This window comes from Macrotis lagotis, chromosome 1 (genome assembly GCF_037893015.1).
Source record: "Macrotis lagotis isolate mMagLag1 chromosome 1, bilby.v1.9.chrom.fasta, whole genome shotgun sequence".
Taxonomy (NCBI): Eukaryota; Metazoa; Chordata; class Mammalia; order Peramelemorphia; family Peramelidae; genus Macrotis; species Macrotis lagotis.
Genome location: NC_133658.1, coordinates 931,836,605 through 931,908,693, shown reverse-complemented (window position 1 = coordinate 931,908,693; position 72,089 = coordinate 931,836,605). Strand labels below are relative to the sequence as shown.

The 72,089-nt window shown below is 41.3% G+C and overlaps 2 protein-coding genes and 1 pseudogene across 2 annotated transcripts in view; all 3 read left to right on the top strand.

Moving 5' to 3' along the window:
* Window positions 1-467, top strand: part of LOC141510138 (uncharacterized) — a 3,623-nt gene extending 3,156 nt beyond the window's left edge. Inside the window, exon 1 of the mRNA XM_074220148.1 lies at window positions 1-467. This exon is cut by the window's left edge and continues 3,156 nt beyond it. The gene's annotated coding sequence lies outside the window, so the exon portion shown is untranslated.
* A 32,284-nt stretch (window positions 468-32,751) lies between these two features.
* Window positions 32,752-60,284, top strand: LOC141510137 (uncharacterized). Its single transcript, XM_074220147.1, has 6 exons — window positions 32,752-32,977; window positions 33,981-34,090; window positions 36,244-36,333; window positions 49,470-49,596; window positions 50,508-50,576; window positions 53,224-60,284. The coding sequence occupies exons 3-6, from the start codon at window positions 36,283-36,285 to the stop codon at window positions 54,108-54,110; spliced, it is 1,134 nt and encodes a 377-aa protein (XP_074076248.1). The 5' UTR covers window positions 32,752-32,977; window positions 33,981-34,090; window positions 36,244-36,282; the 3' UTR covers window positions 54,111-60,284.
* Window positions 60,285-60,953: 669 nt separating this feature from the next.
* LOC141510136 (V-type proton ATPase subunit C 1 pseudogene) lies at window positions 60,954-62,348 on the top strand (annotated as a pseudogene).
* The last annotated feature ends 9,741 nt before the right edge of the window (window positions 62,349-72,089 follow it).

Below are 72,089 nucleotides of genomic sequence, written 5' to 3'. Positions count from 1 at the left end.
ACACCTGTGGTCCCCTTGGCATCAGTGGGTAGAAGACAGACTTGTTATTGTGTTATATTGTTATTGTGTTGTAATGGAACACACCTTGACTGTGCATTGGAAAATCTTGCTGGAGTTAAAACTTACGGATAACATTCTCAAAGTTAGTCCTCTTGCTCTATTACAGATCTCATTCAATTTTCCGTTTTAAAAGAACTCAATAATCATGCCAAATTTCACACTGTGAATAAACCCCTAAAATGTCAGGGTTTTCCCCCTGGAAATTCTGATGTTTCCCATTACTCTTCAGTAATAATCCTTTGAATTCACATATTGTCATTTCTTCAGCTGTTCACCAATTGGTGAGTACTCAACTTTGTTTCTTTGGTGACAGAAAAAGTTCTAGTATCAGTATTTGTAACTGACTGCAATTAGTCTAAAGATTTAAATCCCAGATGTATAAAATAATTTTCTATGTAAAATTGTTGGGCAAATATTCAGTTGAACTGATGTCATTTGATTGGCAGCAAGGTTTTCTTTCAAATCTGTTTTGTCAAAACAATAAAGCTGTAATACTGCTTTTATGTGTCAGGCTTATCTTTGTGATTTTGGGAGTTATTTATAGGAACTGTTGTTAATTTTCAAAATGATAACTTAGAGGATGATGTAATTGTATTCTTCAGAAATCAATTCCTCCTTTTTTAAAAAATTAATTGTTATTTTCTCCAGTTACATGCAAAGATAATTTTCAGTATTCATCCTTTTGTAAGCCTTTGAGTTCCACATTTGTCTATCACCCTCCCTTCCCCATGGCACTGAGCAGTCTGATAGACCTTGTATCTGTACAATCATGTTTAAAACATTTCCTCATTGATGATTTTATTTGTCCTTCTTTCTTGAAGAAGACCATGACATTGGGTAGGTGATAACATGACAATGAATTGGATTTTGGGGGGGCGGGGCTGTGCTAAATCACCAACCTCACTTTCTTCTCCAGAGCCCTTTGAGTCTAGTGGCTAGACATGGATGAGGGTGACTAGAGATGGCCTTGGATGTGAGCCAATCAGGATTAAGTTATTTGTCCAGGATCATAAAGCTAAGTAAGTGTCAAATGTCTTGAGGTCAGATTTGAACCTCCCATTCTCCTTGTGTTCCTGCCCATTCTCCTTGTTGTGTTCCTGCTGGCTAGCTTATCCTTTATTCAGAGGAAGGTTGAAGAGGCTGGAGACAAAGATGGACATTTCTCCTTTTATTCAACCCCAAGCAACCCTTTTTCACTCCCCATCCATGAGGCATTCTCTAATTATAAAACAAAGAATGCTCTGGTGCTTCAGGCAACAGGTGTTAAAAGTTTACAACCCTCAACAGTGTCTTACAAATCCCTGCTTTTTCTTTTTGAGGTGAATTTCCTGTAAACCATCTGCAAGATGTCAGATTATTCAAAATGTCAGATTATTGCCCGACACAGCATGATTGGGAGGGAGACCTTGTATTGAAGCATTATCAATTTTACCTGGTATTTTCCCCAAAATCAATTAAATTTAAAACTGAAACCAAAAGGACTAATATTTAACATAAGTAAATGTTTCACAATTATATTATCTCTTTACCAAAAGAAATGAGTAAATCATGTGTCAATATAACCAAATTCATAGAAATACAATTTATCCCAATACAGTTTCCTACTGAATTACACACACACACACACACACACACACACACACAAAGACATAGGCACAAACAAGAGAAACAACTCTCTTCAAACACATTTACCAAGCTGAGATTGATACCCTGGCCAGTACCAGGCTAGTGTAAATGTCCTATTAATGATTAAATGCACATATACACACCTAATGCACCAATTAAGACCAGTAAATACAAATAACTTGGAATCAATCAGTTTCTTGAGGAACCTGATATATATTCATGAAATACTTGAAATAGCCAAAGAAATTGAAAGCATTTTCAAGCAACTTCATAAAACTCAAAGTTAGATATTCTGTTACAGAAATATTAGCCACTGTCACAGACTTCATTCAAAAGATAAAATCTAAATTTCTCAGTCCCAGAAAAATGTCTTCTCCCCCCCTTCTTTGCTCAAAGAACACAGCACATTTTTTGATGAAGATATATCATACTGTGTGGTTCTGGGTCAATGTCTACAGTGTCTCACAATTTATTCCAGTTGACCATGAGTGGGATAAAGTTTGAGATTTCTTCAGTAAAATACTATAGATTGAATTGGGTTAGCTCTGTGCCCCTCCTCCCTTGACAAAGCAAACTTCTGGGATATTGTTGAAGAGTCAACTGATCTCACCTTATCTGTTGATGTCCAGAAAATCATTCAATTCCTAGGGCTAAAGAGATAATCGGTTTGAATTTTTACTCTTTTCTGTAGATTAGCTTGATTGTAAAACCACATTCCTCATTAACAAGGGTGGGTCAGTAGGGGACTGGAATCCAGTTAGGATAAATATGTTTCTAGGGCCTTTTGCTTTTGCCTCAAGTCTCTATTGTGGCCCATTTCTGGAGAAAGGTATAAAGCCTTTTCATACCTTGAGAGATCTCCAAAATTTTTTTAAGTGGCATTTGTCCCACACAGTTTGGGGGCTTGTCACCAGGATAGCATGCCCATCAAGGTGCTCGGCTCCTCAGGACTTGGCAAAACAGCGCTGCTGCCACAAATTCTGGCAGTTTCTCATTTTCTGAGAAGCCTTGGTTTCCCCTTTGTGCAAATGACACAAAGCAGAGAGACTCGGTAGGAAGAGAACAGCAAATCTGCAGCAAGAACCTGACGTCAGTGAGTATAAAGAACAGTCATTCAAACTTCTGTGCAGGGAGACCCAAAAGACTAGACCTTGGAATCTGAGGGCACTAGATTCCTGGAGGGTCCATTTGGGTGACTGAGGGTTGGGGGTGACCCCTTCCGGTTTGGGCATAAGAGGCTTGGATCTAAGGGTGCTTGATCCTGAGAGGTCTTTGTCAGTATTTAAAATGGGAATGACCCTGTCCTAAGCCTTCCCTGTGGTAAATCAGGTAAATAAGACTAAAATATAAAGGAAAAGTAAGTATTGTTGTCTTGTCTGAGAAAATAAAGAGATAGGAGAGGGAATGAATTTGGTCTGTCTTTGGGAGGGAGAGCCCTCTCTGCATTCCTGAGATGTCAGGAATTTGCCATTGGCCTGTGTTTTGAATCTGTCAGTTTGGAAAAAATTCTGTTGCGTTTTGTGTGATTTGTGTTTGTGCCTTGTCTACCTTTATGTGTTTAGAATGTCTATTTACTTTTGTGATTTGTTAAATAGGGAAAGGAGGAGTTTGCAAGTTCCCCTAAAGAGTTCCTTGGGTAGGCTCATTTTGTTTTGGATTTTTAGGCAGTATTTATCTAACTCTCTCTGGCTCTTCCCTTGAGCCTGCTTTCTGCCTGTGTTACAATAGATAATGTGATCCCTCCCTCCTCACTCCTAGGTTGTTTCTTGAGCACTTAAAAAAGGGATTTTTATTTTGATTAAAACGGAATGGATTATCGAGGCCAAACAACTCACCCTATTATTCTACCATTATGAGAAGGGCCCCCCCTTCCCTGTTTATGTTCCCTTCTATTCCCAGTTCTCCATGATTCTGTGGTGCTAGAATATTCCCCCCCCCACTCTTTTAGAAAAAAAGGCTGAGAGAGAGAGAGAGCTGCTCCAAGAAGAATTATTAAAATAAATGTTCAAAGGGACTTTATTTTGAAATAAAAAGAAACAGGAAAGATAGTGAATATTATCATAGAAAGAAATGCTATTTTAATTTTTTAAAAAAAAAGAGGTTATTAGAAAATAAATTTCAGAAAGACTAGAGAGTCAGGTTAATCCTAAAGTATATAATGTGGTTACCAAGATATGCCTATGTAGGGGAAACTAAATAGTTAATCTTTTCCCAAAATGATATGGTAACAAAGCTTCAGGAGTTATATATATGTACATCAGTTTAGCTTCTGGTAATGTTGGTCTATTACAGAAAATTATGGGACATATAAGGATTTAAGAATAGAAATCAACTGCTCCCCTCCAAAAAAGGATTATACCTCTATAAAAGTTATTCAGCTTTACTCTATTTCAAGAAAGGGGGGAACAGGGAATATTCTGATTAGGCTAAGGGATTTGGGGGTGACGGTTTGCCTTTTCCAGGGTTTTAGCAGTTATAATCAAGAAATGCTAACTATTAAAAGCTGGGGATGGAATCCTATCTGCGGTTTCTATAGCTGGATAAGCTATGTGATTCTAGTTCAGAATAGTATGAATTAAAGTCGAGAGGAGCTAATGAAAAGGAATGAAGTATGGAAATGGGTTGAAGCATGTAGACAGAAGATTTGAGCAGGTTTGACTTCATATAACAAACATGGATTTTGGGAACTTTGTAGAGTGGCTTACAAATCATTGTAAGAGGAGAAGAAAGTGGTTATGCAGTGGGCCCCCCACGTGGAAATCAGCCCCTTCCTCACTGAGGCGGTGGTTGCTGTGCAGAGTTAAGGGAAGGGTGGGGGTTTCTTAAAGAGAAAAGCTGTGGTTTGGGGAGAGTTTAGAAGAGTTTAAGAGAAGAAAGAACCTTTAAGGGGAACACTGAGAAGTTTTAGGAGGAAAGGTTTTTTTTTTTTATCTTTACCAGTGTCTGGGAAAGAGTCCATGCTTTCTCCCTGAGTTGGGGGAAGGGGTTGTGAGTTGGACACGTGCTGGTCTCAATCCCATCCACCATCTTGTTAAGACTTGAACCCTAGACCAAGTCCACCTGAGAGCCTACCCACCTGTGGAGGGGGGAGGGGATGGACAGGAGAAAAACCTTAAAAGGGAAAGAGATCCCTCCACAGGTGGGATATGTGATTGGGAAAATAATATCTAAGATCCAGGAGTTAGGAGACTCCTTTATTGAAGGGAAACCATGTTTAATGAATATCTGCTGGCTATGTGACCTGAGTGATGATTCTCATTTGTTTCTAAAGTTTCTGAACTAACGTTTTGGAAAGTATGCTGAGAGTTTTAAAAGAGGGATACTAGTGTTGTAACATTCTTTTTTTAAAATTTATTTTTATTAAAGATATGATTTGAGTTTTAAAATTTTCCCCCCAATCTTGCTTCCCTCCCCCCACCCCACCCCCACAGAAAGCACTCTGTCAGTCTTTACTTTGTTTCCATGTTGTACCTTGATCTAAATTGGGTGTGATGAGAGAGAAATCATATCCTTAAAGAAGAGAAGTATAAGAGGTAACAAGATCAGACAATAAGATATCTGTTTTTTTCCTAAATTAAAGGGAATAGTCCTTGCACTTTGTTCATACTCCACAGCTCCTTATCTGGATACAGATGGCACTCTCCTTTGCAGACAGCTCAAAATTGTTTCCAATTGTTGCACTGATGGAATGAGCAAGTCCTTCAAGCTTGAACATCACTCCCATGTTGCTGTTAGGATGTACAGTGTTTTTCTGGTTCTGCTCCTCTCACTCAGCATCATTTCAATCAAATCCCTCCAGGCTTCCCTGAATTCTCAGCCCTCCTGGTTTCTAATAGAACAATAATATTCCATGACATACATACAACACAGTTTGTTAAGCCATTCCCCAGTTGAAGGACATTTACTTTATTTCCAATTATTTGCCACCACAAACAGGGCTGCTATAAATATTTTTGTACAAGTGATGTTTTTGCCCTTTTTCATCATCTCTTCAGGGTATAGACCCAGTAGTGGTATTGCTGGGTCAAAGGGTATGCACATTTTTGTTGCCCTTTGCACATAGTTCCAAATAGCTCTCCAGAAGGGTTGGATGAGTTCACAGCTCCACCAACAGTGTAATAGTGTCCCAGATTTCCCACATCCCTTCCAACAATGATCATTACCCTTCCTGGTCATACTGGCCAATCTGAGAGGTGTGAGGTGGTACCTCAGAGAAGCTTTAATTTGCATTTCTCTAATAATGATTTAGAGCATTTTTTCATATGGCTATGGATTGCTTTGATCTCCTCATCTGTAAATTGCCTTTGCATATCCTTTGACCATTTGTCAATTGGGGAATGGCTTTTTGTTTTAAAAATATGACTCAGTTCTCTGTATATTTTAGAAATGAGTCCTTTGTCAGAATCATTAGTTGTAAAGACTTTCCCAATTTACTGCATTTCTTTTGATCTTGGTTACATTGGTTTTATCTGTGCAAAAGCTTTTTAATTTAACATAATCGAAATCATCTAATTGGTTTTTGGTGATATTCTCTAACTCTTCCTTAGTCATAAACTGTTCCCCTTTCCATAGATCTGACAGGTAGACTAGTCCTTGATCTTCTAATTTTCTTATAGTATTGTTTTTTATGTCTATGTCCTGTAACCATTTGGATCTGATCTTGGTAAAGGGTGTGAGGTGTTGGTCTAATCTAAGTTTCTTCCATACTAACTTCCAATTTTCCCAGCAATTTTTATCAAAGAGGGAGTTTTTATCCCAATGGCCAGAGTCTTTGGGTTTATCAAACAGCAGATTACTATAAGCATCTCCTACTTTTCCACCTAGTCTATTCCACTGGTCCACCACTCTATTTCTTAGCCAATACCAAACAGTTTTGATGACTGATGCTTTATAATATAATTTTAGATCAGGTAGGGTTAAGCCACCTTCTTTTGCACATTTTTTTAATTAAGCTCCTGGCAATTCTTGAATTTTATTTCTCCATGTGAATTTACTTACAATTTTTTCTAACTCAAAGTAATTTTTTGGAATTTTGATTGGTAGGGCACTAAACAGATAGTTTAGTTTTGGTAGAATTGTCATTTTTATTATATTAGCTCTACCTATCCATGAGCAGTTGCAATTCGCCCAATTATTTAAATCTGATTTGATTTGTGTGAGCAGTGTTTTATAATTGTTTTCAAAAATATTCTGAGTCTGTCTTGGCAAATAGACTCCCAAATATTTTATATTGTCTGAGGTTACTTTGAATGGGATTTCTCTTGCTAGCTCTTCCTGCTGTTTCTTGCTAGACATATATAGAAAAGTTGAGGAGTTATGAGGGTTTATTTTATAACCTGCAATTTTGCTAAAATTGCCAATTGTTTCCAGTAGTTTTTTGGATGATTTCTTGGGATTCTCTAGGTAGACCATCATGTCATCTGCAAAGGGTGAGAGTTTTGTCTCTTCCTTCCCAATTCTAATTCCTTCAATTTCTTTTTCTTCACTAATTGCTGATGCAAACATTTCTAATACAATATTGAAGAGTAGTGGTGATGATGGGCACCCTTGTTTCACCCCGATCTTATTGGGAATGCCTCTAGCCTCTCCCCATTGAATATAATGCTTGTTGATGGCTTCAAATAGATACTGCTAATTGTTCTAAGGAACAGTCCATTTATTCCTACACTCTCTAGTGTTTTTAATAGGAATGGATGCTGTATTTTGTCAAAAGCTTTTTCAGCATCTATTGATATGATCATATGATTTCTGATAGGTTTGCTGTTGATATAATTCAGTATACTAACAGTTTTCCTAATATTGAACCAACTCTGCATTCCTGGGATAAATCCTACTTGATCATAATATATTATCCTAGTGATGACTTGTTGTAATCGTTGTGCTAAGATTTTATTTAGGATTTTTGCATCTATATTCATCAGGGAAATAGGTCTATAATTTTCTTTCTCTGTTTTAACTCTTCCTGATTTAGGTAACAGTACCATATTCGTTTCATAGAAAGAGTTAGGCAGAGTTCCATCTTTCCCTATTTTTCCAAAGAGTTTATATAGGATTGGGACCAATTGTTCCTTAAATGTTTGGTAGAATTCACTTGTGAATCCATCAGGCCCTGGAGATTTTTTTAGGGAGTTCAATAATGGCTTGTTGAATTTCTTTTTTCTGAGATAGGGTTGTTTAGGTATTTAATCGCTTCTTCATTTAACCTGGGCAACTTATATTTTTGTAAATATTCATCCATTTCACTTAGATTATCAGATTTATTGGCATAAAGTTGGGCAAAATAATTTCCAATTATTATTTTAATTTCCTCCTCATTGGTGGTGAGTTCACTTTTTTCATTTATGATACTAGCAATTTGGTTTTCTTCTTTCTTTTTTTTAATCAAATTGACCAGAGGTTTATCAATTTTATTGGTTTCATAATACCAACTTTTGGTTTTATTTATTAATTCAATAGTTTTTTGCTTTCAATTTTATTAATTTCTCCTTCAATTTTTAGAATTTCTAATTTGGTATTTAATTGAGGATGTTTGATTTGTTCTTTCTCTAATTTTTTTTGTTGCATGTTTAGTTCATTGATTTACTTTTTCTCCAATTTATTCATATAAGCATTTAGAACTATAATATATCCCCTGAGAGTCACTTTGAATGAATCCCATAGGTTTTGGTATGTTATTTCATTATTATTATTATCTAGGATAAAATGGTTAATTCTTTCTGTAATTTGTTTTTTGGTCTCTCATTTTTTAAAATGAGGTTATTCAGTTTCCAATTGGTTCTGGGTCTATATCTCCTTGGCCCAGTATTGCATATGACTTTTATTGCATTGTGATCTGAGAAAGATGTATTCACTATTTCTGCCTTTCTGCAGTTGATCATTAGGTTTTTATGTCCTAGTACATGGTCAATTTTTGTATAAGTTCCATGTACTTCAGGAAAAAAAGGTATATTCCTTTCTATCCCTGTTCAGTTTCATCCATAAGTCTACTATATCTAATTTTTCTAACAATCTATTTACCTCCTTAACTTCTTTCTTGTTTATTTTATGATTCAATTCACCTAGATCTGATAGCAGGAGGTTGAGGTCTCCCACCAGTAGAGTTTTGCTGTCTATGTCTTCCTGTAGTTCTTTCAGCTTCTCCTCTAAGAATTTGGGTGCTGTCCCACTGGGTGCATATATATTCAATATTGAAATGACTTTATTGTCTATGGTACCTTTTAGCAGGATAAAGTTTCCTTCCTTATCTCTTTTAATGCTATCTATTTTTGCTGCTGCTTTGTCTTAGATAAGGATTGCTACCCCTGCTTTTTTTACTTCAGCTGAAGCAAAATATATTTTGCTCCAACATTTTACCTTTACTCTATATGTATCTCTCTGCTTCAAATGAGTTTCTTGTAAGCAGCATATTGTAGGATTCTGGTTTTTAATCCACTCTGCTATTTGCTTGTGTTTTAAGGGAGAGTTCATCCCATTCACATTCAAGGTTATGATTACTAATTCTTTATTGCCCTCTGTGCTATCTTCCCTCCGTTTGTATTTTTCCCCTTTCCCCCCTTGTCCATATGCCCTAGTATTTTGTTTTTGAATACGCCCCCTTCAGTGTATTTTCCCTCCTGTATCACACCCTCCCCTTTCTTTCCCCGTTCCCTTTTCCCTTCCCTTCCTTTTCTTATTTCCCCCTTTTTCCCCCACTCCCCTTTCCTTTCTCCCTCTCCCCCTCCCCTTTTGTATGTGTAGGTTGACTTTAAGCCAAGCCTGATGAGAAGAAGATTCAGGTGTTTCTCCTCTGCTCCCTTCTTCCCCTCTCTTACCGTAGGTTTTTTTGTACCTCTTAGTGTAATTAGATTTACCCCATTCACTCCCCTCCCTCCTCCCATCTCTTTCCTGTCCCCCTTTTTAAGGAGGTAGTGTTTTTTTTAGATCATTCTATCTAAGGCATAGGAAATTCTGAGTGTCTGTCCCTTCTAGTTCAGTATATTCTATTGAATAGAGTCAAAATTCCTGAGGGTTATTAGAGTCTTTCTCCCAAGTGGGGTTAAAGCCAGTTACATCCCATTAGATGGCAGTCTCATGGATAGGTCATGAATGTCCATCATTTCTGGCTAGGTGTATTCTCTCTGTTAGAGTTACAATTCTCAAGATTTATGAGAATCTTTTCCCCCTATGCTGTGATATAGCCAGTTTCAACTTACTGGATTGCATTTTTTTCCCTTTTACCACCACCCCCCTTTTTTTACCTTTTCATGTGTCTCTTGAACCTCCTGTTTGATGTCCAAGTTTTCTGTTTAGCTCTGGTCTTTTCATCAGAAATTTTTGGAATTCTTCCATTTTGTTAAATGTCCATCTTTGTCCCTGGAAGAGAAGGCTCAGCTTTGCAGGAAAATAGATTCTTGGCTGCATTCCAAGCTCCCTTGCTCTTCAAAATATCTCGTTCCAGGCCCTTCAATCCCTTAATGTTGATGCAGCCAGATCCTGCATGGTCCTTACTGTGGCTCCTTGATATTTAAATTGTTTCTTTCTGGCTGCTTGCAGGATTTTCTCTTTTATCTGATAGTTCTGGAGTTTGGCCACAACATTCCTTGGTGTTTTCATTTTAGGATCTTTTTCTGGTGAGGATCGATGTATTCTTTCAATAACGACTTTGCCCTCTGATTCCATGATATCGGGGCAGTTTTCCATCACTAGATCCTGTAATATTAAGTCCAGGCTTTTTTTCTCTTCAATATTTTCAGGAAGTCCTATAATTTTCAGGTTGCCTCTCCTCGATCTATTCTCCAGGTCAGTGGTTTTGTTGATGAGGTATTTTACATTTGCTTATATTTTTTCTATTTTTTGATTTTGTTTAACTGACTCTTGCTTTCTCATGCAGTCATTAATTTCTGTAGACTCCATTCTTTTTTGGGGGAAGGAGTTTTCTTCATTAACCTTTTGCAACTCCTTTTCCAATTGGTCATTTCTACTTTTGACAGAGCTTTCCATTTGACCAATTGAGGTTTTGGGAGAATTAATTTCTTTTTGCATTTACTCACTTGAGTATCTGAGAGAATTATTCTCATTTTGTATTGTCCAATTGATGATCTGAGAGATTTATTCTCCTTTTTTATTTGTCCAATTGTACTTTCTACGGTTTTGTTTTCTTGTTGCAAGGTATTAATTTTCTCTCCCAAATTTTTAAACTCCTTCCTTATTTCTTCAAGGAAGTCTTTCTGTGCTGGAGACCAGATTGTAATCTCCTCAGAGGTTCCAGGTCTCTCTGAGTTAGGGTCTTTCCCTTCCAGGAATTTTTCTATGGATCCACCTTTCCTCTGACCCTTCTTCATTTTGCTAAGACCTTGAGTTGGGGGGGGGGGGGTTGGGTCACTGGGGCTTGGGATCGCTAAAGGCTTTACTCCCTGAGTGCAGTTTCTCTGGCTGGCCAGGAGGTGCTGATTGCTTTCTCTGGAGTGTCTATGACCTTGGTTGAGGTCTTCTCTCTTTGCTTGAAGTGAGGGGTTGGAGCTATTGAATTCCTTTACCTTCAATCAATGGTGGGCTTTACCTTGGCCTAAGGTCATTCCTCAGCTGGGCTGGTTCTTCTTCTCACACACCTGGGCCTGAGGCAGAAATAGTTTGCATTTGTTTGTTTGGGAAGAGGCCTCAGCAGCAATGGAGGCATGGACTCAGAGTTCCTCAGACCCGAGGAGCCCAGGGATGGTGTCCGCAGCTCTCCTGCACCAGAACTCTCCCCACTGCTGATCCAGCAGGTCCGGCTTGGGCCCTTAGACTTCCAGTTCCAATTCATCTGTTAATCTGGCTGATCTGGGGCTGATCCTCCCTCTGAGCCCAGACTCACCCGCCCAAATTCGGCCAAAGCTGCTGCCAGAGACAAATCCTGAGTGAGATGTTCTTTCTCCTGGCTTTTCTTTCTGGGTTTTGTGGGTCAGAATTCTTTTAAGAGGTTTGTTTCATGTGATAGATGGGGAAGAGATCAGGAGACTTTAGAACTGTACCTGTCTTCTCTCCGCCATCTTGGCTGGAATCCCCATTTTGTAACATTCTGATAAAATTTGTACAGAATGGGAAGAATTAAATAACCCAGATTGTTAAATTAGTTTGGGATTAAACTATTTTAACACTATTGTAACTTTTTCAAGGAGTTTGGGATTTTAAAACTCTATTGTAACACCTTTGGGTTAAGGAAAAGTGGTACTGGGTTAACTAAGAAGAGTAATACCTAGGTTATCAGGGATGTTTACTGATTTCTTCTGGGGAAAAAACTCTAATTGGTTTTAATGTTGAATAATGCTAACAATTGTATTTTTATTTTGGATAGAACTTTTGGAATGTGAGTGCTGGATTCTCTGTATAAGGTACTCTAAAGTTTTTATCAAATTAAACTGTGGTATGTTAGTTGAGTTGTAATTTCATTGGGTTTTTAAATGTGTCATATGTATGAGATTGGATTCTGAGAATTTGGGTAAAGAGACAAAAGTGTAAAGAAATGGGATATTCATTTTGCTCTTGTTCTAAAGAAAATGAGATGTTTGAATAAGAATCTTATGATTAATGTATATTAACAATGTATGTTTAATTTTAAAGAAGTCAAGAATGTGGACTTCTCTTTTATTGCAGACTGCTGATGGGGGCTCTGAACAAATTGCAATGGTGGGCCTTATGGTAAGTTAACTTAGTGATGAATAAAATGTTTTTATCAGTTAGGTGATTCTTTTGTAACTGCAAGGAGATTATATTTGCAATATTTAGCTATCTATTATGAATATGTTATTTAAATACTATATTGTTAAAGCCTGGGATTAATATGATTGCTTTGAAGGGCAATAAGGAAAACATGAAAAATATGACCCTTTCTGGGATAGATCTGTTGGTTCATGAATAATATAATAATGGAAGGATTGCTTTAAAAAATCTAGTAATTTGTGTGTTACTCTGTTACACTTATTGCTGTTCTGTTATAATGAAATTAATAATGCATGTTGGAAATTTAGGGCTACCTAAGATGTTTTAATGGTCTTAAAGAATTCTGAAAAGTAATTTGTATTGTAAGGGGAAGCTAGGTGGCGCAATAGATAGAGTACTGGCCCTGGAGTCAGGAGACCTGGGTTCAGGTTAGCCCTCAGATACTTTGTGATTGTCTAGCTATGTGACCTTGGGTAAGTCACTTAAACCCAATTGCCTTGCCAAAACAAAAATAACCATTTGTATGCTAAAGATGACTAGTAGGTGAACAAGTTTATGTATAGAAGTTTGAAAATACTTTGTATCTATATATATGTACATTCCAAAGCAGCGATTGTTTGCTTTGAAGCAAAAGTACAATAAAATACAGGAAAGATAAACACAAGATAATTTGATATTTCTCTATGCAATCTCCTGGACAAAGGAGGCATTTATTTGTTGTAAGATACAATAAACTAGAGGGAGGTTTCCCTAGCCAAAGGGAATCTGATATACCATCTTTATATACAGATAGAGTAGATATGATTTCAGACAAAGGGATATCTCTAGTAAGAGGTAGAAGACAGGCCTGCAGGGCCATTCATAGTTAGAATACCTGGTTTTAGGCAAAGACCCAGGAAAGATACTCAGAGCTTTAGGTAGGGGTTTCATTAATTGGGACTCCATTAAGATTATAATTGGAATTTAGTGAATTGTATTCTCTGCAAGTTCTAACTAGGTAAAATGACCATTTTAGATCACAGGACTTTTAATTGATTTTCTCTTATGTCAGATACCAGAATAGTCAACAAAAAGAAATGCTACTGGGTAAATGTTATGTTCTTGGAGCCAAGGAAACCAATGAGCCAAGGATGTCAGGTGACAGGGACGGGCAGCCAAAGGGGCGGCTTCTCAGTATGGCTGAGGTTGGACCCTTTGACTTGATTTCCCCAAAATGACATTTGGATAATATCTCACCTGGAAGAATAAATCTGGCCTAAGACATTTGACTTAATGTGACCTGCCTGGACACTGACATTCAATACTTATATCTGTAAAGGAATTTTCTTTTAATGTCCTGGATCTTTATAGTTAGTTACTAAGCAAACTAAAAAAAAGTTTTAGGTGAATTGGATCTAATAGCCAGAGGCAGGTTAGGTGTCTGGCTCTGACACCTGCTATCAGCTACATGCTAAGATAGGAATTAAGTTTCCTTAGTTTTTGTGGTAGAGGGGATATTTAGGTAAGGAGAAGAATGGGAAATTCTTAGGATAATTACAGTTTCAAATTCTAGTTTAAGGAAAGGAATGTGAGTTAGATAAGTATACCAGAAAAAGGAAAATGTGGGAATATTTAGGGAAAAAAATCATTTTGGTTAAGGATGTTTGAGTCATTGTAATGAAAACAAAGGTTAAAACTGTTTTCTTTTAAACTAGATGTTGGGTACTATTAGAAGAAAAATGATTGAATGTATATCTTACAACCTTGAGTCAATGTGATCATTCTCATTGGGAGTTTGCTCATGTAGTAAAACATTAATGAAAGTTTGTGTTAAAAGTGAAGCATGTGTGTCAATATGGCAGTAAGGCAAAATGTAAATTGTAATAAGCTCCAGAATCTCATTGTCTTGTAATGGAAGACATGTGTTTTGAACTGAATTAAGATGTTAATCAGTTTCTTTACCAGAAGACAAGTAGTCACCAGAGCTGGAGAGGACTTTTTGGAACAGATTCAGAGGATGCTGAAGGATATTAGATGCCCCCAAGGGAGAAGAGAAGAGAAGAGAAGAGAAGAGAAGAGAAGAGAAGAGAAGAGAAGAGAAGAGAAGAGAAGAGAAGAGAAGAGAAGAGAAGAGAAGAGAAGAGAAGAGAAGAGAAGAGAAGAGAAGAGAAGAGAAGAGAAGAGAGACACTGAACCAGTTCCATCTCCACCATCTCTCACCTATGTGTACATTGTTTATCTGTAACTTCCCCTTGACTCTGTAAGGGTGACACTCCTACTTATGCCCCTCTCCTTATGGAAAGGAAGAGGGGGAGGCAGGGTGAAAATGTTCTCCACTGAGAGAGAAATAGAGATTAGTGGGTGGCAGTACCCCTGGGTTGTCCGGGGTCTTCTTCCCCGGACTCCCGAGTGAGCTCCTCAGTGGGCACTGCTTCAGGCGTCCCTGGTGTTTTCCCTCCCCCGGGGATCAGCGAGGAGGGACTCAGGCAGACACTTCTTCAGGAGGCATATGTTTTATTAGGTGCAGAGGGATCCCCTGAATAGCTCAGGGTGATGGCTAATATAGGGAGTTCGTTCTGGGCTGCCACCCCGATCCGCCCCGAGGGCAGAACCTACCACCCGATTGGAGCAATGGACACAGGCCAACCAGGTGAAGCCACTGCTCCCCTTAAGGAACCGTGTCTTCTTTAGATTGGCCTGACCTCACTCTCGGGGAGGTCCTATCCACTCAGGCGGTCAGGGCCGACCCCCGACACTGGGTCTGACCTAGATTCTCAGTCCCTGATCAGAGGGGCACTGTGGCACAGGATTCTGATCCAGAGGAGAGAAACACCAGTGGCATATAACTGAGTGACTTCAGGGTGACTATTGTTTATAACTGACTGGCCAGGATATTTACCTGGGGAGTAAGATATGTCTGAATATGTCCAGAAGCAGAGTGCATATATTCTGGATTGTACAACTTAGAGATAGGTGGCCTCAGACTCATGTGAGATTAATGATGATACCTGGATCCTTTATAAAGATGCACAAACTGGGGCATTTATTAAGGGAAACTGATTATGAGTTAGTGTGGACTTGCAAAGAAAGTGCAGATATGGCCATCTGCAAGAAAAAAAATTTAAGGAACATCACTGGGTATATTAGCTATTCTTGGGGTTGATCCAATGGCACAAAATCAGGAATTTAGTTTGATCCATTTTGGAGCCAGGAAGGCCTTTATAAGGACTTTAGTATTAAAAACTTGCAGTGGAAGGAGGTACAGCAACTTTGGAAATGTACCTGTTATCATGGTGATTATAGGGCTTTTCTAAAAGGGTCCCTGGGAAGTAAGGAGGTGATCAAGGAGTTGTTATTTAGACTTAAGGGCCAACTCAGAAATTTGAAGAAATCTCATCAAAATAAAAGAGAACGGATTGAGTGGGATAAAGTTTGAGATTTCTTCAGTAAAATAATATGGATTGAATTTGGTTAGCTATGTGCCCCTCCTCCCTTGACAAAGCAAACTTCTGGGATATTGTTGAAGAGTCAACTGACCTCAGCTTATCTGTTGATGTCTGGAGAATCATTCAATTCCTGGTTTGACTTTTTGCTCTTTTCCCTAGATTAGCTTGCCAGTCTATATTGTAAGACCACATTCCTCATTAATGAGGGTGGGTCAGTGGGGGTGATGTGATTCTTGGGCCTTTTGCTTTTGAATCAATCTCTCTAATTGATTGTGGCCACTTTCTTAAGAAACAAATAAAGCATTCTCTTCATACCTTGAGAGATCTCCGAAATTTATTTAAGTTTCTTTTGTCCCACACAACTAGAATGAGGGCCTAGACATTGTATTTAAAGAGATTTAAATAAAAAAAACCTAACTCCTTACCATGTGAGGTCATATTGGAAATAGAAAAAAACATCCCTGGATAATCTCCAGAAATAATTATCATAATGAAAATCCTATCCAAATTCTTCATACATTTGAAAAATGATTCAGACACTGAAGGAGCTTAACTCAGGATAACACAGGATTTAACAGCCAACACCACAAAGGAACAGAAAATAGAAGAATGTTCTAGAAGACCAAAGATAGCGACTTACAACAAACAATAAACTTCTGACAAAAATAAGTATGATCCACAAAGGGGAAAAGTGCTTCTAATGAACTAGAGGGCTTCCAACCATTGCTAATGAAAAGTCCCCGACAGTAGAGAAACTTTCAAGTTCAAACACTGGTGTCAAGAGAAAGATTAAAAAAATAGGAAATTTAAAATCATCAAAAAGTAAATAAGGATAAACTGCCTATATCACATGTGAAGATGATACAGGTGTTCCCTCTTAAACCTATCATCATCAGGGCTGATGAGAAAGTAGAGTCTAAGGTTTGCTCTATTAGATGGGTTCATTATGTTTTGAAGATCTGAAAACAACAGAAAGGGTAAGGGGATACAGTAGAAACCATTGAGATGCAGTGCTTGTTTGTACTTATTATTGGTTTTTGTAAGGCACCCCACTAGGGTAAGTGATTTGCCCAAGGAAGATGAAACACAACTTTTAAGCTTCAGGTGTCTCAGTGGGAACCTCTATTCTACCAAGGGCCATTTGGAAACCTCTAACATCATCCTCAGACCATAAAAAAATTATCAACTTAAGAACTGACCTACTCTCTTTGTTCAAACATTTAACTAATTCACTTCCCTGAAGCCCCTAGATTCACTGAACTTTGTGTCCTGCCAGAGGCCACCTTGACAATGCCAGACCTAGAGATTTCCCAAGCCTTATATGACCAGAGGACTGGACATTCCCTAGACCAGGATTAAGGAATGAAGTGCTTATTGTCATCTGGAAATTATCATGATGGAGATCCCAAGTAAAAATAACAATGACAAGGATTTCACGAGGTGAAAACTACATAGTGACTTAATGACAAATATTTTCTCATTTGATACTCTCATGGACCCTGGCAGAAATGGGGCATATCCTGACTAGTATAGAATAAGTATAAGGAGCTCTGAAGAATGGTTGGTATATTTAAAATTATGTAAGCCCTATATAGGAAACTTATTAATGACTAATATGTTGAAAAGCTTTTATTAGTAATGAGATCTACTTTTGTAACATAAGCTGTTTGGGCTTACTCTATTGATGTTGAAGCCTGAAAGAAATAAATGTTTTGTAGGTATAATAAGGGAAAATATCAAAAGTCATGATCCACTTGGATCCCTGAATTTGTTTTATTTTTTTGTTTTTCAAGGCAATAGGGTTGAGTGACTTGCCCAAGGTCTCACTACTGGGTAATTATCAAGTGTGTGAGTTCATAACTGAACTCAAGTCCTTCTGACTCAAGGACCAGTGCTCTATCTACTACACTATGTATTTCCACTTTCCTTTAAATTTTTAAACAATGTGTTGGAACTTGTTCTAGATCTGTAGGTTCATGTATAATGTAATAATGGAAAGATTATTTTGTAAGCTCTAGTAATTAAAATTACTCTTTCTTTAGGTTTTTTTTTATTTTGCAAGGCAAATGGGCATAAGTGGTTTGCCCAAGGCCATACAGCTAGGTAAATATTATGTGTGTGAGGTCGAATTTGAATTCTGGTACTCCTGACTCCAGGGCCAGTGCTCTATCCCCTGTGCCACCTAGCCCCCCCTAAAGTTTACTTTTAATACAGTTTGGTTACATTTGGAATTTACAATTATTAATGATTTAAAGTCATCTAAGATGTTTTAATGGATAGAGAGAATTTTGAAGTAATAATTTGCTTTTTAAGCATGGTTAATAATTAAACAAGTTTACTGTAGAGACTTGTTTGCATAAGAATGTTTCAGTTATATATCACAATTTGTATTAGTGTTATATATCCCCAAACTGTGGTTGCTTGCTTTGAAGTGCAAGCAACTGAGTAATAGGGGAGGAATAAAAATAATGGGAATAATATGAGTTTTTTCTGTGACAATCTCTACTAATTGTTAAGTGAGAATTCTTTAGATGATGGGCAGTCTTCTAGCCAAAGGTATACAGTAGGCTAGAAAGAGGAGTTGCTAGCCAAGAGGCATCTGACATACCCTCTTTATATAGGAATAGAACAGATATGATTTCAGACAAAGGGATGTAGGTCTGGAGATCAGAAGTGAGTGCCTCCAGAGGGTCAATTGAGTTTTGGCATCTGCCTGTGAAAGGGGTTTTTATAATGCATCAGAGGCCGGAGGAACTGGACTGATCTTTGCATTAGATTAGAAAATAACCTATTTTGAATATTCTGATTTTTAAAAATGGACAATAGAGATATCAAAGGCCTTCAGCAAGAGGTAGGAGATAGCATAGGCAGGGCCAGTCATAGGAAGGACAGTCAGAGGAGATCTAAGTTTTGGGGAGGGTTCTAATTATTAGATACCCCATCAAAATTATAATTGGCATTTAGTCCTTGGACTTTTAATTGGCTTCTGTTCTGTGTCTGATACCAGGTATGATGATCAAAGAAAGTGATGGTGGGTCAGAAAGCCCAATGTAGTTTTGAAGAATAAAGTTGAAAGACGATGGGGATTAAGAGTTGAAGTGATGGCTTTTCAGTATAGTCTGAGTTGGACCTGTTCTCACTTGATTTCCCAAATGTGACATTGGGGGCAGCTAGTTGGTTCACTGGATAGATAGAGCACCAGCCCTGAAGTCAGGAGAACCAAATGTGACATTTGGATACTGTTTCAGCTGGCATGTTAAATTTGACCTAAGACTACTCACATGACATTTGCCAGGAAAATGACATTCAAAATTATATCTGTAAAGGAATTTTCCTTTGTTGTCCTGAATCTTTATTGTGAATCCTTATAAGCAATATATGATACAGAAATTTTAGGTCAGTTGGAGTTTAATAGTCACATAGATTTATGTGTGCTTTTTACCTCTGCTGTTAGCTATACATTCTGACAAGAATTAAGATTCTTAATTTCTATATTAAAGGGGCTATTTAGGTAAGAAGAATAAGAAGTTTTTGTAATCTCAAGATACGATTCTGTGCAATAGTCATTTCAAGTTCTACTTTAAGGAAAGGAATATGAGTCAATTGAGTATATCAGGAGAAGAATAGCCTGTGGTATATACTTTAAAATGTTTTGGGAAGATAATTACTTTTTACTTAAAGATGGTTGAGTTATTATTTTAATAGGAGCAAAAGGGCAAGATTTTAAGTCATTTGCTGAACACTCTTTGTACTAAGATGATCATCTAATGTATATGTTACTCAATCTCAAATTAAACTGACAATTTTCAGCAAATTCACTTGTGAAGTGACCCAGTTATAGAAGTATATTTTGTTAGAGTGCAATGTGTATATCAATATGATGAGTAAGGGAAAACCTAAATGGTAATAAGGTGCAGAATTTTATTGTCTTGTGATGAAAACATGAGTTTTAGCAAAATGTTGTGTTAAGAAGTTCTTTTACCAGAAGAGGTGATCTCTACATGTCACCTGAACTGGAGAGAACTTTTTTCAATAGAATCAGAGGATACAGAAGGACATTGGATGTCTCTAGGGGAAAAAGAAAGAGAGACTAGACCAGTTTATCTTCTCCATCTTGCTTTTATGTTTATGGGTTAGGTAGTCAGGGGATCTTTCCTTTTCATATCTGTAACATTCCCCTTGACTCTGTAAGTGTGCCACCCTTACTTTTGCCCTCTCCTTACAGGTAAATCGTATGTTTGTTGCCTGCCCATTGCCTAGGAGAAGAAGAAGGATTGCGGGACTATCAAATTTCATTTCAACTCCCAAAAGACTCATAATAGTACAGGAACTGATAGAAATCATCACCAACCAAAAGATAAAGATTTTGAGATGAAAATGGTGATGTAAGGGAAAAAATCACCAATAAAGTGTGGAAATTAATTCTTAAAAAAAGAGGGAACTAGGGAAATTGTAAGGAAGAACAAGTTGTTTCTACACTTGCACAGATGAAAGGGTTAAGTTTTCATAACTACTTGAAGAAACATTTAATCAGGGCCAGACAAGGTCAAATAAAGAAGTTAAGTTTGCAGTCAGAAAAGAATGAACAGACAGGAAGAAGACAGTGGGGATAATGGGTAAGTTGGTCCTAAATTAGTAATGACCTGAGGAAGAACTGCAACTGCTTAATAAGGCTTATACCTTTTACTTTGCATTCCCCTCAGAAAAGAAACCTGCCCTTACATAACATGGAATGCATGAAGAGGATAAAGGAATATATTCAGGAAAGGTGTATCAGGAATGGTGTGAAGAGACTTCAGAGAGGTTAAATAAATAGGGGGAGGGGTTCTGACAAATGACCTTCACAAAATACAAAATACAGCATCCATTCACTGAAGTTTCCTCATGAATACATTCTTATTCACCCCTTTCTTTGTTTTTTACTTTGCATGTAAGTTCAATTCTGTTTCCTTAGTAACCTATGCTTCTTCAGAAATGAAGTAATTTGACAGGGAATTGGATTACATTGCTTTCTGACTGGATACTTCCAAAATTAGTCAAAGAAAATGCATAATGAAGTTTTGTAAAATATCACTTTTAATAGGGTATAAATTAGCTATGAATAATTGTGGTAATAAGGGACTGAAAAGTATGACTTTGTAATAGATTAGAGATCATCTATGAGTAATTAGGATAATGAGGGTTGAATTTCCTTTGTATTGGTTGGTTAGTATGAGTAAAAATATTCTGAGTTTGATTTATCAGTCAGTGGTGGGATAAGACAGAATTTAGAGGTAGGATCAGGATTAGGATAAAGGAAACCTGCAAACTTCAATTTTTGGCACTCCATGGCTGATGCTGCTTGAGCAGTGGGTATTATGTCCTTTCTTATGAGAAAATATAAAGCTTTTCTACTCTCTGATTCAGACTCTGAACTCATGATTCCATTGGTCCTCATCACACACATCAGACAACTTGGCTTAAAATCACTTAAAACCAGCAAGACACTAACATAATAATGATACTAAATTTCACATAAAATGAGACCAAAACAAATTACCCCTCAATTTCCTAGATATTCCTGATTCAATTTATAATTTTACTTTATTTAGTATTATTTTGTACATGGGCTGAGTGACTATAGCAAAAAAGAAACTTCAGCACATCATGGCTTCCAATTTGACTCTTTAATTTCTCTTGAGATTCCCCTGCCTCCTCCTAGGGACTTAGTAGATAAGAAGCTGATTCTTTTTCTTTTAAATTTTCCTCATTTTTTTTATTTTAAAAATGAAAACTAAAAAATAATCAGAAATTTATTTAAAATACCATAAAATAAAAGAAGCACTCCATACTCTACCATTAAAAATATTGAGGGGAGGCTAGGTGGTGCAGTGGGTAGAGCACCGGCCCTGGAGTCAGGAGTACCTGAGTTCAAATTCAACCTCAGACACTTAATAATTACCTAGGTGTGGGGCCTTGGGCAAGCCACTAAACCCCATTTGCCTTGCAAAAAAAATCAAAAATATTGTTTTACGATATCCCTAAAATTTCAAAACCTAGGGGATTTTTGTTTCAAAACATTTCTGAAACCACAAAAACTTCTAGACAAAGCAGTGGCCTATGTCACTATAGGAATATACACGTGGTTTCTGTTCACCCTGAGGAGGTAGATGTCTTTTAAATTCCTTTGCTAACAAATCAGGACTAATCTTAGAAATCCATTTAGAGTCATAACTTTAGAGCCAGATATAGTTGTTGTCATCAATACCACATTTTAAATATCCAAATGTTTAGTATTAATGCAAAGGAGGACTGGGGAAGGCTGATTCGAGAAGGTGTGCTCTAGGGGGCTTCAGGGAAGCCAAGGCAAAAATTCTAGGTCCAGACATGGCAAGGAAAGGCGATGGAGACAGGAGGTAGAGCTTCCTATTTACACTGCAGAAGGGATACTCATACCACTGGATTATATAATATATGAGAGATGGTTAGGTGTCCTAAGCCTGAGATGCTTTAGAAGCCTAGAAAGAACCTCTAGGATCTTCACTCTGGTCTGCACTTCCCCTCAAGGCTAAAATCAGACAAAAGTCACTCAATATAGGGGACTGAGGTACTAGAATGATTAAGAAAGAAGTCTGTGGGCAGCCAGATGGTGCAATGGGTGGAACATTGGCCCTGGAGTCAGGAGATCCTGAGGTCAAATCTGGTGTCACTTAACCCCATTGCCTTGCAAAAAACAACCAAAAAAACCACAAACATAAGTCTGAGTCTGGAATCTTCATTTGCCAACCAGGATAGAGACCCAAATATAGAAATTTGAGTATGGAGAGCTCCCCAAGCAGTCAGTCCATCAAATAGCTTCGATTAAGCACCTCCAATTTTCTATGCTCCATGCTAAGCTTTGAGGGTATAAAGAAAGATTTTTTTAAATTACAGGCAGGGGGCAGCTAGGTGGCGTAATGGCTAAAGCACTGGCCTTGGAGTCAGGAGGACCTGGGTTCAAATCCAGTGTCAGACACTTAATAATTACCTAGCTGTGTGGCCTTGGGCAAGCCACTTAACCTTGGGCAAGCCACTTTAAAAAAAACAAAAATAAATAAATGAATTACAGGCAAAGTCTGTTTTCAACATTCATCTTTTTGTAAACTTTTGACCTCCACATTCTCCTACCTCCTTCATTTCCCTTCCCCCCACCCCATGCCAGCAACATAAGTTAATTTTCAACCTCTGATACTTACTAGGTATGTGACCCTAGATCAGTCACATATCCTTTTCTTGCTTGAGGTTCTCCATCCATAGAATGTTGATAACAATACCACTACCTGCCATGAGAGTCCATGATGGTCCATGAGAGGATCAAATGAGAAAATATTTATTAAGTGCTTTCCAAGAATTAAGTTTCTATGTAAAATGAGTTAATAAGGCTTATACCTTTTACTTTGCATTCCCCTCAGAAAAGAAACCTGCCCTTACATAACATGGAATGCATGAAGAGGATAAAGGAATATATTCAGGAAAGGTGTATCAGGAATTTTTATATTTATATTTATTGAACTCTAGAAAATCATCTGAAAAACTACTTGAAATAATTAACAATTTCAGTAAAGAAGCACGATATGAAATAAACACATGTAAATCATCAGCATTTCTATAAACGCACAACACCCAAAGGCAAGAGATAGGAGAGAAATTCCATTTAAAGTAATTGCAGACAACATAAAATATTTGGGAATCTACATCCCAAGAGTGTTGGGGGCGGGGGGAAGAGGCTTGGTGGTCACTTAGCGGGGGAAACATAATCCCCTTATAAAGGAATGTTACAGAACTCGGCCCCTCATTGTTTAAGAGTTCATGGGAGGGAGGACAGGGGGGATAAAAGTGTCTGCTGAGAGGTGGGGAGGGAGCGGGAATGTGAACACAGAAGAATAAAGACTCATGACCCACCTCAGGCGCTCTGTCTGGTTCTTCCCCCATCTAAGAGTGGGGGCCGGAGGTACCCCGAAGACTCACCACGCGTTGGACTGGTGAGTAAGAGGACGGACTAGCATTAAGAAGCCGGCGTTGTAAATAAAAACCCGGCAAGTGGTGCCGAAACCCGGGACCTGATTTTGCTAGGGAACGTCTGAATCCGCTGGTCGGATTCTCCAGACAGCCTCGGTCGTTTCTGACTGGGAGGAAGGAGAGGGCGTTTACTCTCAGATATTGCCTGAGGGACATATCCCTATTGTGTTGACTATGCTTTCTTTCTCTCCCCTTTCTCCTTCTGCTCTAATCACGCTCCTTGCCGTGCTGGCCTGTCTGATTATGCCCTGCTTCCTCCTTCTCTTTTGCCGAACGGGAACTTTCCAGTTCTGCCACCTGTTAGGATTGCAGCCTCGGCTAGTAGACAGCATGGGGGGCCGGAATAGTATTCCCGCCTTTGAGCCGGAGGAAAAAGAGGCCGTTGCAGTGCAGCTTTATAAACTCTGCGCTGAGCATGGCTGTAAATTACCTATCAAGACGTGCCGTGCTTTTGTTGAGAATATCTGGAACATCTGCCCTTGGGTGCAACATAGTGGGATCCAACCAGATAAATGGAAGGTGGTAGGGCAGCAGATGGCCTCCTATAATGACACCTGCCCGGGAAAACTGACCCCCAAGGATTTTACAGTGTATAAGATAGTGGATGCAGCCCTGCATCCCCAGAAGGTGACTTTGGCACGAACAATCAGCACTCAGGTGGGTAGCTCGTTGGCGGGATCGGATTCAGAGGGCTCAGAGGAAGAGGGAAGGCCACCCCCTCCCCTGTATCCGTGGGAGGAACTTAGAAGAAACAATGGGGGAACAAGGGGCCCCCAGGGAGAAGATTCAGGGCCGGAAGTTTCCGAGCGCGGGAAGGGAGGGGTGCAAACAGTCCTCAGGGGTGGCAGGAAGAGGAGCGTGAGTAGGTGGGACCGGGAGGCTGCTGACGAGGAGGGAGGAGTCCGCGCTTATTGGACAGCTGCCGCGCCCCAGGCTTGGCGGCCCAGCCAGGAAACAGAGGCAAAAAATCCCCCGTGTTCCTTGTCCGCCCTTCAGAGATCCCCTCAAGGGCTCCGCCCATCCGGCCTACTTGCCACCAGTGCCTCCATAGCAATAGAGAAAGGGGAGGAGGTGGACTGGGATGACTGGGGCCTCTACCCGGTATTTACGGACCCCCTTACCGGAGCCCGAGACTACCGCCCTGTCCCTTTTAAGATGCTTAAGGAACTTAAGGAGGCCGTGACTAAATACGGCCCAAACTCCCCTTATGTAAAAAGACTGATGCAAAACCTCTTTGCTACGCACCCTTGGACCCCTGCTGACTTTGACGAAATTGCAGCCGCGTGCCTAGATGCCTCCTCATATTTAGCTTTTAAGGCTCAGGCCCGCAGAGAGGCCTCTAAGCTGGCAAAATCCCGGGGTTATACTCCCCTGGATTTAGCCATTGACCTCCTGTGTGGAACTGGAGCCTATACTGACCCTGCTGTTCAGGCCCAGTATGGCCAGTTTGAGCTAGAGACTGTTAAAGAAACACATGTTGCAGCTTGGGATAAGATTGGAGCCATGAAAGGGGGGAGAGCCACACAGAAGTTGGTTGGGCTGAAGCAGAGAGCAGATCAGACACCCCTCTCATTTGTGAACGAGGTTAAAGAGACCTTGATTAATGCCCAACCCTACGGGGTGAGAGGAATTTCTTTCTTTTTCAGGCCTTCTGATCATCGTAGGGATCCTTGGAGGTGCTCCATCTGAAGGAAATCCGACATGGGGAATACTCCGAGTTATTCCCTCTCCCCTTCCGGTAGCACAGAACTCCCCGATCTACCCTCGCCTGCTAGTGACCAATACATCAATGGGGCTCCCTTCTGCATATATGGACCCCGCTGAAGCACCGGCCCAGAACTCCTTCTGCTGGGACCTGAACAACTCCCTATGTTTCGACATCGGGGAAGAAAAGCGGTGCTGGAACTTCAACTCCACAGGGCAGAACGATTTTAACTATAGCACTGCCCCAACTGACCCCTGCGTCGGCCTTTTCCCGCAGACGACTGTCAGCCCAGCAGGGACAAAAAAGGGGACCCAGCTCCGAGGCCTTCTGGGTTGGCGACCCCTGGTGAATCAAACTCAACGGGACTTCACGATTCCTCGGTGGGGCCCCTCATGTGTGGCCACAGGGGAAGACATCAAGGATCCCATACCATGGAGGGATTGCCAGATGGCGGGAGGGTACCCCCTTGAGGGTGAACAAGGACGCTGATTCTGGGAATCACCCTACTTGTTGTCTGTTTCTGCCGCCTAGCTAACAGAGGGGCTATATGCTTCTTACTCAGAAAGCCTTCATGGCCATGGAGACGGGGGAGGATCCCCAAGTCTGGCTAGCCGCCATGCATGACATGTGACACCTAGGGGTAAGACGAGGTAAACCCCAAGACGGGCAACTTCTCCTCACCCAGCCACCTAAGACAGGCCCTGAGGGTGTCGGGCGCCTAGGACGGGCAAGGTCCTGGGTTGAAGGAGATGACCTAAGACAGGGTTCCTCGCCCCCGGCTATCAGAGGCCAGTAGAAATGACACCGCTTAAGGCTAACCTCAGCACCGCTTAAGGTCACACCAAGTGATAACCTTGTAAAACAGAAAGGGGGAGATGTTAGGGGCAGGGGGAAGAGGCTTGGTGGTCACTTAGCGGGGGAAACATAATCCCCTTATAAAGGAATGTTACAGAACTCGGCCCCTCATTGTTTAAGAGTTCATGGGAGGGAGGACAGGGGGGATAAAAGTGTCTGCTGAGAGGTGGGGAGGGAGCGGGAATGTGAACACAGAAGAATAAAGACTCATGACCCACCTCAGGCGCTCTGTCTGGTTCTTCCCCCATCTAAGAGTGGGGGCCGGAGGTACCCCGAAGACTCACCACGCGTTGGACTGGTGAGTAAGAGGACGGACTAGCATTAAGAAGCCGGCGTTGTAAATAAAAACCCGGCAAGTGGGGGCCGGAGGTACCCCGAAGACTCACCACAAGAGAAGCCCAGAAACTGTACGAAAACAATTATAAACACCTTTCACACAAATAAAGTCTCACCTAGTCATTGGGAAAAAAAAACATTAATTGTTCATGGATAGGCTGAGCTAATATAATAAAAATGACAAGTCTACCCAAGTTAAATTACTTATTTAGTGTCAAAACTATCAAACTACCAAATAATTATTTTAGAAAACTAGAAAAATATTAACAAAATTTGTCTGGAATAAGAAAAGGTCAAAAAGAGCAAAGGAACTGATGGAAAAAAAGGTAAAATAAGGTAGACTAGCTCTACCAGATCTGAAACTATACTGGTCAAAAAATAGAATAATGGATCAGTGCATTAGGATAAGTTTTAAAAAAATAGTAAATGACTAATCCACTGTTTGAAAAATCCAAAGACATTATTAGCTTCTAGCCTGGGAATTCACTATTTGACAAAATCTCCTAGGAAAATTCGAAAATAGTATGGAAAAAATTAGGCATAGCCCCACATCTCACAACCTATACTAAAATAAAGTCAAAATGTATACAGGATTTAGACATAAAGGGTTACATTATATATGTAGATTAATAAACCAAGAAATACTCTGTCAGATCAATGGAAAGGGGAGAAATTTATGACCAAAGAAGAAAAAAAGAGTACATTAAAAACTGCAAAATGATTGATTTTGGCTATATTAAATTAAAAAGGGTTTGCACTAATAGAACCAATGCTGCCAAGATTAGAAGGAAAACTGTGCTGCAAAACAATTTTAACAGCTAGAAGTTTTGATAATGGTCTCATTTCTAAAATATGAAAAGAATTGAACTAAATTTATAAGATTGCAAATCATGGATAGTCAAACGATATAAACAGGCAGTTTTCAATTGAAGAAATTAAAGCTATCTATAATTATAAATAAAAATGCTTCAAATCATTATTGATTAGAGCAAAGCAGATTAAAACAATGATGAGTCACACCATACCTATCAGATTAAGTAAAATGAAAAAAAGAAAAAACAGTGCTGGAGAGATTGTGGGATGACTGGAACATTAATGCACTTTGGTAGAATTGTGACATCATGGATGGAACTATGCCCAAAGTACATTAAATTAAATTAATTTAAACTGAGAAAACCTTTTGACTCAGCAATACCAATGCTAGACCTATAGCCTGAAAAAAAATCATGAAAAAATTGGAAAATTTCTACATGTACTAAAATATTTATAGCAACTCTTTTAGGATGGGGAATAGCTGAATGAGTTATGGAATATGAATGTTATGGAATTGCAAACCATAAATGGTCACCCTCTTGACAAGTATGGAATGAGTTACAGGATCTTGATGGAAGCAGCTCCTCTTTGCAGTTCAGAGAGCTGGGTCAGTCCTGTAAGGCCAGTCATGGACAACTCCACATCCAGATGAAAAAAAAAAAAACCAAAAACCATAAAACAACAGAATCTGAATGAACACTTTATTCACTTTGGACGGTCTCATGTTTTTCCTTCCTATCCCATGGTTTTCTTTCTTTTCCTTTAATCCTAATTCTTCATATCAAAAATGACTAATATGTAAAGATGTTAAACAGAAATATATTTGTACAACATTCATTAGACTATTTTCCACTGGGGTGAGAGAGGTGGGAAGGGAGGGTAAAAGAAAATTGTTTAACTTCTAAATATGCAAAAATGAATGTAAAAAAAACTTTCATAGCATGTCATTGGAGGAAATATTTTTATATGTCTATGAATAGTTTTAATTTCTTCATCTGAAAACTGACTGTTCAGTTCAGAAAACTTCCAGCCCCCCACCCCAGATGAATGTAGTCCATTCTCAGACTTGACCAACATCAGCCTAAGAGAGCATTTCCATAGACCTAGAGCATTGTCTATGAGGTTGACAAACTCGATTCTTAAGGGCCATTTCTTTTTTATTAATTTCTTTGTTGCTTTTGTAAGGCACTAGGTTCAAGTGACTCATCCAAGGTCAAACAGATAGGTAATTAACAAGTGTCTGAGGTAGTTTTTGAACTCATGTCTTCCTGACTTCAGGCTTGGTACTCTTTCCACTGTGCCACCTAACTACCCCATGGGTCATTTTTTTTACAAAAATAGGACATTGAATGCAGAAGTAACTACAATGCCCTTCTCTCTACTGGGTTTTAAGCTCATTCTGTAGAAGTTTAGCATAACTAAGTTGCAAAGATGATGCTTTACTCTTTCCTATGGAGTCTGAATTCAGACCAAAGTTTACCTTTTTTAAATTTTCAAAAATTATTTTATGTATTATGATTATTTCCCTTCTCACATTTTTCTTCCCTTTTTGATTTGATTTTTCTTTCACAGCGTGGTTAATATGGATCTATGTTTAACATAGTTACACATGTATAACCTATATGAGATTGCTTTCAGTCCATGAGAGGGAAGGAAGGGAGGGAAAAATGTGGAATAAAAAAATCTTACAAAAAATTATTGTTGAAAACTATCTTTACCTGTAGTTGCAAATATAAATAAATAAAAAGTTTATAAAAAACAATCCTCTTGGATCAGCTAGGTGGCACAGTGGAGAGAGCACTAACCCTGGAGTCAAGAGGACATGAGTTCATATCCAGCCTCAATTACCCAGATGTGTGATCTTGGGCAATTCCCTTAACCCTATTGCCTTGCAAAAATCCAAAACTGAAAAAAAAGAATCCTCATGTTTTCATCTTGTTCAGACTTTCTGAGTTTGATGAAAATAACTTGATCTTTTTTTCTCTAGTGACCGTAGGAAATGTTTTATCCCCACAAAACACGGCACTTGCTATAGCTTCTCACAAACTTTTTTTAAAATTTTTTTTATTTATTTAAGGCAATAAGGTTAAGTGAGTTGCTCAAGGTCACACAGCTAAGCACTTATTAAGCATCTGATGTCTGATAGGAACTTAAGTCCTCCTGACTCCAGGGCCTATGCTCTATCCACTGCCCTACCTAATTGCCCCTCACAACTAATAATGGAATTTTCTTAATCTATCACTTTTGACAGTTCTCATTTTTCCTCCAGAAATCCTCACATCTTTCTGAGAGAACACACCACTTTCCTTCTTCTAAAGAGATTAACATTCCATAGAAGAATATTTCTCAATTTTATTTCAACTGAAAATATCCATTGCTTTTTCCAATATTCCCTTGGACTCTTCAAGATTGTAGTTCCCTGTGCTGGTGCTGCTTCTTATGACGGGTGAGACCTTTGGACAATTCCCTCTCTTTGCTTCAGTTTCCTTCCGTACACTGATGAGCATTGGCCTGGAACAATGCTGAAGGCTGTATGAACTCTGAGTCCTCTGCATGTGGATCTTTTAGGAGGTGGTGGCATTCAAGGATGTGGCTGTGGACTTCGCCCCGGAGGAGTGCGGACAATGCTCAGAAGCAGCTGCACCTGGACATCATGCTGGAGAATGCTCAGAACTGGCCCATTCCCCAGGTAACTGGTAATCTGTCGTTAAAAGGAGTGACCTCAACTCTCTGCCGAGAGGAAGGTTTGGGCCATTGATGACCTCTTAGAAAGGCCAAAGTGATGCATCTAAGAGACCACGTTCCCCTACCCAGTATTCCTAGGAGAGACCTTTGTGCCCGCCCCATCCCTTAGGTCCCGCCCCCGGAGCCCCGGACCCCGGTTCTCTTCCGGCCCCGCCCGGTGGACTTTCCGGAGAGGGAGGATGAAGTGACAGAGCCGTCACGTGGATCTGGCCCCGCCCATCCACCTCCAACGCCCCGCCCGGCGGAGGCTCCGGTCAGGCCCTGGACCACATTTCCCAGAAGGCCGCTCGGCAATGCCGGAAGCAGCTCCCCCGGAACTCCGGCAGCGCCCTGGCCCCTCGGCTTTGTTCCCGCTCGCCAGAGCCATTTCCGGGCGCGAGCTTGGCGCGCAGGCGCAGTTCCTGGGTCCTCTGAGGTGAGCTCTGGGGGTGGGGCGTGAGGGGCCGAGGGCGGAGCAGGGGGGCGGCAGGCGCGTGTCTCAGAGAGGATGGGGGGCTGAGGGGGGCGGCGAGGTCCCCGGTGGAGTCCCCCCGCCAGGGCGTCCGAACCTACGGGAGATTTGGGGGTGCCTTTCAGAAATGGGGTTTCCTCGGAGGGGGGGTTTGAGGGGCGCCTCAGGGCTCCCGCCCCCCACGCCTCCGCCCCGTTCCCTCCGGGGTGACCCTGCAGCCCGCCCCGGGGTCCCCCTCCTGTCTCCCGGGGTCCCCGCAGCCCCCTCCCCCCCCACAGCAGCATTCTGCAGGAGAAGCCGAGTTCCCGCATTTTCCCGCCCCAGCGGCCACCCAGTCCCCCCAGTCCCAGCGGCCCCCCCAGTCCCCCCGCCCCAGCGGCCCCCCAGTCCCCTCTCCCCCCCGCGGCCCCCCCAGTCCCCCCGCGGCCCCCCAGTCCCCTCTCCCCCCCCGCGGCCCCCCCCAGTCCCCCCGTGGCCCCCCAGTCCCCCCCCGCCCCCCCGCGGCCCCCCCAGTCCCCCCGCCCCCCCGCGGCCCCCCAGTCCCCCCCGCCCCCCCGCGGCCCCCAGTCCCCGCGGCCCCCCAGTCCCCCCCCGCGGCCCCCCAGTCCCCCCCCGCGGCCCCCAGTCCCCCCCCCGCGGCCCCCCAGTCCCCCCGCCCCCCGGTGAGGGCCGGCGCCCCCGCTTTAGTCCCGGGAGGGCCGGCGCCCCCGCTTTAGTCCCGGGACACAAGGGCAGAAGCCGAGGCGGGGGGCCCCGGGGGGCCCCGCGTCTGCCACAGTTCTTGTGACTGCTGGGCTGCGGATGAGCAGGACCCCGGGGGCATCGGTGCCCACAGGCTCTCCGGGCCTGCCCGCCCCTGGTACCCCACACCCCCTGCCCCAGGGCCGCCTCTTTGCCACCCCAGAGAGACCTTTTCCCCTTCGCCGCTCCTGGGGGACGGGCAGTGCCAATCCACAGCTGCGTTTTACAGAGCGTGTGTAAGAGCCCCTCGTGCCCTCCTCTGTGCCCGGCGCCCTGTCCCTGGGCCCCGCATGTGGACTTCGGGGCCCGTTGTGCCGGCCTCGGGGCTGCATCCTGAGCCACGTCCTGTAGACTGGACTGGGGTGGGAACCCCTGGAGGCCCCCCTTCTCTGAGAGGGCGAGACCCGCACCCGCGCCCCAGATGAGTCCCACGGAGCGTTCAGGATCGGTTGTGTGTGGCCAGAACCTCCCCGACGCCCGCTCGCTCCCGGTCCGGTGCCCGCCGTGGGAAGAGCCTGGCTCCTGGGGGCAGACTCACCTGCCTGGTCCTGCGCAGGTGCCCGCCCAGGTTCTGGCCTAAGGAGCCAGGGAGCGAGACGGTGGGGTGCGGCCCTGGACGAAGGGTCAGGCTGGACGCTAGGGTGGACGGAGCCTTGGGGCCTAGTGAGTTTGGAGGGGCTGCCGGGCCCTCAGAGGAGGCTCTGGAGACGGGCCAGGCCGGGAAGGCGGAGGCTTGACCCTGGCTGCCCATGAGGGTCCGGGTCCAGGTTGGGGCCTTGGAAGAGCCGTGGCCCGGGCTGGCTGACTCCGGCAAGAGTCGGGCAGGAGAGAGACGGGACTGGGGGGCGAGCTCTATCCAGGGCCGGCGCCTCCTCAGAGACAAGGGGAAATAGAGAAGAGGAACCGGGGGAGCCGAGGGCCTCCTCGGGGCTGGGCGGCTCTGGCATGGTGTGGACGGGCCCGCAGGGAGTTCCTTGCCCTCACAGAGCTTGCAGTCTCCAGAGGGAGAGAGGCCGGGAGGACCTGAGCCTGGGTCTGAGCCCGACTGGATGTTGGGGGTTTGGGGAGGTCTAGGGGGAGGAGTCGCTGTCCTCCAGAGGGCTGAGAATGATATCTTGTATGGAAGTAGAGTGGGGAAGGGAGCTTAGGCCTGGGGGAGTCACTTTCTGGGGTGCTCTATGTGTGGATGAGGGGCAGGGGCTGCTGAGCTGGACTTGATGGGTTGGGGGGGGGGGTGCCAGAGGGGTCTCCCAGTGCTCCTGGGAAAGATAAAAGAATGACCTTGGAGGGAAGAGGAGGGGAGGCTCCAGGGCTGCTAGAAGGGGCCTAGGCCTTTGTTCCCTGAGGGGGGATGGCATGGGTCTGACACCCCCCATCTCCTCCTTTCTGACCACCCCCTCCCCCTGCTCATTGGATGTTTGTCTCCTTGTCGTCCCCAGGGCGCTGTGGGGTCTGTGACATTGGTGCTGCCCCCCTCCCCCCAGCCATGGTGATCCCCAGATGCAGGTAGGGATGGATGTGTGTCTGGATGTATCTGGGGTGATGGGAGCGCCACTGTTTATCTTGGGGAGGGGCAGGTCTGTGTGGCCCTGGATTGGCCCCTTGCCCTTTGATTGTACCCAGCTCCCTAAGCCAGAGGGTCTTTTAGTGGAGAAGAGACTCTTGTCCCCCTCTTGGAATGGGACTTTATGAAGGGGCACCCCCAGTCTGTTGGCCATCAGGGATTTCCTTTTTGACCCTCATGGGTGGACTAAGGAGGGCAGCTGCAGGGCAGGGGCGGGGGCCAGGGACCCTGAGGTCGGGGTGAAGTCCCCGAGGAAGCCAGTTGACAGCTTCTCTTAGAATGCTTACACACACACGGCAGTGACAGACTCACAGGGCCAGCCCCCTCTGTCTTCCATTTATTTGGTCACTCAGGGGCATGCCGGGACCGGCCCTGGAGACTCATCCTGACTGAGGTTGGGGTTTGGGGGGGGTTCCCCAGAGCTTTTAGTGAGATGCACCCTAGGAATTGTTTGGGTCACTGTGATTCCAGAATAAAAGAATGGGGAGGCCTGTGGTCCCTGACTGAGAGGAGGATGTTTCCCCAGAGAGCCCAGGGGTCCTGTCCCTTCAGGGGCTTTGATGCCTCCCCTCTGGGACAGGCTGCAGGAACTGGGGGAGGGCGGGTATCAGCTCCTAAGTGTTGCTTCCAGATGTCTGCCCTGGAGGCAGCTGCTCTGGGGACCCCGTTTGACAGTTGAGTGAGAGACAGGCAGGCGAGGAGCTGGGGCCAGATGGGAACCCCTCTTGTGGACCCAAGTCAGGGCTCTGCCTGCCGCACCCCTTCTGTTTTCCCATCTCCGTGCCTTTGCTCCCACAATGCCCGCCACCGGTCTTAGCCTCTGTCCTTAGTGCCTCTTCAGTCTTCCTCCCACTGCATCATCATGCCAGGCAAGGCCCACTTGTGGGGAGGCCCGGTGGGATCACCCCCCTGGCTAACAGCCCTCGGCCTTGGTTCTCTCTGCAGTTCCCTGAGGCCTTCCCCAGGAGTTTTAAGGCTGAGACAGATCCTGTGACTGGCACTCTGCTTGGTGTGACAGGACTCGGGGAAAAGCCTCGGCCCTGAGCAGGACAGAGGTGAGTGACAAGTGCTCCTGCCCAGCTTTGCCCGCCTGGGGGACCCCACCCCAAGCCCTCTTTCTCCTTGCCCTTCCTTCTGCCTTGGTGAGGTTGCAGTTTTCCAAAAGGAGGTTTTTGAGCTCCTCCAGCCTGAGAAGGGCTCCGCCCTCCTTTGGGGGGGGGGGGGCTAGCTTGGGGATAGGGATGAGAAATCAGAAAATGTTTCCTGAGAGCCAAGCCAAGGTGGAGGGCTCACTTTGCTCAGCCATCCCTGTGGGGAGACGGCCCCACGGAGGTTCTTAGGGGGCAGCAGCAAAGCCGACAGCAGGGCCATCACTGTCCAGTGTTGAGCCACTGGAGCAGCCAGGACGTGCGCAACGAGAGCTGTCCTTTCTGGGTCCCTGGGCTGACTGCTCTTGGGTTCGAGGTCCTCCCCTCTCCTGATCCCTAAGCAAGCCTTCCTTCTGCTCCACTCCTCTGGCCATTCTAGGCTCCTCCTCTAGCCCTGTCCCCTTGTCCCAAGGGATTTCAGGCATAGCCCTCCAAGGGGCAAACCAATGAGGAATCATTCACCTGGCTGTTCCCTGGGGTAAGGGACTACAGGTTTGAGTGACCATTCCATCATCCTGGTTGGGAGAAGCTTCTCAAGCACCAGGCCTGGAACCAGGAAAACCCAAGTTCAAATCCAGCCTCAGAAAGTTGCAAAGTGGCTGACCCTGTGGGCTTCGGGTTTCTTCTTCTGGAGACGAACTTGCAGTGTCTCTGCCTAGAAAATCTAGATGGGTTCCCAAGAGGCAGGCATGACTTAAACATACAGCAGCTCCTCGCCGGGCCAGGCTGACCCTCCCCCAAACGCCCCTGCCCTCCCTCACCCCCTCCTGGGGCTCATGCCCCTCCATCCAGGAAGGCATCACCATTCTCTCCTTGCTTCCTCCCTGGATTTGCCCCAGGCTCTGACAGGTCTCCAGTGCCCCAGTGACTCACCAGCTCCTCCCTTAGGACATCCCCCCTCCCCACAGTGGGCCCTTTCCTCTTCCAGCCCCTGGACCAGCCTCTCCTGCCCTTAAGCCTCCTTTTTGGTAGCCTTCTCTTCCATTGCTCAGAGACCATTCTTGGAGGTCCATGGCAACCCAATCAGAGGCCTTGCTCAGGGAGTTCAGCCCATTTTTCAACTCCTCTCTCTCTTCCTGCCCTGCCACATGCTAAGGGACTTGTTACCTTCACTTACATTATGACCATATTCGTGAAATTCTCCTGTCCTGTGGCCTTTCCATCCCAAACCCCTTCTGCATGGCACAGTGAATTACATTTGACTTCAGATGCTCACTACCTCTGTGATCCTGGACAAGTCACCCTTATCTGTCCAATGAGCTGGAGAAGGACATGGAGGACCCCTCCAGAGTCTTTGTGAGAACATCCCAAGGGGTGTCACAGGGAATCACCTGCCTTTCTACTACAGTCTTATCATCTTGTTCTGATCTCATCCTCAAGTCTCTGCCATTGGGAACATCTGGAGAAACTGACTCTTTGGACTCTGCCCTGGATCTCTTCCCTGTGACCCTTCTATTTACATCTCCCTTCTTTACTAGGAATTTGTTTAAATACGACTAGAGGAATTTGCCTCAGTTGCATACACATTGTCTTCTTCTATTTAACTTTTATTCTTTTTTTAATAGGTCGGTGGTCTTTTTAGACATAGCTGACTCGGGAATGGGCCTCCTACCTGACTCATAAAATAAGCATCTTATTTCTTTGGTGCTATTATTTAAAGCCATTCTTGTCCAACTCATGCCCCCTGATTCTTTTCTCAAATAAAATGTTAGAGCTGTCTAAGAGGAGAGCTTCTTCATAGTCCAGAGGTCTTTACTCTTTCTCATTCCTTATTCATGATCCATATTTTTCTGTAAATTTGTATTGAATCACTCAGCATCAAAATAGTGCAGACTTAATTCTGAGACCCTCAAGAACCAACCTGGGACCTGAAGCCACAAGTCCTGATTCTTAGGCCAGACTCTGCTGTGATCCCAGCCTGGCCTTGTGTTTGCCTGGGCTCTCTTTAACCTCTTGTTTTTGTGACCTTAGTGGGAAGTGGGTCTTCTTCAGGACCAGGGACTCTGGGGACCTTCGAGATAAGGTTGGAGCATTGCTTCACAACCGTTTTTTTTTTCCAGCTATACTGCCACAAGACTGTCCATCCCCAAGAAAGAAGCATGGAAGATGAGGAAGGAGGGCCTTCGGGTTTCCAAGCAGCCAGAGCCCAGGTGAGTCAGGGGTTCTTGCCTCCTGAAACCAGAAAGGTGTTGACACACCTTTTTCTTTCTTTTCTTCTTTTGGTTTCAGTCCTTGTACTCCTTTATTTATTTGTTTATTTATTTTTTTAAAAACTTCTTTGTCTTTGAATTTTACATTTTTCCCCTAATCTTGCTTCCCTCCCCCACCCCCACAGAAGGCAGTCTGTTAGTCTTTACATTGTTTCCATGGTAGACATTGATCTGAATTCAATGTGTTGAGAGAAAAATCATGTCCTTAAGGAAAACATAAAATATTAGAGATAGAAAAATTATGTAGTACATAGGACAACTTTTTTTTATTGTAAGTAGCAGTCTTTGGTCTTTGTTCAAACTCCACAGTACTTTCTCTGGATACAGGTATTCTCCATCGCAGATTCCCCAAAACTGTCCCTGGTTGTTGCACTGATCGAAATGAGCAAGTCCATCAAGGTTGAACATCACCCCCATGTTACTGTTAGGGTGTACAGTGTTTTTCTGGTTCTGCTCATCTCACTCAGTATCAATTCATGCAAATCCTTCCAGGCTTCCTGGAATTCCCATCCTTCCTGGTTTCTAATAGAACAATAGTGTTCCATCACATACACATATCACAGTTTATTAAACCATTCCACAATTGATGGGCATTCACTTAATTTCTAATTCTTTGCCACCACAAACAGGGCTGCTATGAATATTTTTGTACAAGTGATGTTTTTACCCTTTTTCATCATCTCTTCAGGGTGTAGACCCAGTAGTGGTATTGCTGGATCAAAGGGTATGCATATTTTTGTTGCCCTTTGGGCATAGTTCCAAATTTCTCTCCAGAAAGTTTGGATGAGTTCACAGCTCCACCAGCAATGCATTAGTGTCCCAGATTTCCCACATCCCTTCCAACACTGATCATTGTCCTTTCTGGTCACATTGGCCAGTCTGAAAGGACACCCCTTTTTCCTTTGTCCTCAGTTTGCCCTGTCTAACCCAAGCCCCTCATTCTGGGCCTTCCCATTTTTCTCCCCATTTTGTATCTTCCTAACGGTACTAGGGGGGCACATGGTATTGAGAGCACTAGGCCTGGAGTTAGGAAGAAGTGAGTTTAAATCCAGCCTCAGACACATTCTGGTCCCTTTACTTCAGGCTGCCTCAGTTTCCTCATCTGTGCATGGGCATGGTGAGGATAATAACAGCACCTCCCTCCCAGGCTGGCTGTGAGTTAATCCTCAAGAATTCCATGATGCCCATGTTAAATCTCAGCGGCTTGAGCAGGAACCAGAGGACTTCTGGCTGCCATTTGCATTCCTCTGATTTTTTTACTAGTTTTTTCCATGTCAATAAAACCAGGCATGCGATGTTCAAACCTTTTTATTGCTCTCTTGTTTTTTTACTTTACCTCCATTTCTCAATCTCTTCATCTTGCTCTCCTGGCTGTAGAACCAGCCCAAAGCAAAGAGTGAAAATGAGCAAAAAAAGGTAAACATACGTTCTAGAAACCTGCCCAAGAAGTGAGTTCATCCTTCAGGCAGACACTGCTCTCTCCATGTATGGTCACCCCCTTTTTCAGACAAGGGAGTTTGAGAGCCACCCCTCCTGCTTTTCCAGCACCAGTCCTGGTCACTACCATCCAGCCCCTGGGCTGCCTTTCCTCTTCCTCCCTCTCCACGAGCTGGAGCCCAGTGGAAAGAACATGGCACTGGACGAGCAGGAAGACTTCAGTTCAAATCCTGCCTCAGACATTTTTGAGTCTTCCTTGTGCTTCTTGATTCTTGCCTCTGCACAGTGGGATTCCATTGTAGTCCTGTCCCCTGTCCAATCACCATTTCTTATAACAAAGCATTTGTTGCATCGCCTTTGCTCAGTTGATGTGCAGAATCAAACTTGTCACTTCTTGGCTCCCACAAAAAGTGATATTGGGGGATGAACTGTGAGGGGAGCCTCCTTTCTCTCCCTCTTGTGAGGAGCTGTCCCCTCCCCTTGTTTTCCAGGATACTTGGAAGCTCCTGCCCTCTTCCCTCTTTCCCAATGTGAATGAGGACACTGGGCCTTTCATAGCCTTTGGACTTCTCTCATTTTGCAAAGTCCTTCCCAGATGACCAGTAAAGGCTGAGCAATCACTTCTGCCTCTTTGTCCAGAGGTCCACTTTGTTGTCCATCTGCACCTGGTGACTTGAATTCATTGAGTATAGTTCATTGTTGCCTGTCTCCTTCCCGTAACCATGAATTTCTGTGCTAATTTACTGAAGACCATTTTCCTTCAAAGAGAAAACAAAATCAAAGTAAAAGTTGCACGATTTCACCTTCTCACTGTTGGCCATTTCCCAAGGTTTATCAATGCCTGTCTGACCCATTTCTTCTTTGCTCTTTCTCCCCTTCAGCTCTCCATCACAGTATCTTGATGTTTCCTGCACTGCTCTGACAGGCTCATTTGGCTTTTCTATCTTCCTCCATAGTGACCAGCCCTTGCTGCCATCTTGTCCTTTTTAAATCCTATTTCTGCCTCTGCAGATGTTATGGTCCCCTTAGGTGATGCCTTGGAAGCATGTGTGCTCTGTCTTCAGGACTGATTTGTGGAAGAGCTGCTCATGCACTGCCTGAGCTCAATTCCCCACTCATTCAGCAGTACAGTAACTGGTCTGAGCTTCTTGGCAGTCTGCCACCCTCAGATCTGGGGTAGCCTCCCCCACAGGGTTTCTTGTTCCTCCACAGCTCCTTTGCTGTGCAACCAAGAACCAAAGAGGGGAACCCTGCCTCTCCATAGTCCACAGAACTGTTCTGTAGCTCTGGGTCAGTGATGTTTCCCAGGGTTCTCCTTTATTTCTTCCTTTTGTTCAACATATCAATCAGTCAGTCTGTCAGCAAGCATTGGTTAAGTTTCTACTCTGGGCCGGGTCCTGGAGTCCAAGAAAAAAAGGAAACCATCCCTGTACATACACAGAGAACAATGTCTAGATGTAATAGAAACAGAAGAAGATGGCAGAAATAGAAAGTTGTGGAATGAAGAGAAGGCACAAGTGTTTGAGGGGATTGATCAGGAAGAACATCCTGAAGCAGATGCCTGCATGAAAGGAGGAGGGGGTGTTTGGGGTGAGCAGCCAAGAAGCCTAGTTTGATTGAAGGGGAGAATTGAGCTAGGAGAGAAGAGAGAGAAGAGGCAAGGAAGATAGGAAAAAATTAGCAGAACTCAAAAGAGGGCTTTTTATTTCCAAGGCAATTGGGCCCACTGGAGTTTATTTTATTAAAGAATTAACATGACAGACTTCAACCTTAGGAAACTGTTTTGGTTAAAAAAAAAATTTTTCCCCTATTTAATAGCTAACTACTTTCCTACTTCCCCTTCTGCACTTAAACTCCACCTCCCCCACTTGTCCCAGTGAACAAAAGAAAAAGACTTTCATCACAAATATGCTTCATCAAGCAAACCAGATTTCTCAACTGACCATATTCAAAAATTGGTACCTTCTCCTGCATTTTGGGTTTAAAGCCTCTTGATAGACTGTGGCCTCAGAGTCGTGATTTGAAACTGCATTGACCAGAGGACTCAGATCTTGTGGAGTTGGTTTTTTGCTATAATGTCATTACTGCATAACTTGTTCTCCTTGTTCTAATAATTTCAATTCTTCATCACTTTATACAGGTTGTTTCAGCTTTCTCTGAAACTGTTCCCTTCATTATTTTTTTTGTTCCAAAAATGTTTCTGTATTTTTAACCATTTTTGTTGGACTTGTTTTAATATCTTCATAAACTTTTTCCCATTATCTCTTCTTCTCCTGCTCTAAGAGAAGCATTCCATGTAACAAAAAATCTTTTTTAAAGACAAAAGGGAAAAAAAGAAAACAAGAGGAAAAAAATCAGTTCAACTGATCAATACAATGAAAAAAATCTGAAAACACAAGCAATGGTCAACAACTGTGGACCTCCCACCTCTATAAAAGGGTAGGTTGGAAGCATCCTCTTTTGTTTGTTCTTTCTGTCCAAATTATTCATAATTTTGCAACATTCACTTAATGGTTTGTATGCAGTCATTTTTTTCTATTTTTATCTGAGTATTTTCATAGCTAAATTGCTGTAGTTTCTGTGTATTTTTTTCATTTCGCTCTGTTTCTTTCACTCTGCATCAGTTCATAGATATCTTTCCATGCTTCTCTATTCATCTTATGCATCATTTCTTACAGCACTGCAGTTTTCTGTCTCATGTACCATAATTTTTTAGCTATTTCTCCTTGTTTCCACTCTTTTGCTTTCACAAAAGGTGTTGCTTTAATACTCTAAAGTCTGTGGGTGTTTTTTTTTTCCTTAATGACTTATTTGAGATGTAAACCCTCTTAACAGTCTGGTTCAAAGAGTATGAACTTTATTTGCATAATTACCGATTGTTTTTCAAAATGGTTGCACTACCTTCACAGCTCCACCACCAATATATTAGTGTGCCTATCTTCCCAGAACCTCTCCAGCTTGACATTTGTTGACATTTTTGCCAATTTACAGTGTGTGATGAGAATCTAGTGCTGTTTTGGTTTGCATTTCTCTTTATTTGGGAATTGTAGCTTTTTTTTTCTATTCTCATGAATTCTTTTAAGTTTTTTTTATAACTGTTCATGTGTTTTGAGTCTTCTATTCATAGCTATGAGAGATACGTGATGATTTTCTTCTATTTTTTTAAATGAACTTTATAGTAAGGTCACATATTGATTTAGAATGTATTGAGGTTTATCATGTTGGCCTAAGTCCAATTTCTGCCCCATGGTTTTATAGTTTTCCCAGCAGTTTTTAATGAATAAGGAATTTTTCTTAATTTTTATCAAGCACTGGGTTATTCCATTTTTCCAGTTATCCCTTGCCTACTCTTTTCCATTGATCTCTTGCTGTGTTCTTTGACTGCTATTTTATAATATAATTTGAGGCCTAGAAATACTGTCCTCTTTTCCTTACCTCTGCACTAATAAAACCAATGCTTCCAAGATTGGAAGGTTAAGAAAGGTGGGAAACAATTTTCACAAAGAGGAGTTTTGATAATGGTCTCATTTCTAAAATATAGAGAGAATTAAACTATATTTATAAGATTGCAAATCATTGATAGTAAAGTGATATGAAAAGACTTTTCAAATGAAGAAATTAAATCTATCTATAATTATAAGAAGAAATGCTCTAAATCATTATTGATTAGAGAAAAGCAGATTAAAAACAACTGAGTCACCTCATAACTATCAGATTAGCTAATGTGAGAAAAAGGAAAAACAATCAATGTTGGGGAGATTGTGGGAAGACTGGAGCATTAGTGCACTGTTGGTAGAGTTGTGACATCATCCAACCATTCTGGAAAGCAATATGGAATTATGCCCAAAGAGCATTAAATTAAATTAAATTAAACTGAGCATACTTTTTTGACCTAGCAATACCAATACTAGACTTATATCCAGAAGTAATCATAAAAAAATGGGAAAATTTCTACATGTTCCAAAATATTTGTAGCAACTCTTTTTTGTAGTAGTAAAGAATTGGAAATTGAGAGGCTGCCAATGAATTGGGGAATGGCTGAAGGAGTTATGGAATAGTATTGTTCTATAAGAAACCATGAATGGTCAACTCTAGAGAAGCATGGAATGAGTTACAGGATCTGAAGCTGAGAAGAGGAAACAGAACCAAGAGAACAATGTGTACAGCAACAACACTGTGAGATGAATAACCTTGATGGAAGTAGATCCTCTCTGCAATTCAGAGCTAGGACAACCCTGAAAGACCAGTTATGGCCAACTCCATTGACATCCAGATTGAAAAAAAAAAAAACAATATCAACAGAATCTGAATGAACACTATGTTTACTTTTTTTAAAATTTCTCTCAGGGCGGCTAGGTGGCACAGTGGATAGAGCACCAGCCCTGAAGTCAGGAGTACCTGAATTCAAATGCGGCCTCAGACACTTAATAATTACCTGGCTGTGTGGCCTTGGGCAAGCAACTTAACCCCATTTGCCTCACAAAAACCTAGACATAAATAAATAAATAAATTCTCTCATGTTTTCCTTCCTATCCCATGGTTTTCTTTCTTTTTCCTTAATCCTAATTCTTCATATCAAAAATGACTAATATGTAAACATGTTAAACACAGATATATTTGTACATTTACAAGTTTTTTCACCACTGAGGTAAGAGCTGGGAAGGGAGGGTTCAAGAAAATTGTGTAACTTCTAAATATGCAAGTAAATGAATGATAAAAAACTTTTATAACATGTAATTGAAGGAAATAATATAAAATACCAATAAAAATTATTTGGAGCATTTTTTTCATATGACTATGAATAGTTACAGTTTCTTCATCTGTAAGCTGCCTGTTCGGTTCAGAAAACTTCCAGACCCCCACCCCAGGTGAGTGAAGTCCATTCTCAGGCTTGACCAACATCAGTCTCAAAGAGCATTTCCGTGGACCTAGAGCATTGTTTATGAGGCTGGCAGCACCGCCCTTACCGCCCTTATGGGCCATTTCTTTTTTTTTTGTAAATTTCTTTGTTGCTTTTGCAAGGCAATGGGGTTAAGTGACTTGCCAAAGATCACACAGGTAATTATTAAGTGTCTGAGGCAGTACTTGAACTCATGTTCTCCTGTCTCTAGGGCTGGTGCTTTATCCATTGCACCACCTAGCTACTCCTCCACTGCACCACTTAGCTACCCATACAGGTCATTTCTTTACAAAAAATAGGACACTGAATACAGAAGTAACAACACTGTCCTGCTCTCTCCTTCTGTGTTTTAAGTTGACTCTTTGGAAGTTTAGTATAACTAAGTTGCAAAGTTGACCCCTTTACTCTTTCCTCTTTATTCTGTAGGGTCATGTGTTTGCTCTCTCCATGCATGTCCATATTCCCCCCCCCCCTTACCTCTTTCCCTTTTTCTCTAGCTCCCTTTCTCTGTCTTCCTCTCTCTGTCTTTGTCTCTTTCTCTCTCTCTTCTTGAGCTGCTGGACATGCAGGGATTTTTGTTAACATACAGTAAACCCCTGAAATACAGCAAGACCCTTGGCCAAAAAAAAAGATACAGAAAAAGTGAATTTAAAAAAAAAACTGGAAGAGATAGCTTAAAGGGTTCCAAGACCTTTAGCAGAACTCATAACCCCATCACAACGGCAAATCATCTTCTTTATGAGTCTGTTATTTAATTAGCATTTATTAAGCTCCTGCTGTGTGCCTAATTAGATAAGATTGGGGGAAAAGAATGAATTTCTGGAATTATTCAGAGTCCTAGGACAAATGTGCTATTCAAAGAATTCTTTTTTGTTTTTCTGGTTCATGTATTTCACTCTTGTCCTTGACCCTCTTTGGAGTTTTCTTGGTAAAGCTACTGGTATTGCCCATTTCTTTCTCCAACCCATTTGATAGATGAGAAAATTGCAGCCAATTGGGTGAAATGACTTGCCCAGGGTCACCCAGCTAGGCAGTGTCTGGGGCTGGAATTGAACTCACATCCTCCTGACCCCAGGGCCTGCTCTCTGTCCATTCTACCACCAGCATCCCAAATAGGCCCAGAGGATGTGTCCAAAACTTAGAACAGATAAAATGTAATGAGTTTAAGCTCTTCTCCAAATCCACTTTTGAGAATCTTTACAACAATCCTTTGAATTTACTATTATCCTTATTTCACAGGTGAGGAAACTGAGATAAATAGTGGGCAATTAAGTTGTCCATGATCACAGATAATAAGTGTCTGAAATCAGATCTGAATTCAAATTTTCCCAATTCCAGGTCTAGGAGTCTATTCACTGAGTCAGTGCTTTCCTTTAACAAGGAATAATCTTCCCACACCAAGAATAAACAAGGAAAGAGACAAATGAGAGTCATTGAACTTTATTTAAAATGCCCAGGAGGAGTTCAAGACAAATGATTCTGTACTTTTAACAATCCACCCAAACATGATCACAACTCACGATTTCACCTGGGATCAAACCTTTTTTCTCTTCTAGTCTGCTTATGGAAATGTTTATCCTTGTGAAGATATTCATCAAGTTAAGAATCAAAAGCTAAAGAATTCTTCAAGACATGTTAAAATCACCTTTTCTAGGAACCTTTTCTGATCCTCAAATAGCCAATGCCTTTCTCCATGGACTGATCACCTTCTGTCTCTTCTCTGTGGTCCTACAGCCCAGAAGACCTGACTTCAAAAGCTGTGTCCCTTGCCCCAAACATTGGCCAAGTCACTGAACCTCTGCCTCAGTTTCCTCATTATCAGGAATGAGGAGGAACAGAGCCACTCCTCTCTAGGTTGTTGGGAGCTTAAATCAATCGATCAGTAAACACTTACTAGGAGCCTACTTTGTCCCAACCACTCTACTGAACTAGAGGGATTCAAACAGAGGCAAAGACAGTTCCTGCATTTGAAGAGCTCATTGATTATTGGAGCCCGTCTAGTCATGAATGAAGTGAAACAAGACTGTGTCCTTGCTTCCAGGCTCTTGAGCATGCTGTTTTCACCATGTTATCACATATCTTTGCTGAGGATGAACAAGGCCTCAAGGTCAGCTGCCTCACATCTTCAACTTGTAAAGGCCAAAGAGGAGGAAGGGTTGGTGTAGGATCTTCTGTTTCCAGGAGATGGTGCCTCAATGCAGCCTCTGAGACTGAGATGCAACAAGTTTGGAAATAGTCTCTTCTTTTTGTGCTAGTTTTGGTCTAACAATAAATACCAAGAACATCCAGGTGCTCCACCAGCCCAACATCCCACCATCCAGATGTGGAACCACCAATTACATCTAATGGAAAAGCTATGAATAGGTGGACAAGCTCACTTCCCTTGGCAGTGTCCTTTCCAGGGAGGTTCACATTGACAATGACATTGCCAGGAGGAGCTTGGTATTTGGGAGACTGAAAGAGATCCTCTTCTAAAGAGATTAGCATACCATAGAAGAATATATCTCAACTTTATTTCAACTGAATTTATCAGTTGCTTTTTCCAATATTCCCTTGGACTTTTCAAGATTATAATTCCCTTGCTGGCACTGATTTTTTTAATTTAATAAAAGAAAGATTTTATTCATTTTGAATTTTCTAATTTTTCCCCAGTCTTGCTTCCCTCCCACCACCACCCCCAGAAGGCAGTCTGTTAGTCTTCACATTGTTTCCATGGTATACATTGATCCAAGTTGAATGTGATGAGAGAGAAACCATATCCTTAAGGAAGAAAAATAAAGTATAAGAGATAGCAAGATTACATAATAAGATAACAGGTTTTTTTTTAATTAAAATAGTCTTTGGTCTTTGTTCAAACTCCACAATTCTTTCGTTGGATACAGATGGTATTCTCTATCACAGATACCCCAAAATTGTGCCTGATTGTTGCACTGATGGAATGAGTAAGTCCATTAAGGTTGATCATCACCCCCATATTGCTGTTAGGGTGTACAATGTTCTGTTTCTGCTCATCTCACTCAGCATCAGTTCTTGCAAATTCTTCCAGGCTTTCCTGAATTCCCATCCCTCCTGGTTTCTTTTTTTCTTTTTTTTAAATTTATTTATTCATTCTTATTTTGTATAAATGTTTTTTTAAACATTACTAAAATATTCTTGTTTAAGAGTAAATATAATACCAACTCCCCCAAAAAATATATAGACCCTCATGAGTGATAAAGGAGAGAGAAAAAAATTAATAATTGTAGGTATGGCCGGATGGTGCAGTGGACGGAGAATTGGCCCTGGAGCCAGGAGCACCCAAGCCCAAATCTAGCCCCAGACACCCAGCTGACCCCCGTGCAAGCCACCCCAACCCCATTGCCCTGCAAAAACAAACAAAAAAATCCAAAAAAAAAAATAAAAATAGTGGTAATAATAATAGTAGGGGTGGCCAGATGGTGGACAGAGCACTGGCCCTTGAGCCAGGAGCACCCAGGTCCAAATCCGGCCTCAGACACCCAACAATCACCAAGCTGTGTGGCCCCAGGCAGCCCACCCAGCCCCATTTGCCCTGCAACCCCCCCCCAAAAAAAATGATAGTAAAAAATGTGCTTCAGTCTGTGTTCCAATACCACCAGCTCTGTTGCAGGTGGATCATATTCTTTAGGATAAGTCCATCACAAAAGTTACTTCCATATTTTTCCGCTCTTGCCATTGCTGATCCCAAATCCCTCCATTCATACTTCTCTACTACCATGTACTACATTTTCTCTCTCCTTGCATTCTGTCTCTGCTGTAGTGTAACTGAGTGGCACAGCAGAAAGATCCCACCCTTGGGACCAAAAGACCCCAAGCCCCCATACCACCCCTTAGGCCCAACATCCACCTGGCCCTATGGTCCCAGACAGGCCATCCAATCCCAGCCCCTTGCAAGAAGTAAAAAATAAAATGTGTTATATCTGACCACTATCCCCCCCATGGTCCATCCTCTCCTCCATCACTCACCTCCCCCCTTCCCCATCGCCCTTTTCTCCTTACTCCAGATGTCTATACCCCATTAAGTATATACGCTATTTCCTCTCCTAGCCACCTCTGATGAGAGTGAAGATTTCCTCATTCCCCCTCACCTTCCCCCTTCCATATCATTGCAATAGCTCATTGTAATAAAGAAAAATCTTACTATATGAAATATCATAGCCTATTCCTCCTCTCCTTTTTTCTTTTTCCCATTACATTTCCCTTTTATCTATTGACTCCATTTTTACACCACAATATATCTTAAAATTCAGCTTTCTCCTGTGCTTCATCTATAAAAAACTCCTTCTACCTGCTCTGTTAATTGAGAAGGTTCATATAAGTATTATCAATATCATTTTTCCAGGAATACATGTAGTTCATCATCATTAAGTCCCTCATATTTTCCTCTTCTCCTCCATTCTCTATGCTTCACCTGAGTCCTGTATTTGAAGATCAAACCTTCTGTTCAACTCTGGCCATTCCAACAAGAACATTGGAAATTCCCCTGGTTCATTGAAAGTCCATCTTTTTCCCTGGAAGGGGACATTCAGTTTTGCTGGGTAGTTGATTCTCGGTTGCATTCTAAGCCCTTTTGCCTTCCAGAATATTATATTCCAAGCCCTATGAGCCCTTAATGTAGTTGCTGCTAAATCCTGTGTGATCCTGACTGCGCAGCTCCACAATATCTGAATTCTGTCCTTCTGGCTGCTTATAATATTTTCTCTTTGACTTGGGAGTTCTGGAACTTGGCTATAATACTCCTGGGGGTTGGGGTTGGTTTTTTTTTTTTGGATCACCTTCTCAGGGAGATGGGTGGATTCTCTCAATTTCTATTTTGGCCCTCTGCTTCTAGGATATCTGGGCAATTTTCCTGTAGTAATTCTCTGAAAATGATGTCAAGACTCTTTTCCTGATCATGACTTTCAGGTATTCCAATGATTTTTAAATTATCTTTCCTAAGTATGTTTTCCATATCAGTTGTTTTTTCAGTGAGATGTTTCACATTTTCTTCTAATTTTTCATTCTTTTGGTTTTGAAGTATTGTGTCCTGATTTCTTGTAAAATCAGCAACCTCCCTCAGTTCCATTCTTTGTCTGAGGATTTGTTTTCTTCAGAGAACTTTCTTATCTCTTTTTCCATCTGGCCAATTCTGCTTTCTAAAGCATTCTTCTCCCCAATAACTTTTTGTACTGTTTAATCCATACTAAGCTGGTTTTTAACATGTTATTTTCTTCAGCATTTATTTGGATCTTCTTGACTAAGCTGCTGATTTCTTTTTCCATGTTTTTCCTGCATCTCTTTCATTTCTTTCCCCAATTTTTCTTCTGTCTCCCTCACTTGATTTTCAGCATCTTTTTTGAGCTCTGTCATAGCCTGAGCCAAGTTTCTGTTTTTCTTGGAGTCTTTAGATGCAGAAGCTTGTGCTTCCTCATCTTCAGATTGAGTGTTTTGATCCTTCTTGGGATCAATGGCAAAGTATTTCTCAATGGTGTTTCTCCTTTTTCTCTGCTTACTCATTTCTCCAGCCTGAACCTGGTTTTGGGGTGCTTCCTGAGCTTTTGATTGTTATTGGGACACCCCCACACACAAGGATCTCAGTGTGTGTGAGGCTCTGTCTTCCCTCCTGGTCTGTGAATGACCATAAGCACAACCCTCCCATGGGGCTGAGGTGGGGGGGGGGCCTGCTGTTCTATGGGGGGCCTAAACTATGATCAGGATCTGAATGTGGTCAGAGCCCCAGAATCCTATTCCAGGGACAGAGAACACAGCTTGGCAGTCTCTCTCCACTCCCCTCCCTAGGCTCAGCACTCATGCCCTGGGGGCTCCTGCTTACTGGCTCTGCCTGCTTCCTGTTTCTGTATCTGGGCTGCTGCAGCCATGCTGCTGGTTGTGTGCCCTGAGGGCTGGGCTTCACATGCTCACTCTGGTAGAGGTCCCCCACTGATCCAAGTTGTGCCTGCTGCCCCCCGCAGGGTGTAGGTCAGGAAACTGGCCTTGCTGCTGTAAGCCACAGCTCCCAGCACCCTGGGACTGCCTTTGGGAGGCTGAAGTTCTTTCCCTCTGGTAGGCCTCCCCTCCATCCCCATGGAGCAGAACCTTTCTGCTCTTTTCCAGGTTACCTTAGGTTGGAGAACTGCCTCACTGCATCCCTCTGTGGGTTCTGTCTCTCGAAAATTTAGAGTCCTTAGTTTATAAGTTTTGAGCAAGAGCACCTAAGAAAGAGTCTTCTCCTGTTGCCATCTTGGCTCTGCCCGCCCCCTCCTGGTTTCTAATAGAACAATAGTGTTCCATCCATAAATATACCAGTTTGTTAAGCCATTCCCCAATTAAAGGGCATACACTTGATTTGTAATTCTTTGCCACCACAAACGTGGCCGCTATGAATATTTTTGTACAAGTGATGTTTTACCCTTTTTCATAATCTATTCATGGTGTAGATCCAGTAGTGTGGGATTGCTAGAGCAAAGGGTATGCACATTTTTGTTGCCCTTTGGGCATAATCCCAAATTGTTCTCCAACTAGGTTAGATGAGTTCAGAGCTCCACCAAAAATGTCTTAGTTTCCCAGATTTCCCACATCCCTTCCGACATTGATCATTGTCCATTCTGGTCATATTGGGCTGGCTCTGCTTCTTATAAAGGGTGCTACCTTTGGACAATTGCCTCTCTCTTTGCTTCAGTTTCCTTCTGTACATTGATGAGCATTGGCCTGGATCAGTTCTGAAGCCTGTCTGATGTTTTAGGAGGTGGTGACATTCAAGGATGTGGCTGTGGACTTCACCCCGGAGGAATGGTACCTGTTGGATGATGCTCAAAAGCAGCTGCACAAGGACATCATGCTGGAAAATGCTCAGAACTTGCTCTTCCTGGGTAAGGACCATTCCCCAGGTAACTGGGAATCTGCCATTAAAAGGAGTGTCCTCAACTCTCTCCCTCAGGGGAGGGTTAAACATTCATCACCTCTTAGGCCAAAGTGATGACCTCCTGCCTCCAAGAGACCAGGTTCTCCTGCTACCTAGTTTTCCTAGGAGACACCTTTTTGCCATGTGATAGGGAGCTAGACACAAGTCTTCAAAGTCTCCAAACATTGACCTGAAGCTTCTCCTTGAAGGGCAGTGAGGGTGACCTCCTTCATCCCAATGCTCCCTTTCCTCTTTGGGAAGTGTTTGGTCATTGGAATGTTTTTTTGTTACAAAGGACAAATATGTAATTCACTGTTCTTGGTGTTAATCATGGAGTTCTAGTATCGTAAGAGTGCTCTTGCTCTTCCTTCATACACACCCCCCACGTACACACACACACACACACACACACACACACACACATTTATAGGTCTAATAGAGATGCAAGCAAAGAAAGGGAAGGGAGACATCTGCTGGTAGCCAGACCCTGTGCTAAGAACTTTCTTCATGCATATTAACTCACTCTATCCTCACTACTACCTTTTGAATTGGGTTTCTATTATTTTCCCATTTTATAATTGAGGAAACAGGCAAATAGATTAAGTGATTAATTCACTGGCCAATTAAGAGTTTGAGGCCAGGTGTTCCTGATTCCAGCCCAGTACTTTCCTGTCCCCTAGAAATGCCTCTAATTTCTAGGCTATAGAATCTATGGAATGTGGATATCCTTCTGTGAAGGAGGAAAGCAAAGTCAGAATTTTCTGATTCCAATTTATTTGCAGGAAAAGTGGCCCTGCTTTGCATTGCCTCCCTTTCCCTAATGAAGATTAATTCCAAACTTCTCTCCATCCTCATGCCTAATTTTCCCCCCCTGTCTAGGATTTCCAGTTTCCAGAGAAGATTTGACCCTCCACTTGGAGAAAGGAGTTCTGAGGACCTTCTGTCCAGGTGAGTGATGTGTGAGGGGGTATGGGTTGGATCCCAGGAGGCTTCTGGATGTATCCAGTAAAGAAGTGTGAGATTTGGGGGCAGGAAGACCTGAATTGTTATTTCTTTTCAGACAGTTATTAGTAGTGGGCTCCTTGGGATCTCTGAGATTCAGTATCCTCATCTGGAAAAATAAGGGGCTGAACTCCCTGGACTTTTAGTTCCCTTCTTTTAAATTTTTTTTTCAATTACTCAAAGATAGTTTTCAGCATTCATCCTTTTGTAAGCTCCTGAGTTCCCCATTTTTCTTCCTCCCTCCCTTTCTACCATGCTCCCTATAGCAATGAACAATCTGATAATGGTTTTACAAGTACAATCATATTAACATATTTCCAAGGTATTTTCCATTAGAACTAGGGGGTAAACTATAATAAAGAAAAATATAAAAGAAAGTTGTAAAGGGCGGCTAGGTGGCACAGTGGACAAAGCACCAGCCCTGGAGTCAGGAGTACCTGGGTTCAAATCCAGGCTCAAACACTTAATAATTACCTAGCTGTGTGGCCTTGGGCAAGCCACTTAACCCCCTTTGCCTTGCAAAAAAAAAAAAAAACAGAACTTGTAAAAAGTGATGAGAGTATGGTTTTGTCTACATTTTGTCTTCATATCTTTTTTCCTCTGATTCTGGACAGCATTTTCCTTCACAAGGCTTTGAATATTGTCCCTGATTTTTGAATTTCTGAGAAAAGCTAAGTTCCTCATTGTTGTTCTTTCTAAGGTATTTCTGTTAAAATGTACAATGTTCTCCTGGTTCTTTTAGTTTTCTTCTTCTTTTTTTTTTTTTGGAAGACAATAGGGTTGTGACCTGCCCAGGGTCAAACAGCTAGGTAATTATTAAGTGTCTGAAGTCATATTTGAATTCAGGTCCTCCTGACTCCAGGGCCAGTGCTCTATCTACTATACCACCCAACTCCCCTTCAATTTTTCTTCTACTGATACTTCATTGATCCTATTAGAGGTCTTTGTTGGGAATTTGGGGGCATAAAACTCTCCTACAACTACCTAGAGAGGGTTGAGGCTGTCTAATATGACTTTTCTAAGTCAGTATGAATCTACTAAATGACAACTGGATATAAGGAAGTACAAGCCTGATCCTCTGAAAGCATAAAGCTGTCAGGGAAGCCACATTTTGGTGAGCAAGAAAGCATGAACACAATTGCTATTTTAGACTAAGATGGAGCCCATCAAGACAAGGTGGGCAGATACTAAGGATAAAGAAGACTGGAACAGTCTTAAAGGAATAGATCTTGTGGTATTTCAGAAAATCCTGGATGAGTATTCTAGGCAGGAGCACCAGCCAAGGAAAACCCACACTGTTGGGAGGCAGAGTGTTCCATTCATGGAGTACAAAAGAGGCCTCTGACCCGCTGCATCCTAGTCTTTGTGGAGGGGGAGCCAGGTGAAAGAAGACTAGAAAGGGGAAAAGGGGCCAGAAGTTGAAGAGCTTGAAGAGCTCAACCTAGAATTTTATCTTTGATCTCTGAGCCCCTGGAATTGTTTAAGTAGGGAGTGACATGGCCAGGCAAAGAACTACAGGAAGATGAATTTTACAGTTGGTGGAGGATGGAGTGGCCTTGGGAAAGTTTTGACAGTTTTAAAGCACCCAGTCAGTTCTTGTAATACCTCAAACATGAGGTCATTTGGACCCCCAACCAAAAAAGGGGCAATGTTGGTGGAGCAAGGGAACTATTTGAGTAACGTTACAAAGGTGGAATCACCTTGCAATAGATTGAATCTTGAGGCAGGGGTGTGGGAGCAATAATGAGGAGTAGATGACTCCTAGTTTTGCCCAAGAATGATTGTGAGGTTTTTGTCCTCCATAGTAGTAGCAAAGCAATATTGGGAGAGCATTATAGGCATTGGGTTGGATGGGATAGGTGAGAAAGAACAAATGAGGAGTCCCAGGAGAAAGTAATGTCCAAGAACCTTAGAGAAAAGAAGAAAGTATCAAAGAAAAGTAGATGATTGACAGTGTCTGAGATTGCAAAAAAGGTCAATGGCATAATATCTAAGCATTAGAATAAATGATGAGAAAAGTGGATCTAACTGAAAATTATAAGAGGACAAGTAAAAAGAGGAAATTTATTTCTCATGTTATCATAAAATTTACAAAGAATGACCATGGGATAGAGCATCAATACTGGTCCATTTGGAACAGTTGGGCAATTACCTGAATATAAGAAAATAGCATTGTTATCAAAAAAATGCTGTTAATGCAAAGGAAAATAAAATGGAGAACATCTGTCCAGTGCAGTGGCCAGAGCACACTCTGTCACCAGGTTGGAGCTCTACTCTCTGGTGCTGAGATTTGGGTCGGGTCACTCAGCCATTCAGAACTCATGACCCAAGCAGTAACATATAATGATAAGGTGGCTCTGCCCTTGTCTCAGGTTTGTGGTGAGGATCCATGCAATTGTATGTGGAACTTTTTTGTTCATTAAATTGTCTTATAAGTGTAACCTTAGAGTATTTTCAGATTGATTCTCCCCATTTAATTTGGAAGGCTTTTTATTTTGACTGGGGAAACTGAAGATTAGTTGGTTCACTTTCTGCCAGGAGGAAGAGCATATCCTCATACATATATATGTGTGTATGTGTTGGTTTCCTTCAGATGCAGAGACCAAGTGTGATGAGATGAGAGTAAATCTGAAAATGACCTCGTGGGATGACTTTACTGCTTATGGTGAAGAGAGGACTCATCTTGATAACCATGAGTTTATCCACACTGTAGAGAAACAGGATGAACATACTCAATATGGAAAGACTTGTCAAAGAAGCTACAGTTTCACTGAACATCAAAAAATCCACACTGGCGTGAAACCTCATGAGTGTAATCAATGTGGAAAGACTTTCATTCGTAGCTCCAAACTTGCTGTACATCAGAGAATTCACACTGGGGAGAAACCTTATCAATGTAATCTGTGTGGAAAGACTTTCAGACACAGTGATAATCTTCATATACACAAGAGAATCCACACTGGAGAGAAACTTTATCAATGTAATCAGTGTGGAAAGGTTTTCACAAGGAGCACCCATCTTGCTGTACATCAGAGAATCCACACTGGAGAGAAATCTTATGAATGCAATCACTGTGGAAAGACTTTCACACACAGCTCCAGTCTTGCTGTACATCAGAGAATCCACACAGGAGAGAAACCTTATGAATGTAATCAGTGTGGAAAGACTTTCACACACAGCTCCAGTCTTGCTGGACATCAGAGAATCCACACAGGAGAGAAACCTTACGAATGTAATCAGTGTGGGAAGACTTTCACACAGAGCTCTGGTCTTGCTGTACATCAGAGAATCCACACAGGAGAGAAACCTTACGAATGTAATCAGTGTGGAAAGGGTTTCACACAGAGCTCCAGTCTTGCTGTACATCAGAGAATCCACACTGGAGAGAAACCTTATGAATGTGATCTCTGTGGAAAGACTTTCAGACGAAGCTCCAATCTTATTACACATCAGAGAATCCACAGTGTCATCAGACCCTAAGAATGTAATCAATGTGGAATGAATTTCAGATGCAGTGATAGTCTTGATACTATCATAGAATCCACACTGGGAAGAAGCCTTTTGAGTGTAATCAGTGTAGAAAGATTTTCAGAAAAAGTTCCCCATCTTTCTGTACATCAGAGAATCCTTACTAGAGTAAAACCGTAGAAAGGGGATCAATATGAAAAGGCTTTATGATGCCCATCCAATTTTGTAGGTATCAGAATATCCACCCTGGTGTGAAATTTATGAATCTAATCAGTTTGGAAAATCTTGCCCCATGTCTGAGAATGAACACTGTTGAGACACCTGAAAAGTATCGATTACATTCCAAAGCTTTTAATATACACTTTCATCTTACTCAACATCAGAGAATCCACACTGGAGAGAATCATTATGAGTGTGGTGAATATGGTAAAGCTTTGCCTAAACACTTTCCCCTTTCCAAATAACTGACAAATGAAAAGTTCCCAAGACAATTTCTGATAATTCATATTATTCATTGATGACAAAAAACTAATATAGCAAACATTATTAGCTAACTGGACATTTTTTATCTCTTGTAAACCAAAGTTGAATCATGGAAGCCTCCCAGTATTTAAATGCCCTTAGATGAGTGGATGTTCCCAAAAGGTGATGATAAATTCTAACAGGTTTAAATTACAATTGTGATGAGGGTTTGGGAGTATAACCCATCACTCAATCTAGACAAAGAAATTTATATCCAGACCATCCCTGAATAGGGTCATCTAGACAAAAAGGGAAATACACTTCCCCTTGACTCTGTCTGGCTAAAACCCAGTGGACTAGAATTCACCTAGACTAAAATCTCTTTACCTTTTAGCTCTGATCTAAACCTCTCCAATTGGGTAACTCTTGCCCAAGATTTCATCCTAAACATCAGCCCTGTCCTTCAAAGACTGGTTGAATAATCTATAGGAGCTGATTTCTGAAGGAGGAAATACAAAGACAGGGGAGAAGTTTAGCCCTAACTCAATATTTGGTTATTAATAATGAGAAAAATAATCAGAGAATTCATTCTAGAGGATAAACCTCATTAATATCATCACCATGGAAAATCATGAGACTAAAGTCTTCCCTTATTTTTCATCAGAGAATTCACATGAGATAGAAATAATGCACCTGTAATGAATGTGAAAAGGCACAAATGGAGCACAAAGGGGGTTAGGCCACAGAAAATTCATCTAAGGATAAAGTTCCACATGGAATCTGCTGGGAAGCCCTTCAGTCTAAGATCATCTCTTTACACTAAGGATTCATAATGGAGTGAGGACATAAAAGTGTATGATAAGGTCCCACCTTTCTCTGGAAGATGGAGGTCACTAGACACCATAATATTCTCACTGAAAAGTCTTTTCAAAGTCATAATTGTGGGAAGGCCTTCATCCAGAACTTATACCTGCGTGTCCATTGTAGAAGTCTTCCTGGAGTTAAAATTCATGGATCTAATTAATGAGGAAAGACTGCCCCTGCAGCACAGACCTTATTAGACATCACATATTTCAACCAAAGCAAGAAGCCCTGAAAAGGGATTGAAATTTTTCCTGAAATCAAGGTTTCTCATGACTCACCTAAAATATTCCATGGCTCTCTAGGACAGGGCCTGCCACTGACCAACTCATTTAACTACACTTCCTCCCACGATAGAGAAACAGACCTTTTCTGTCCATCCTCCAAGCTGGCCTGGGTTGGTAATCTCCTTCATTACTCCAAAATTAGTTTTGGGGTCTTATTGTAAGATTGGTTGGAAGGGAATTTTGGAAAACCCAGGGTAGTTACTGCCTTTCATTGCCATCTTCGCTCTAGAAGTCCTCATGCCCATGTTTTTGCCAAGAACTATTTCTTTTATATCTCATTTCCTTGGAAAGATATCTTAACTTTCTCATTTTATTGTTTTATTCTATTTTTTATTTTTTTTTTTTGCATTGCTCATTTAAGAACTCTCCCCTTGCTATTCACTGGAATTCAGTTGGCTTTATTTTCTCCCTCTCTTTTTTTACCCATCCCTTTCTTCTTTCCTCAGCTCATTGTAGACCCTCATCAGACCACCTTTCTTTCTTTGCTTTTTCTTTGAAGTATTTTTTTGTTGCTGCTTCCTGTATGACACTCCTCTCAAACTGATAATTGTTCATGTGTACTATCTGCTATATCTAAACACTTGAATTTAGAGTTTGATGGTTTTCCTTACTTTTTCAATTTGGGTCTCAATTTTGAAATAAGAGCCTCAATCAGTTCCATATTTTAACTGATTGTATAAAACCTTCTATATCATTGGACTTTATTTCCTTGGTGATATTTTATTCATAGTACAGAGCAACTTTGGTCCCTTTGGCATCAGTGGGTAGAAGACAAACTTGTTACTGTGTTATATTATTGCTGTGTTGTAATCAAACTCATCTTGACTATGCATTGAAGAAATCTTGCTGGAGATAAAACTTATGGAAATCATTCTCAAAGTTAACCCTCTTGCTCTACTATAGATTTCATTTTGATTTCCCATTATAAGAGAACTCATTTAATCATGCCAAATTTCACACTCTGAATGTCGGGGTTTTCCCCTGGAATTCTGATGTTTCCCATTACTCTTCAATAATAATCCTTTGAATTTACATATTGTCATTTCTTCATCTGTTCACCAAATTGCTGACCCAAAAAGTTCTGGTATCCATATTTTATAATTGACCGCAATTAGTCTAGAGATTAAAATCACAGCTGGATAAAATGATTTTCTGTGTAAGATAATTTGGGAAATATATGCAGTTGAACTGATGTCATTTGATTGGCAGCAAGATTTTGTTTTAAATCTTTTGTCAAAACAATAAATCTGTAATATTGCTTTTATGTATCAGGTTTATCTTTCTGATTTTGGGAGCTATTTATAAGAAATATTGTTAATTTTAATAATGATATCTTAGAGGATGATGTAATTGTATTCATCAGTAATCAATTCCTCCTTTTTAAAATATTAATTTATTTTTATTTTTTCAATTGCCTGCAAAGATAATTTTCAATATTCATCCTTTTGTAAGCTTTTGAGTTCCACATTTGTCTATCACACTCCCTTCCCCATGGCACTGAGCAATCTGATAGACTTTGTATCTGTACAATCATGTTTAAAATATTTCCTCCTTGATGATGATATTTGTCCTTCTTTCTTGAAGAAGACCATGACATTGGGGAGGTGATGCCATGACAAGTACATAAACTGGATTTGAGTGAGTGGGGGCTGTGCTAAGTCACCAACCTCACTTTCTTCTCCAGAGCCATTTGTGTCCATTGGCTAGATATGGATGAGGACGGCTAGAGATGGCCTTGGATATGAGGCAGTCAGGATTAAGTGATGCAATTGCCCAAGGTCATAAAGCTAAGTGTCAAATGTCTTCAGATAAGAGTAAAACTCCCATTCTCCTGACTAAGTGAATGCTCTCATCACTGCCCATATTAATCATATTGTGAAATCACAACTGGGGGGAGGGACCATGAAAAAAAGAAATAAAAAGAACAAAATATGCTTTACTTTACATTTAGACTTCATAGTTTTTTCTTTGGATGTGTATGGATGGCATTTTCCATAACAGACTCAGGATTGTTCTTGACCACTGAACTGCTGCGATGAGATGTGGCCATCCTAGGTGATCATCACCCAGTGTTACTGTTAATGTATACAAAGTTCTGATTCTGCACCCTTCACTCAGCATCAGGTCTTGCAAGTCTTTATCAGCCATCACCACAAAGGACCAGAAGATAGAGGAATGTTCTAAAAGGCAAAGGATATGGACTTACAAGTAAGAATAACCTCCTCACAAAAAAGAAGTATAATCCACAAAGGGGAAAAGTGCCTCATAATGAACTAGAGGGTTTCCAACCATTATTAATGAAAAGTCCAGGACAGTAGAGAAACTTTCAAGTTCAAAGACTGATGTCAAGAGAAAGATTTTAAGAAAAGGAAATTCAAAATAATTATAAAACTAAATAACTAAAAATAACTAAATAACTAAAAATCTGCCTATATCCAAATATCAAAAGATGATGCAGGTGTTCTCTCTTCAACCTATCATCATCAGGGGTGATGAGGAATTTGATTAAAAGGTATGAGATGGTTTGAAGATCTGAAAAGAATAGAAAGGGAAAGAGGATACAGTAGAAACAACTGAGTTCCAGTGCCTGTTTATAATTATTGTTATTGGTTTTTGTGAGGCCATGGGATAAGTGATTTGCCCAAAGGTCACACAGCTACTAAGCATTAGGTGTCTTAGTGATTTGAACTTGGATCCTCCTGACTTCAGGGATGGTGCTCTACCCACTGCACCAGCCTCAGACACTTGCCATTTAGTAGCTATGTGACCCTGAGAAAATCACTTAACCCTGATTGCCTCGCATCCAGGACCATCTCCAGTCATCCTGATCTATCTCTGGCCACTGGACTCAGATGACGCTGAAGGACAAAGTGAGACTGAGGACTTAGCACAGCCCACCCTCACTCACAACCAATTCATGTGCTTGTCATGGCATCACTTCTCCGATGTCCTGGTCTTCTTCGAGAACAAATGACAAACATTATCATCACAGACAGGGAAGGGGGAAGGGAAAGTTAGAGAAAGTTAAATCATGAGTGCAAGTCAGGACCTGAGAGTTGATTTAAAAAATAGTCTAGTTTCTTCCATTCTAACTTCCAATTTTCCTAACAGTTTTTATCGGAGAGAGTTTTTATCCCAATAGCTGGACTCTCTAGGTTTATCAAACAATGATCAGAAAAATTGGTCTAAATCATAACTTATTAGAGAAATGCAAATTAAAGCATCTCTGAGGTACCACCTCACACCTCTCAGATTGGCCAATATTATCAGAAAGGACAATGATCAATATTGAAAGGAATGTGGGAAATCTGGGACACTAATACAATGCTGGTAGAGATGTGAACTCATCCAAACTTTCTGGAGAGCAATTTGGAATTATGCCCAAAGGGCAACAAAAATGTGCATACCCTTTAAACCAGCAATACCACTACTGGGTCTATACCCTGAAGAGATTATGAAAAGAGGGGAAAATATCACTAGTACAAAAATATTTATAGCAGCCCTGTTTGTGGTGACAAAGAATTGAAAATTAAGTGAATGTCCTTCAATTGGGGAATGGCTTAACAAACTGTGATATATGTATGTCAGGGAACACTCTTGTTCTATTAGAAACCAGGAGGGATGGGAATTCAGGGAAGCCTGAAAGGATTTGCATAAACTGATGCTGAGTGAGATGAGCAGAACTAGAAAAACATTGTACACCCTAACAGCAACATGGGGGTGATGACCAACCTTGATGGACTTGCTCATTCCATCAGTGCAACAATTAGGGACAATTTGGGGCTATCTGCAATGGAGAATACCATCTGTTTCCAGAGAAAGAATCATGGAGTTTGAACAAAGACCAAACACTATTACTTTTAATTTTGAAAAAAAACTATTATTATGTAATTTTTCTATCTCTTATACTTTATTTTTATTCCTTAAGGATATGATTTCTCTCTTATCACATTCAACTGAGATCAGTGTATACCATGGAAACAATGGAAAGACCAAGAGAGGGCGGCTAGGTGGCGCAGTAGATAGAACATAGGCCTTGGAGTCAGGAGTACCTGAGTTCAAATCCAGCCTCAGACACTTAATAATTACGTAGCTGTGTGGCCTTGGGCAAGTCACTTAACCCCATAGTCTTGTAAAACAAACAAACCAAAAAAGACTGACAGAATGCCTTCTGGGGGGGGCGGGGAGCAAGAATGTGGAGGAAAAACTGTAAAACTCAAATCTTTCTTTGAAAAAAAGAAAGAATGAGGGGCAGCTAGGTGGCTCAGTGAATAGAGCACTGGCAGGAGTACCTGAGATTAAATCTGGCCTCAGACACTTAATCATTACCTAGCTGTGTGGCCTTAGGCAAGCCACTTAACCCCATTGCCTTGCAAAAACCTTAAAAAAAAAGAGTGAGAGAGAGAGAATGAAGAACAAGCATCATCAGCATCTAATTATTACTGAGCATTTTTTTCTTGAACCTTATTTTTCTTTTGGCTTATTTGTTTTTCTCCCTCTCTAATCTGACCTGTCAGGTAAAAAAGAAAAACACAGTACAAAACTATTGAATAAAGATTCAATGGACCAAAACAAATTCCCTCTAATATTGGTGACTCTCATTTCCTTATCACCTTTTTCAATCTGAGAATCTAATTATTAAGGATTTGGATTAGTGATTATACATGTGGATGTTATAAATGGCTCATAACTACTTAGGCCAGAGTAATTCAAATAGCTTTTATTAAGATAGTCTTAACAAAAGGAACACCTCTCAATGGGAGAGGAGTGTGGAATCCCAGAACTGCTAGGTCTTATGTACTCTTTGAAAGTCCTACCCCTTTGTGCCAATCATTGGCTGAGGTCACAATCTAATTGATACACTTACCCCCCATACATTTTCCCTGCCCTGCTCATTTTACTAATGAGCACAGAACAAAGGAGAAGGACTCAGACCCTAGGTTAATTCAGAACTATGTGGGGCAGAGCTGATTTAATCTCAGGTTTTGATCAGGTTGAGGCTAAATCTTTTGTCTTACCCCCACATACCAGCTCATAGGCACCAATATGGGCAGACCCTAGTCTTTGTAATGGAAACTAACAATCTCCCTTCACATTCTTGTGGGACACAAACACCCCCATATTCTGCACCTGAAGTTTTTTTCCCATATAGAAGTTGATAATTTGCATTTCTGCCTTTGAAAGTTGTTCGTGGACCCACATCAATCACCGCTTGGGCTGAGGGAAGCCCAGAGCTGGGAGATGGACAGCTGAGCCGCTGCCTCCTGGCTTTCCCACCTCCGCCGGCACTTCCGTATCAAATCTTATTTCTGGAAAAATTCCTTATAAGCATGAGTGAGTTCTGGCTTACATCGGCTCCCAGGGAGAAAACATGCCAGCAAACATGGGAGAAACTACACACAGCAACGACCAAAAGTAATAATCTCTCTGTTAATTCCAAGTTCAACATTCCTGACTTAAAGGTTGGCACACTGGATGTTTTAGTTGGATTATCAGATGAATTGGCCAAACTGGATGCATTTGTGGAGGGAGTTGTTAAGAAAGTGGCTCAATATATGTCTGATGTACTAGAAGATAGTAGAGATAAAGTTCAAGAAAACCTGTTGGCCAATGGAGTTGACTTGGTTAAATATATAACAAGGTTCCAATGGGATATGGCCAAGTATCCAATCAAGCAGTCCCTGAAAATATTTCTGAAATAATTGCCAAGGGAGTAAATCAAATTGACAATGACTTGAAAGCCCAAGCATCTGCATATAATAATCTGAAAGGCCGTCTTCAGAACTTGGAAAGAAAAAATGCGGGAAGTTTATTAACAAGAAGCCTAGCGGAAATTGTAAAGAAAGATGACTTTGTTCTTGATTCAGAGTACCTCATCACATTATGGGTGGTAGTTCCAAAGTTAAACCACAATGACTGGGTTAAACAATATGAAACATTGGCTGAGATGGTAGTCCCAAGGTCTAGCAAAGTTCTTTCAGAGGACCAGGATAGTTACCTGTGCAACGTTACTTTGTTTAGAAAGGAAGTGGATGACTTCAGACAAAGCCAGAGAGAACAAGTTCATCGTCCGTGATTTTCAGTATAATGAAGAGGAAATGAAAGCAGACAAAGAGGAGATGACTAGGCTCTCTACTGACAAGAAAAAGCAATTTGGACCACTAGTTCAGTGGCTGAAAGTGAATTTCAGTGAAGCTTTTATAGCATGGATTCATGTGAAAGCATTAAGAGTTTTTGTTGAGTCTGTTTTAAGGTATGGATTGCCAGTGAATTTCCAGGCAATGCTTCTTCAGCCTAATAAAAAGACCATGAAGAAACTGAGAGAAGTATTGTATGATTTATACAAACACCTGGACCGTAGTGCAGCAGCTATTATTGATGCTCCCATGGATATTCCGGGTTTAAATCTCAGTCAACAAGAATATTATCCCTATGTGTACTACAAGATTGATTGCAATCTATTGGAATTTAAGTAAAAATGGTCCAGTACTGACAATCCTAGCCTAGTGTTGGTGTATATGAACAGAAAGGAGTTTGAAGTATGCCTATACTTTTAACTCTATTAATACAATGCTTGCTTCTTATTCCCTTTCCTTAGATGAATTTTCCCATAGTGGTCCATCTCTTGATATTTTCTTTTCAAAGAAGAGTATATGTATTGTTGCTTTGTATTGATCAGGTCTGTAAATGTGTACTGAAAAAAATCAGAGTTTTATTTATAAACAGACTAGTATATTTAAAAAGCTTTTTCTTCATTGATGTAGTGATATGCATTCAGTAAATTCATTACTATTGTTCAAGACCTTGTTTACAAGGAAAAAGTGTAAACATTTGTACCATTTTTGTTCCTTGTATTTAGTAGCTATAACTGTTAAATGGTTATTGAATTGTGATGTAAAAAAAAGTGACAATATTCAGGTATGTGTTTTCTGAATATTTCCAACAAAAATCTATGAGCACGGTCAACACCCACAGGCAATAATAAAATTACCTGTGCAAAGGTGTGTGGTGGTGTGCATAACTTCTCCAAATGTTGATCGGAGAGTTCAGTAACTAAGATCACTGCTGACTAGCTGCTGCTGTACCACTTTAACGTATTTGTATGCTGCAAGGCGCAAACTGCCTTCCCTTCAATTTGTGTTTGCTTTCCACAGATGATCTTACTGTGCCAAATTTGCCTCATTACATGCAATGTGATTTTGAAGTTCATTTTTCAAAACATATGGGTGTTTATATCTGGTCACCAAACCTTTGGTATTCCTAAATGATTGAGAAGTAGGTCTAATTTTGAATAAAGTCCAGCAAAACTAAAAAAAAAAAAGAAAAGAAAAGAAAGTTGTTCATGCTTTTGATCATTCATTGTATCTATTCTTTATTTGCTTCTATATAATCTGGACTTCTTCTGTATATACTTTGTAAATGAGACTTTTATGAGGTAAACTTGCTGAAAATCTTTTCCTTCTTCAGGTACTTCCTTTAAATTTTAGATGCATTGGGTTTTTTGAGTGATAAAATTTGCCGTTATTTTTCCTGTGATCCTCTTTGTCCCACATTTGGTGATAAACTCTTCCATTATCCATGACTATATCTTCTCCATGTTTCCTTTATTTGAGATTTCATACATTCGCTTTTTAATGGTTTTTGCAAGGCAATGGGGTTAAATGACTTGACCAAAGTCACACAGCTAAGCAATTATGAAGTATCTGAAGCCAGATTTGGATTCAGGTACTCCTGACTTCAGGGGCAGTGCTCTATCCACTGTGCCACCTACCTGCCCAGATTTCATACATTCTAAAGAAGTTAATCTTGATCTACAATGTGAGATGCTGGTCCATATCTATTTTCTGCCAAATAGTTTTATAATATTCCCACTATTTTGTACTAAGTAATAAGTCACCTCCAGATTAGAGGTCCTTGGAATAATTAAATTCATCATTGCTAAACTCATCTTTTGTATATTATGAACCTGGTCTCTTCAGTTTCTCAAAATCTATATTTCTAAGTATTCTGGAATTATTGCAGATTTGATCCTGGTAAGCCTCCTTCCTGAAATATAGGAAGAAACTGTGGGAGACAGGATGCTCTCAAGATTTCCCTGTCACCAATGGGGTGAAACAAGTTTGTGTCCTTCCTCCCATGCTCTTTAGCATGATGTTTTCAGCTGAGGATGAACATGGCCTCAAGGTCAGCTACTGTACTGCAGGTAAATTTTTCAACTTGAAAAGACTTCAAACCGACACTAAAGTAGAGGAAAAGTTGGTGTATGATTTTCTATTCACAGATGATGGTGCCTCAGTGCAGCCTTTGAAGCTGAGATGTAACAAAGCATGGATCAATTCTCTGATGTTTGTGCTCATTTTGGTCTGACAATTAACACCAAGAAAACCCAGGTGCTCCATCAGCCTGCGCCACACCAGCCACATGTGGAAGCATTGATCACAGCAAATGGAGAAGTTTTGAATACTGTGAACAAGTTTACCTCCCATGGCAGTGTCCTTTCCAAATAGGCACACATTGAAAATGAGGTTGACACCCACATTGCCAGAGCTAGCTCAGTATTTGGCAGGCTCCAAAAAAAGTGTAGGAGAGAAGAGCAATGAGATTGACCACCAGACTGAAGGTCTACAGAGCCATTGTGCTGGTCTACAGAGCCATTGTGCTAACCTCCTGACATATGAAACCTGAACAATCTACCAGAATCATCTCAGAAAACTGATTGACTTTCTTTTGAATTCTCTTAGCAAGGTTCTGAAGATCACCTGGCAGAAGGTATCAGACACTGAGGTCCTTTCTCAAGGAAAACTGCCTAACATTTCAAAGTTGCTACAGAGAGCATGATTTCAGTGGCCTGGACATGATGTTAAAGTGCCAGCTGTATGCTTACCAAAAAGACTATGTTATGGAGAACTTATACAAGGAAAGTGCTCACAAGTGAGTCTGAAGAAGTGGTACCAGGACACCCTAAAGGTGTTGGTGGAGCTGTAGACTCATCCAACCTTTCTGGAGAGCAATTTGGAATTATGTACAATGGGCAACAAAAATGTGCATCCCCTTTGATCCAGCAATACCACTACTAGGTCTATACCCTGAAGAGATCTTGAAAATGGGTAAAAATATCACTTGTACAAAAATATTCATAGCAGTCCTGTTTGTGGTGGCAAAGAATTAGAAATCAAGTAAATGTCCATCATTTGGGGAATGGCTTAACAAACTATGGTATATGTATGTCATGGAACACTATTGTTCTATTAGAAACCAGGAGGGACAGGATTTCAGGGAAGCCTGGAGGGATTTGCATGAACTGATGCTGAGCGAGATGAGCAGAACCAGAAAAACACTGTATACCCTAACAGCAACATGGGGGTGATGTTCAACCTTGATGGACTTGCTCATTCCATCAGGGCAACAACCAGAGACAATTTTGGGCTATCTTCAATGGAGAAGATCATCTGTATCCAGAGAAAGGACTGTGAAGTTTGAACAAAGGCCAAAGACTATTACCTTCAATTTAGGGGAAAAACCGTTATTATGTAATTTTGCTATATCTTATACTCTATTTTTCTTCCTTAAGGATATGATTTCTCTCTCATCACATTCAATTTGGATCATTGTATATCATGGAAACAATGTAAAGACAGACAACTGCCTTCTGTGGGAGGTGGAGGGAGGGAAGCAAGATTAGGGGGAAAATTGTAAAACTCAAAATAAATAAAATCTTTGGGAAAAAAAATTACTATTGAAGAAAAAAATGAGATGGGCATGAGGACTTTCAGAGCCAAGATGGCAAGGTGAATTTTCCCCAATTCCTAATCTGGATTTTACCAAATTCCCTTCCAACTAGCCTTGCAATGAGACCTCAAAACTAATTTTGGAACTTTGAAGCAGATTACCAACCTAGGACAGCTTGGAGGATGAACAGAAAAGGTCTGTTTCACTGTGGTGGGAGGAAGTATTCTTAAATGAAAAAGTCACTGGCAGGCCCCATATTAGAGGGCCACGGAATATTTTCGGGTAGTCATAAGAAACTTCAGGATTTAAGAAAATATATCAATCCATTTTCAGGGTTTCTCACTTTGGATGAAATATGAGATATCTAATAAGGTCTGTGCTACAGGGACAGACCTTTCTTCATTAATTAGACCCACGAATTTTAACTCCAGGAAGACTTCTCCAATGTACACACAGTTATAAGCTCTCAGTGAAGGCCTTCCCACAATTATGACTTTTATTTTTTTTTAGGGTTTTTTTTTTTTTGCAAGGTAATAGGGTTAAGTGGCTTGCCCAAGGACACACAGCTAGGTAATTATGTCTGAGGCTGGATTTGAACTCAGGTACTCCTGACTCCAGGGCCAGTGTGCCATGTAACCACCCAAAATTATGACTTTTGAAAGACTTCTTTTCAGTGTGACTATTATGATGTCTAGTGACCTCCATCTTCCAGAGAAAGGTAGACATCATTAAATATTTTATGTCTTCTTCCATCATGAATCTTGATGTAAAGAGATGATCTTAGTTTCCCAGCAGATTCCATGTGAAACTTTATCCTTAGATGAATTTTCTGTGGCCTAACCCACTTTGTTCTCCATTTGTATACTTTTCCACATTTCATTACAGGAGTATGATTTCTATCTCATGTAAATTATCTTATGGGAAATAAGAGAAGACTTTAGACTGATGATTTTCCATGGTGATGCTATTAATGAGGTTTATTCTCTAGAAAGGATGGAAGAGAAATGATGATTTTTTTTCTCATATATTAATAACCAATTATTGAACCAGGGCTAAATTTCTGCCCTGCCTTTTTATTTCCTCATTCAGAAATCAGCTCCCATAAATTATTCAGTCAGTCTTTGAAGGACAGGGCTGATGATGAGACAAAAACTTGGGCAAGTTTAAATCAGAGCTAAAAGGTAAAGAGATTTTAGTCTAGGTGAATTCTGCTCCATTGTGTTTTAGGCAGACAGGTTCAAGAGGAAGTGGATTCCCCCTTTTATCTAGATGACCCTATTCAGGGATGGTCTGCATATAAATTTCTTTGTCTAGATTGAGTGATGAGTTATGCCTCCCAACCCCTCATTAGAATAGTCATTCTTATAAATTTTTAACCTGTCAGAATTGATCACCACCTTTTGGGAACATTCACTCATCTAAGGGCATATAAATACTGGGAGGTTTCCATGATCCACTTTTGGTTTACAAGAGATTAAAAATGTCCATTCTGTTATTAATTTTTCATTATCCCTAATGAATAAAATGAATACCCAGAAATTCTTTCTCATGAACTTTTCATTTGTCACAGTTGTTTGGTAAGGTGAAAGTGTGTATTAAAGCTTTACCACATTCACCACACTCATAAGCATTCTCTCCAATGAGAATTCTCTGATGTCCAGTAAGATGAATGTGTATATTAAAAGCTCTGGAATGGGGTAGGTACTTATCAGGTCTCTCTCCAGTGTTCATTCTCAGACAGGGGGCAAGATTTTCCAAATTGATTATATTCATAAATTTCTCTCCAGTGTGGATTTTCTGATATCGACAAAATTCATTGGGCATCTTAAAGCCTTTTCATATTGATTATATTCATAAGATTTCTCTCTTGTATGGATTCTCTGATGATGAGTAAGAGTGGAGCCTTCTGTGAAAGTCTTTCCAAATTGATTACATTAAGGTTTCTCTCCAGTGTGGATTCTCTGATGTACAGCAGGATGGCATCTCTGTCTGAAAGTCTTTCTACAGAGATTGCATTCATAAGGTTTCTCTCTTGTGTGGATTCTCTCATGTTGATCAAGATAATCACTGAGTCTGAAAGCCTTTCCACATTGATTACATTTAGGTTTCTCTCCAGTGTGGATTCGCTGATGTGTAACAAGACTATCACTGCATCTGAAAGTCTTTCCACACTGATTACATTCATAAAGTTTGATGACGCTCTGGATTACCTGATGTTGATGAAGGGTGAAGTGGTGTCCAAATGCCTTTGCATTCATAAGGTTTCTCCCCAGTGTGGATTTTCTGGTGTAGATGAAGACCATTACTGTGTCTGAAAGTCTTCCCACATTGATTACATGCATAAGGTTTCTCTCTAGTGTGGATTCTCTGATGTACAGCAAGTTTGGAGCTAGAAATGAAAGTCTTTCCACATTGATTACACTCATAACGTTTCATTCCAGTATGGATTTTCCGATGTTCAGTGAAACTGTAGCTTCTTTGACAAGTCTTTCCATATTGAGTATATTCATCCTGTTTCTCTATAGTGTGGATAAGCTCATGGTTACCAAGATGAGTCCTCTCTTCACCATAATGAGAAAAGTCCTTCCAAGAGGTCATTTTCAGATTTGCACTCATCTCATCACATTTGGTTTCTGCATCTGATGGAAACAAACACATATACACATATATGTATGAGGATATCCTCTTGCTCCTGGTAGAAAGTGACCTGATTAACCTTCAATATCCCCAGTCAAAACAAAAAGTTTAAAATTAAATGAGTAGAATCAATCATTTGATAATACTATAAGCTTACACTTATAAGACAATTCAATGAACAAAATTTTCCACACACAATTGCATCGAATCCTCACCACAAACCTGAGACAAGTGCAGAGCCACCTTGTCATTACATGTTACTCTTCAGGTCACAAGATCTGAATGGACAAAGTACCTGACCGAAATCTCAGCACCAGAGAGTAGAACTCAAACCTAGTGATGGAGGGTGCTCTGTTCACTTCACTGGACAGATGTTCTCCATTTTATTTTCCTTTGCATCAAAAAAAATTTTTTTTTAGGTTTTTGTAGGGCAATAAGGTTAAGTGGCTTGCCCAAGGCCACACAGCTAGGTAATTATTAAATGTCTGAGGCCAGATTTGAACTCAGGTACTCCTAACTCCAGGGCCGCTGCTCTATCCACTGCGCTACCTAGCTGCCCCTGCATCAAGAAAATTTTATTGAGGACAATGTTATTTTCTTATGTTCAGATAATTGCCCAACTGTTCCATATGAATCAGTTTTAATGCTTTATCGCATGATCATTCTTTGTAAATTTTATGATAAACTGAGAAATAACTTTCCTCTTTTTGCTTGTCCTGTCATCATTTTCAATTAGACCTACGTTTCTTATCATTTATTCTCATGCTTAGTTATTACGCCATTGGATCTTTTTGCGGCTTTGGATACTGACAATCACCTACTTTTTCTTGATACTTTTTTCTTTTCTCTAAGTTTCTTAGGTGTTACTTTTTCCTGGGACTCCTCATTTGTTCTTTCCCAGCCATCCCACCCAAACCAGTGCTCCCATAACCTTGCTTTGCTAATACTGTGCAGGACAAAAACCTCACAATCACTCATGGGCAAAACTAGGTGTCATCTACACCTCATTATCACTCCCACACCCCTGCCTCAACATGCAATTTATTGTAAGGTAATTTCACCTTTGTGACCTTTCTCAAATACTTTCCTTGCTTCACCAACATTGCCCCTTTTTTGGTTGGGGGTCCAAATGACCTCATGTTTTAGGTATTACAAGAACTGACTGGTTGGTTTAAAACTCTCAAATCTCTCCCAAGGCCACTCCATCCTCCACCAACTGTAAAATTCATCTTCCTGGAGTTCTTTGCCTGACCATGTCACTACTCCCTACTTAAGACCAAAGATAAAATTCTGGGCTGGGCTCTTTAAGCTCTTCATCTTCTGCTCCCTTATCCCCTTCTAGTCTTCTTTCACCAGGCTCCCCCTCCACATAGCCTAGGATGCAGTGGGGCAGAGGCCACTGTTCTGCACCATGAATGGAACACTCCACCTCCCAACAGTATGGGTTTTCCCTGGCTGGTGCTCCTACCTAGAACTCTCACATGGGCTTTTCTGAAGTACCACAGAATCTGTTCCCTTAAGACTGTTCCAGTCTTCTTTAACCTTAGTGTCTGCCCACCTTGTCTTGATGGGCTGCAGTAGCAGTTGTGTCCATGCTGTCTTTCTCACCAAACTGTGGGATCCCTGACAGCCTTATGCTTTCAGAGGAGCAGCCTTGTACCTCCTTATATCCAGTTGTCACTTAGTAGATTCATATCAACTTAGAAAGAACTCATATTAGAGAGCCTCAACCCTCACTAGGGTTTTAGGAGATGCCCCCAAATTCTGAAGAAAGACTTCTAATAGGACCAATGAAGTATCACTGGAAGAAAAATTGAAGGGGAGTTGGATGGCATAGTAGATAGAGCACCAACCCTGGAGTCAGGAGGACCCGAGTTCAAATCCAACCTGACACTTAATAATTACCTGTGTGACCATGGCAAGTCACAACTCCATTGTCTTGCAAAAAAAAGGAAGAAAACTAAAAGAACCAGGAGAACATTGTACATTTTAACAGAAAAACTGTAGGAAGACCCACTGTGATGAACTCAGCTCTTCTCAGAAGTTCAGAGATCAAATACAATCTTCAAATGCCTGTGATGGAAAATGTAATCCACAATTTGAGAAAAAAAAATATGAAGACTGAATGTTGAGCAAAGCATATTCTCATCACTTTTTTGCAACTTCTTTTATGGTTTTTCTATCTTTATCATGGTTCCCCCCACCCCAGTTCTAATGGAAAATACTATGGAAACATGTTAACATGATTGTACTTGTAAACCGTTATCAGATTGTTCATTGCCATAAGGAGTGGGGTGGAAAGGGAAGGAGGAAGAAAAATGGGGAACTCAGGAGCTTACAAAAGGATGAATGCTGAAAACTATCTTTGTGAGTAATTGAAAAAAAAAATTTTTTAAAGAAGGGAACAGAAGTGGCAGCTAGGTGGCATAGTGGATAAAGCACCGGCCTCGGAGTTCAAATCCGGTCTCAGACACTTAATAATTACCTAGTTGTGTGGCCTTGGGCAAGCCACTTAACCCCATTGCCTTGCAAAAACCTTAAAAAAAAGAAGGGAACAGAAAGTCCAGGGAGTTCAGCCCCTCATTTTACAGATGAGAGTATGAATCTCAGACAGAGATCCTTACCCAGGATCCCACTGCTGAAAAATGTCTGAAAAGAAATAACAAGTCAGGTTTTCCTTCCTCCCAAGTCTCACACTTCTTTACTGACACATCCAGATGCCTCCTGGGATCCAACACCCCCCCCCACACTCCTCACTCACCTGGACATGAGGTCCTTAGACCCTCTTGCTCCAAGTGGGGGAATCAAATTTTCTCTGGGAAGTGGAAATCCTAGGCAGGGGGGGATAATTCAGGGAAGGGGAAATGATGCAAAGTAGGGCCACATTTCCTGCAAATAAACTGAAATCAGAAAATTCTGACTTTGCTTTCCTCCTTCATAGAAGGATGTCCACATTCCATAGATTCCATAGCCTAGAAATTAGAGGCATTTCTAGGAGACAGCAAAGTACTGGGCTGGAGTCAAGAATACTTGGCCTCAAACTCTTACTGATCCATGAATTAGTCACCTAATCTATTTGCCTCAGTTTCCTCAATTATCAAATGGGGAAATAATAGAAACCCAAACTAAAAGGTAGCGGTGAGGATCAAGCAAGATAATAAGCATGAAGAACATTCTTAGCACCAGGTCTGGCTCCCAGGAGATGTTTATAAAGACTTACTCCCTTCCCTTTCTTTCCCTGCATCTCTGCTAGATTTAGGGGGTATATGCAGGAAGAACAAGGACAGCCTTGTGATGCTAGAACTCTGTGATTGGTTTTTTTGGTTGTTGTTGTTGTTTTTTAGGGTTTTGCAAGGCAATGAGGTTAAGTGGCTTGCCCAAGGCCACACGGCTAGGTCATTATCAAGTGTCTGAGGCCGGATTTGAACCCAGGTACTCCTGACCCCAGGGCTAGTGCTCTATCTACTGCGCCACCTAGCCACCCCTAGAACTCTATGATTAACACCAAAAGCAGTGAGTTACACATTCATCCCTAATAATAAAAAAAAAAACAACACTCTAATGACCAATCACTTCCCAAAGAGGAAGGGCAGCCTTGGAAAGGGGTCCCCCTCACTGTCCATCTTCATGGAGAAGCTGCAGGATCAGTGTTTGGAGACTTTGGAGACTTGTGTCTAGCTCCCTATCACATGGCACAAAGGTCTCTGCTAGGAACACTAGGCAGCAGGAGAACCTGGTCTCTTGGATGCAGGAGGCCATCACTTTGGCATTTCTAAGAGGTGATCAATGCCCCAAACCTCCCTCTAGTGAGACAGTTAAGGACACTCCTTTTCATGGCAATGGGGAATGGTCCTTACCCAGGAACACCAAGTTCTGAGCATTCTCCAACATGACATCCTTGTGCAGCTGCTTCTGAGCATCATCCAACAGGTTCCACTCCTCCAGGGTGAAGTCCACAGCCACATCCTTGAATGTCACCACCTCCTGAAACATCAACATGCAGAGGACTTAGAGT

Bases quoted from the DNA above. Each gene is read 5' to 3' on its own strand.
- LOC141510137 (XM_074220147.1), top strand. From the start codon at position 36,283: ATGGAAGATGAGGAAGGAGGGCCTTCGGGTTTCCAAGCAGCCAGAGCC. The intron at 36,334-49,469 runs GTGAGTCAGGGG...CTGATGTTTTAG, and splicing joins TCCAAGCAGCCAGAGCCCAG to GAGGTGGTGACATTCAAGGA. The intron at 50,577-53,223 runs GTGAGTGATGTG...GGTTTCCTTCAG, and splicing joins TCTGAGGACCTTCTGTCCAG to ATGCAGAGACCAAGTGTGAT.